Source organism: Apodemus sylvaticus, chromosome 13 (genome assembly GCF_947179515.1).
Source record: "Apodemus sylvaticus chromosome 13, mApoSyl1.1, whole genome shotgun sequence".
Lineage (NCBI taxonomy): Eukaryota > Metazoa > Chordata > Mammalia > Rodentia > Muridae > Apodemus > Apodemus sylvaticus.
Window position 1 is genome coordinate 100,645,012 of NC_067484.1, and position 72,089 is coordinate 100,717,100.

Sequence of the window (72,089 nt, forward strand, 5' to 3'; positions counted from 1 at the left end):
AATTCGTTTAGAAATGGTTTCTATGTCTACCATATCTATATGGTATGGTAATATCTATAATACACACTATCTGTAAAGTCTTCATTGAAAATCTTCAATCCTAACAATTTTGTATATATTTTCTTCAAATATATTGGGAATATTTCCCATCAAAATATTCAATTTCATCAGAAAATTATTCTACTTAACTCTTTAATTAATTTAGATTTTTTTTCTTTTTTTATGTTTTATTTATTTATTATATGTAAGCACTCTGTAGCTGTCTTCACACATGCCAGAAGAGAGCATCAGGTCTTGTTACAGATTGTTGTGAGCCAAAATGTGGTTGTTGGGTTTTGAATTCAAGACCTCTGGAAGAGCAGTCAGTGCTCTTAACTGCTGAGCCATCTTTCCAGCCCAGATGTTTTTTTTCCATTTCTACCATTTTATCAATATTATTTTCTATGAAAATCTATTTTAACACTTTATTTCTAGAGTTTGTAATTTTATCAGACATATTTTTGATCCAAACCTTCAAAGTTATCAGAAAATTTTTCTATGATTGCTCATTTAGTAAAAGTAATTCTGCAATATTTGCTTTTAAACTGTATTATTTTCTAACAAATTCTTCTATTTTAACACTTTCAGTACATTTCTTCAATTCAATTTTGTCAAAAATAAATTTTTTTCTTGTAAACTTTCAATGTTTCTTGTAAAACTTCAATATATTTTTTCAATTTTGTTAAAAATAAAAATTTTCCAAATAAATTTTCAATTTTATCAGAAAATGTTTCTACTTCCTATTTAATTATTTAACAAATGTTTTTTAGTCAACCATTTTATCAGTATTATTTTCCATGAAAATATTCTATTTAAATAATTTACTTTATATTTCAATTTTAGCACAAATATATTACATCTAAATCTATAATTTTATCAGGAAGTTTTTCTATCTGCTTGGTCAATTAGTAAAGCTATATTTCCTATGTTTACTATTTTACCTTTATTATTTTCCAAAAATTCTCCAATTTTAACATGTTTTTCTACATATTTCCTCAATTTTATAAAAAATAGTAGCCATGTAAATCTTAAATTTTATAAGAAATTGTTTCTTCTTACTACTTCAGTAATTATAGAAATATTTAATTTTCTGTTCCATTTTTCTGTATTATATTCCATGATATCTTTAATTTTAAAGTTTTTCTATATATTTCTTCAATTTTATTTAATATATTTTCCATAAAAATCTTTAATTTCATTAAAATATGATTCTATGTGCTTCTGTATGCTTCTTCAATTAATTAGGATATAGTTTTTATATTTTGTAGTTTAACATTATTGTTTACCAACAAATTCTTATATATTTACACATTTTTCTATGTATTTCTTCAATATTTTCTGAAATATTTTCCATAAAATCTTCAATTTTATCAGAAAATATTTCTACTTACCTCTTTATTTAGTGTAGGAATGTTTCCTATGTCCTCCATATTATCTGTAAAATTTTTCCAGGAATAGCTTCAATTTTAACACATTTTTCTATATATTTCTATACTTTTATCAGAAATATTTTCCATGAAAATCTACAATTTTATCAGAAAATATTTCAACTTTCTCTTTAATTAGTTCAGAAATGTTTAATATGTCTATCATTTTATCTGTATTATTTTCTAAGGAAACCTACAATTTTAAAACATTTTTGTAAAAATTTCTTCAATTTTATCTGAACTATATTTAATTTAAATCTTACATTTTTTCAGAAAGTATGTTAGATGCAAAAAGGTTTAAAAATACCTACCTAATTAAAAACCGTTTAAAAATGCCCACCTTTAGAGAATAGTAAAATAAGACAACATGTATGTGTGTTTCATCCACATTTCAAAATATTTGAACAGGTATAGAGAACATATACACACCCAGTGAAAACAGAACACCATCACATCCCATGGCCATCTTATGTAAGTGTCTCATGAAGCTTATGTGGACATGGTTCCTTCATGGTCAAGTTTGCTCAAAATAATTAATTTTCTGACTGGCTCTACTGAAGACACCATTCTTGATATTAAAAAGATTAATTTTGAGATTTTAATTAGGATTTAAATATCAAGTGCAACAAAATATCTTTTCCATGAGAATATGAAATGTATAACTCTATGGCCACGGAGGGCTTCACAGCTATATCATTCTTATGCAAGGAAGGACTCTAGAGACCAGGCTAGAGATCACTGCCCATGCTCAGGCTTCGTGGTCATTATCTCTCTCCAGAAAACACTCATCTCCTAGATAATAGGAGCTGTGATCTGCATAGAGTCGTGGGGTGTTGTTAGATTTGAGACATTAGGACCACACTTGGAGGCAGTCGGGTATGGCATACTGTGGTTAATTCAGGGATAGAATAGGTTGGAATTGGCTGAGGGACATATGAGAGTTGTTAAGGAAATGGAGAATTAGGATATTTGTTGACAAATTTGGACACACAACTGTTGGGGAGTGTCTGGTGAGATTGGTCTCTCACAGCCTGACTGACAGAGCAGGGAATACAGAGAATACACCATACGCTTTGTTTTCATCTCTCGGTCAGAGTGTCAGATCTGAGTAATCTTGTTTTCCTGATCCCTGTCCACAGGAATCATCTCCAAGAAAGACTGTCCTGAGAACGTCCCTCCCATCCTGAATCTCCACATGCTGAAGGTGTCCCTGGAACTGCCTTCTAACAAGTTTACACGGCCAAAGCCTAGGAAGAAAGTGTACATCTCAAGTCTTCTGCTACCAACTTGATGGGCTGGCTCTTCTGTCCATCCTGTCACAGTTCTCCACTGTTAACACGTTTGGAAATAAAGCACACCACTTTCCCATTGTTCTGACACTGACAAATCTCAGTGGCTGAGACCTCTGGCTTTTGAAATGGAGGTGATGAACATTTGTGTCCCAGGAGAGTCTCCCAGGATGGGCTCCTCAGCTTCTGTTCAGTAGAGGGAGAGCATTAACAGGAAGGCCAAGCCTGTTCCCCATGACATAGACAATCCCTTGTCTGAACATCCTAGTGTATCCTGGAGAGCTCTGGGCATCCCCTGTGATGTCACCAGTGATGTAACAACACCCACTGCTCTCAGGACTTTCAATTATTCCCTAGAGAGTTCACCCATATTTATGTCTGCAAGATGGAGGAATAGTCTACTTGAGAGTGAAAATGGGGAGCTTAGAGAAATAAGAGAGAAGCCAAAGGAAGCTGACTTTCCATCTCACTGTAAACCAGCAAGGAAGATATGGTCCGGGGAAAGGCACAGTTTGTCATGGAAGAATGATGTGAAAAATGCTGAAGTAGTCACACTTGAGCCTGGCTTCCCAGTAGTTGGTAACAGGAAATGCTGACACAGTGAATTTAATGAACTTTCTTGATTGTAATTCCTGAAAGGTGAGGATACTAGTACATTAATTTGTCCACCCCAAAGACACAAACTAGTTAGTCTAAAGCTATTATGTGTGCATTTTTTATATTTTCCACTTACTGACCAAGGGGGTGTAACCTGGTGTCAAGAGGAGTCCAAAAAGAGTCAGGGAGGATTTATTTCCCAATTTATATTAGTTCAACATTTTGCCTCCAGTTTGCTTTTATAGGTAGAGGAGCTATGAGATTATAGTAACTAAGAGCAAAATATTCGTATGAAACCTTAGAGTCTCAGACCTCCTCTGACAACCTTAACCCTGAGAATGATCCTCTGACTTTACTGAATCAGCAGATTGTGTGTCAGACATATCTCTAATGCAGCCAAACAACTGTCAGAATCAGAAACTGGATATTTTTTCCAGCTCCACATTGCTTTAGTCTTTCTGTTGGCTGAATTGTTCAGTCTTTTGATAATGGTTGGCAATATGCAACTATTTAATGCACAGTTATGGGCCTAGAATCCAGGATAGGGCATCTGAATATGAACACTGCATATGGGTGCTTGGGGATTCTGCCATATTTTCTGGTTTTTGTAGCTTCATATTTGGGGGCTCTGAAGCCAAGCTGCACCCTGTGCAGTTACTAACAATCACCTAGAGGCCATCTTTGAGGTCATCATAAGCATGTGTTGGGAGGCAGCCAAAATGCCTGTCTGCTTAGATACCCAAATCTCTACAGAATGATGGGAGAGCTGAGATCCACAGAGCAGGCATTACAAGCCTGTGCCAAACTCTTTTCTGTCTCACTGGAATCCAGGTGTGCTCTCTTTCTCTTTGGTCCTCAGCCTGGTCTGTGTATTCTCTATGCCTTCCCACTTTGCAAGTTTACTTGTGCTCCTTTAGCTACAGAGGCTGGGGTATGCCACAAATAACCTCCCCCAAAGAATTGTTATCAACAAGTAGGAAAATAAACTGGAGAATCTGATAACTCACCTGATATCCAGCGAGAGAAATGAGCTCCAAGATTGCAGCACATTTATTACTGATAAATGGACTGATGAATTGGACCACAGCTGTTCGTTGTTTCAAATCTCATGGTGTCATTCTTGGGTCTGCAAGGCCCTGCTCATATTTTTCCATGAAACCCTCTCTGTGGTCGCTATTCTTTGTTGTCAACTTGATTAGTATGTAGAAACTAATCAGTGTCTTTACTGATTAAAGTGTCCAACTGAAGTTGGAAGACTGGACTTTAATGCAGATCTTTTTGAGCTTGAAAGACAAAGGCCTTTAATCTGAATTTGGAGGGAGAATGCCGCAGAATTTTGTGATAGTTGTTATTATCATAAAACAGAGTTTCTCTGTAAGATCACTGGCTGTCCTGAAACCCAATTTGTAGACCAGGCTACTCACAGATTTCCACCTGCATGATTCACTCCCACAATGTTTGGATTAAAGACATGCTTCACCACACCCAGTAAAGACACTCAGCTTTAATCCAGAGATTTAATCTGGAACACATACCTTTCCTTTGGGCCACAAATCCTGAAGCCTATATTAGAACACCGAGGAAGAAAGCTTTCACATTGCCTGCTTACTCTCTCCTAGATAGCAAGTCTTATTACTTTGCTGGCTTAGAGATAGCCTGTCTGTTATTCCATCTTCTACTGAAGACCAGCAGAGACTTACAGCCTCAGGAACTGAGAACTTCTGGATTCTTGGACTTTGCTTCCTATACAGCTGTTGTGGAATACGGCAGACTGCATCCTGTAAGTCATTCTAATATATCCCCTTTCAGGAGAGATAGAGTGATTCAGAGATCATTCTATGTGATCCTTTACTCTTTAAAGTAGGCTCCCCAAGGAGATTTGCAGGCCCATGAGCACTTTACCATTTTCCTGTTTCATCAATCGACTATAATGGTTAAGTCTAGACAATTGAATCCAGAGTGATAGAATCTTAATTTAAGAAGCTTTAATCTTTTTTCCTGCTTCTTTTGTCTTTTGAGCCTAGGTCAGAGAACTAAATGGTGTTTTTTTTAAAGACATTTTCAGGCAGCATTAGGAAATCAGGTTCTCATGTGTGCTGTGCCATAGGATAACCACCACACAGTACGCAACCTTGAGAACTTTAAGAAACCCCTCTGCTGAGTCAACATGGATGGCAACTCTTCTGAGAGTGCAGAGATTCAACACACCCCAAAGATACTTAGAAACGATAGCAAACAAAGAGGATCTGAAAAAAAATGAAATTGGGTTTGGATCACATTTCTTGTATACTGGCACATGGGCACCAGGGGTTTCATCCAGGGTTTCCTCCACATCTTCTGGAAATGGGTTTACAAAGGATCTCACTACAGCCTCCCTGGCAAAGTCTGGTTCCACTTGAAGAGTAAAGCACATAGAATCAAAATCAACTATGTCATTTGCCATCAAGATCTGATTTAGCCTCAGTATGCTGACAGCACAGCATCACATCTTCTGCACACTGACACTTGGATACCAAGCATTTTGGTCAGTGTTTTGGTGCTTGGGGTCCACATCTTGGGTTTGCACAGATTCCAACTGCAGCCTACCTGGCAGGGTCTGATCTCATTGGCAAAATGATAGTACCTAGAAACAGAATCACCTGTGAGGTTTGAAATCATTATTGAATTTCAGCTTGGAGTTGTTGACAGCCTAGTGGAATTTAGCTAGGCTGCAAGTCTCAAGTTGAAGTAGTTACTGGCTTGCAGCTCACAGCCAAGAAACATGTAACTTTCTGGCCAGATTCATGTCCTTGCCTGGTTCCTTCTCTGGTGAGAAGAATAGAGCCCACACAGTGTATTTCTCTGTGTAATCATGGCTGTTTTGAAAATCGCTTTTACTTGATTACATCACGAATTATGCAAAATTCAAAACTTAAGGACAAAACTTCAAGAGATTTGTTGTTTAATTTGTAGAAGGTAATCAGTTTCTTTGTAGTATGAGCACTCCAATTCAATGCAGATATCTTTGAGCTTAAAAGACTCAGGCCTTTAATCTAGATATCGAGCAAGAAAGCCACATAACTGTGTCGTTGTGATTGTTATTGTTTCTATGAGCCAGGGTTTGTCTGCAATGCCACTGGCTGTATACGAACGCACTTTGTAGACCAGGCTACACACAGAGATCCACTCTGATAGTTCTTGGATTAAAGGCTTGAGTCACCACACCCAGCAGAAGACACTCTCCTTTAATCCAGAGATTGAATCTGAAACACACACTTTTAATCGGGGCCACGCCTTCATCTTGAGGCCTACATAAGAACACAAAGGAAGCAAGTTTTCACATTGCAAGCTTGCTTTCTCCGAGCTAGCAAGTCTTATTACTTAGCTGGCATTAGATCTTGCTTGTCTATGGTTCCAGCTATTATTCAAGTGTAGCTGAGACATCTAGCCTCAGGGACTGAGAACTTCTGGATTCCATGACTTTGCTTCCTATCCAGCTGTTGTGTGGTAAGGCTGACTGTATTCTGTAAGTCATTCTAATATATCCCATTTCAGGAAAGGGAGCCTGAGTGAGAGGTCATTGTATTTGATCTTTTATTCTCTAAACCAGGCACCCCAAATTGATTTGCTGCCCCATTAGCACTATTCACATTGTCTGTCTATTCAGTTGCCTATAATGTTTAATAACTCTAGACAATTGCATCCATAATGAAAGTATTTTCTCTCCTTTTTATTGTTTGCTTGTTTTATTTCTTGAGCCTATGTTTTCCTGAGTGGCCCTAGCTATCCTTAAACATGATCTGACAACCAGTTTGTCCTTGAGATCAGAGATCCACCTTTCTCTGCCTCTGTTCCCAGATCTGCTCTTTTCCCATAGGTGCTGGAACTAATGTTTTATACCACCAACCTAGGCAGAACTTTGCCTCCTTAGGCAATTCCAATAGCTGTTAGGATAGTGGGTTTAAAACCCAGATCCGTGCAGTGTAATGGATGGGAGGGTATAATTAATTTACTGGAATTTTCTCTGTATCAGAGGCCAGGTACTTGCTCTCAGTGGTCCAGGGATAAATCCAAGGTGATGAAGCGGTTCTGTCTCAGTTTTCTCAAAAATATATCAGATTCTGAAGTGCATAGACTATCAAGTACATATGTCTTGCCAGCCCTGAGTAAAGGTTCTTGCACATCTGTGCCACTTTCTGTCTGTGGAGAGCCAAACCTCTGCTCTGAGGACAGCTGGACTGTTGAATGGGATCCTTACTCCTCTTCCTTTGTAATTCAGATATTGGACTACCTGAGATACAGCCACATAATGAATGAATCTTGACATGAGAAAAGCCATAGATGTCTTCCAGAGTGAGAGTCAGAGGGAGCCACAAGTGTCCCCAGGAGATGTGGCCAAATACAAAGATAAGGAGGAGCCAGTCCAACCCTCACCTAGCCTACTAAGGGAGAAAAGCCTGGAACTTGAGAGCTGTGATGGTGGGGACAGCCCTGATCAGTATCCTGCTTCTGATAGTCCCAGATACCTAGGATGCTAGGCATGGCTTCCAAGGGGGGAGAAGAAGGAAGAAGAAGAGGAAGAAGAGGGAGAGAAAGAAGAGGTAGAGGAAGAAGAGAAAGAGGAAGAAGAAGAGGAAGAAGAGGAAGAAGTGGAAGAGGAACAGGAAGAAGAAGAAGAAGAAGAAGAAGAAGAAGAAGAAGAAGAAGAAGAAGAAGAAGAAGAAGAAGAAGAAGAAGAAGAAGAAGAAGAAGAAGAAGAAGAAGAAAAGGAGGAGGAGGAGGAGGAGGAGGAGGAGGAGGAGGAGGAGGAGGAGGAGGAGGAGGAGGAGGAGGAGGAGGAGGAGAAAAAGCTACCCAGATCTCTGTTTGGCACCCAGGAACACTGATGCTTTCTACGACTTGAAATGAGGGGATCTTCTGTAAGCTGCTCTGACAGCTGTGCCAGAAAATGCTCACACAGGACAGTTGTGTCTTTGCAGCCATCTGATGTTTTTTCTTTGTTTACAGCTTTCTGAATAAAGTGTTTAAAACCTGGAATTATACATTCTTTTTAAAAGGGAAAAGATGAAGGGTTGGTTGGACACACACGAGGATACTCTACTGTTTCATAATGTTGGTTACATGAGTCATTGGTAGATTGTTTTAAAGGAAATCATAAGAGGACCTCAGGAATCTGTGTTCTCATATGCACTAGGCCATAAGATAACCATCACACAGCAGACAACCTTCTATGAAGACAGATCTACCAATATGCTTCCACTCCAAATTAATCAAGCGGGCAGCTGCAACTTCCATTTCAGACCTTCTTCCTTCTGTATAGCATAGGCTAGCTCTGAACTCAGATTCACATTGCCTTGCCTCTCTATGAAGGGGATAAGAGGTCTGTGGCAGCACTTCTGCACAGGTGAATCTTTCTATTTTTACCAATATCCAGAGCACATTTCTGCATCAAATTTGTAGTGCTGGACCTAACACAGAAAACTGGGCCACCTACACTTGAGAGGGTGTCTTTTATGTGCTCCCAGTCTTGGAAGCGATTCTCATTTTATAAGCCTTACTTTAACTCTTGGTCTTCCAGAAAATCTAGCCTCTCAGAAGGAAATGGATCTGAGGTAGTCATGTTCACTCAGGCATGTGGATACCTATGAGTTCCAGGTCAGAGTGATTTGCACAGAGAATTCTAGGACAGATAGGGCTATATAATGAGAGGAACAAATGAATTATGGATGGATCTGAATGACAGTCCTTGCTGCATTTGTGGAGTATAAAAGGAAGCAGCTGTGTAAAATAGTGCTCAGGAACTGGGAGAGTCAGCTATGATCGTTCTCCTGGGATTTCACCTGCACAAGACAATGTCTGGGAAGTTAGTAGCTCTCACTCTGCAGCACACCCTTTCCCTCTAGTGGCAACTGAGTTCTCAACACCATGCTGAGGATGTGGGTATTAGTACTCAGTCATGGTCAACTTCCGCTGTGATTCCAAGATAGTGGTTTTCTACTTTCTTGGACTGTGGGTTTCAGTTTCATCTTTTCAGTATTCCCAGGAATTTTAAGGCATCTTCTTTTCCCTTACCGCCCAGAAAGAAGTATCCTGTAAAATATGTCATGTCCCAGGCTAGAGAGTGATCACACAGCTGTCAGTGTGAGTAGGACACATAAGTAGCATCCCTTTCCTTTCCAACTCAGGAGAACAGGAAGGGTTTTACTGCTCAGAAAAATAATTCAGCATTGAGACTTCTTTTAGAAATATATCTATCAAGAAAACAGAGAAAAGTAGGCGGGGCTTTTATGGGCATTTGGATGGATATTCAGGGAAGCAAGTTGTTGCCCATTTAAAAGACAGTTCTGGTCCCTGCCAGTAGATTTTATTCTGAAAAACTCTTCTAGAGGAAATCAGCCAGGACAATCAAGGATACACAGAAAAACACAAACAAAAACAAAATCAAAAGAAAATTTACTTTACTATAGATCTCAAGTCTGCAGTTATCAGCTGAGTCTCCATGGTTCTTGGATTTCCAGACTCTTTCTGTCTTAGTCAGGGTTTTTATTACTGCACACACATCATGACCAAGAAGCAAGTTGGGGAGGAAAGGGCTTATTCAGCTTACACTTCCACATTGCTTTTTTATCACCAAAGGAAGTCAGGACTGGAACTCAAGCAGGTCAGGAAACAGGAGCTGATGCAGAGGCCATGGAGCGATGTCTCTTACTGACCTGCTTCCCCTGGTTTGCCCAGCTTGCTCTACTATTGAACCTAAGAATACTAGCCCAGAGTTGGTAACACCCACAAGGCACCCCCCCCCCTTGATCACTAATTGAGAAAATGCTCCACCGCAGGATCTCATGGAGGCACTTTCCCAGCAGAAGCTCCTTTGTCTGTGATAACTCCAGCCTATGTCCAGTTGAAATAAAAAACAGACAGTACACCTTCTAAGTCAGGCATCTCTGAACTGTCAAACCCCAGAGGCTGCTGTTGTTGACAGATTAGTCATGTCTACATCCTTTCTGACAGCTACCTTAAGATGTTTCACTCCTATGCATGTAGAACTTAGGGGCATCCTAGAGTGGGACACGATGATTAGCTGTCTGAGTTGCTGCTTTACATTGTGTCTGATTTCTTTGCTGATCTGACCATCTCAAAGACCTTTCTTGTAAGTCTATTAGCATAAGGAATAATTTCCTTGTCCTGACAGTTACTACCTATTATCACCATTTCTCTGCAAAGAGACTCCCCCACATTGCTGAGCAAGTGCTTGGACTATTTAAAAAAAGGAACTAGAAAAAAAATCAGAGACCTATCTACCTCTAGTGTGTTAGAATTAAAAGGGTGCACAACCGGGCCTGCCTCTGAAAATCCTGGTTATTTGATTACAAGCCTTGAAGGCCTTTGCTATTCCTCAGACCCCATCCATAAGCCCCATTTGGTGGATGTGGCAGTCAACCTCGCACATTCAAGGCATGGATTAAAGGGAAGTGTTTTGTGCTTGCCTGGCCCTGATCATCTGTCACCTCTTGGTTGCCTGTTTGGAAGATCTACAATCAGATTGTTCCTTTCTTGTCATTACAAGATGCAGGTCACTTAGCACGCTCCCCACCCCCTACCCCTACCCACCCACTTTTACCCACATTTCCACTCTGCCCTCTTCTGGAAAATAATATAAGAAATCCTAGTGGGTGGGCCACTCTTCTGTTCCTACCAAGACTGTTTGTTTCCACATCCCAACCCTAACGAAACTCCACAGAGAGAAAATTCTCTGACTTAATTATTGAATACTTCCTTACACAGATTTGAATCCTGATTTTGACACTGAAATACAATTACACAGGTGGTTGAAAGGAAATATTTTAATTATGTACATTTTCCATCAGAATGCACTGATTCTACATAGATTTAAGGAAAAATTCCTCAACATATCAATTTAACATTCCGAAGGACAAAATAAAGAGACTTCAAGCTCCTGGGAATGTGGGGCACAGTTCCAGCTCAGAAGTCTACAGAGGCAGCATGAGGCTCTTGCTCAGTTTTGCTCTGGCTCCTCCCAGTGAATATATTAACAGATTCGAGGTGTATGCTCTCCACAATACTTGGGTGTCTTTCATTTCCAGGTTCCTCTCTCACTTAAGCCTCTACTTTTAGTTGTTTCTGGGAGCACCCTTGGCTCCAGGATACACCAGGGGCAAGCATGTCTCCACCGCTGTCAGAGCTGTCATCTTCTGCCTGGTTCAGAGCCCAGTGAACTCTTCTCTTGGAAGTGACTCCTAATTCTTGAGGCCCCCGAAGTCTCTCTGAACTCTATTGGATCCTCTCCATGTGGCTGTCTACAGCGTTTCTGTCCCCTCTCTTCTCCAAATGCAGCTTCATTCAGCAGTGTGGCTATGTTGGGGTTCCCAGGCCCACAGGACCAGGGGTGCTGGCAGGAGGGATGACTCAAGGCATCAAAATTATCCATTGCCCAGGCCCATGCCTTGGGTCATGTCTGGAGGCATGTGGGACTCTTGGTGGTCCTTCCTGCCAAGCAGCTCTTCCAAGGGTGATGCAGAAGCCATAGCTTCAGCTTCTCAACCAAGTACCAGAGTTTAGCAAGTGACTTTCTCCAGATTATAATCTGAGAAAATTTGAAAAGCTACTTAACATATATTTATCTGTTATATTATATCCTGTATACTTCTCCTTGTAATGTGTATTTAATATATTTACCTCAGGAGTGGAGGCAGATTTAGCCTATGTATTACTAGTATCAACAGGTGAGGCTGCTAAATCTATAGAGATAAATTGATCAAATATATACAACTGATATCTATTTTATAATAGTTGCCTTGTGTGTTTTGCCTGTATTCAAAGATAGAATGTCATTTTAGTGACTGTGAATGTATCTTGAATGTCAAATACTGAGGAATAGACTCTCTTCTCATCACCTCAGTGATCCTTCTCCAAACTCACCATATAATTGATGTCAAAGCAAATCTCAAAAGCTACAAGAAAATTGAAATATCACCTTGTATCTTGTCAGACCACCATGGCTTAAAGACGGCCTGCAACAAGAAGAGAAAGTCCAGAAAGTATACACAACTCTCTGCTCAGTGATCTCTTGGTCAGGAAAAAAATAAAGGAAGATATTACCTTCATTGTAGAATACAACAAAAATGAATACACATTTATGAGACACAATTAAAGCAGCCCTAAATTCATAGTACAATGCCTATATAAAGAAATTAGAAAGTTCTCATATCAGCAATGTATAAGTAATATTACTTAGGGTCCTCTAGAGTCACAGAACTTATGGAATGTCTCTATACACTAAGGTAATTAATTGAAATGACTTACAGTCTGCAATCCAACCAACCAACAATTGGCAACTGTGAATGGGAAGCCCAATAGTCTAGTAGCTCCAGTTGATATTCTGTACAAGCTAGAATCCTGAAGCGGTAGGTTCCAACACATGTGTTGGCAAGTCAGTGCAAGCCAGCAGACAGTGAGTCCTCCTTCCCCCACTGTTCTTATATAGGCATCCAGCAGGAGGTGTGGCTCAGATTAAAGGTGTGTACAACCAGGTTTGGATCTGGAACTTGCTTTGTTCCAGGTTGACTTTAAACTCAGAGATCCGATTGTCTAAATCTCTTAGGATTAAAGGCATGGATTATTTTGCCTGGGGCTCAGCTTTGCATAGCTACTCTGCTTCAATATCTTCCTGCTAAAATCTGGATCAGAAGCCTGTGCCTTCCAGCCTCAAGATCTGGATCACAGGTGTGGCCTCCACTTCTGGATTATCCTTTATTTCACACATAGTCAAGTTGACAGCCAGGAATAGCCATCATAATAAAACACCTGAAAGCTCTAGGAATAAAGGGAAGAATCAAGCACCCCAAAGAGGAGTAGAAGGCAGGAAATGATCAAAATCGGGGCTGAAAGGAATCTGCTAGAAACAAAGAAACAATGCAAAGAATCAACCAAACCAAGTGCTGGTTCTTTGAGAAAATCAACAGAATAGTCAAACCTTAGTCAAATTACCAAAGAGATAGAGAGACAGAATCCAAAACAAAATCCAAAGTTAAAATGGGAAGCCTGAGAGCTGACAGTGAGGAAGGTCAAAGAATCATTAGGTCTTACTGCAAAAACCTGTACTCCACAAAATTGGAAAATCTTAACAAAATGGACGATGTTCTAGACAGATACTACTAACCAAATTTAAGTCAAGATCAGACAAACACTTTAAATATCCCAAAACCCCTAAAGAATGATAAGCAGTCATTAAAAGTCACCCAACCAAAAAAGGCCCAGGGTCAGATGGTTTTGGTGAAGAAATCTACCAGATTTTCCAAGAAGAGCTAATTCCAACACTTCTCAAACTATTCCACAAAATAAAAATAGAAGGGACATTTCCAAACTCATTCTATGAATCCACAGTGACCCGGATACCTAAATTATATAAACTCTCATCCCAGAAAGAAAATGTCAGACCGATTTATTTAATGAATATTGATACAGAAATACTAAATAAAAATTCTGACAAACTGAATCCAGGAACAAACCAAAGAAATTATCCATCAAGATCAAGTAGGCTTCATCTCAGTGATGTATGGATGATACAATATAAGGAAATCCATCAATGTAATCCACTGTATAAACAAACTGAAAAAAACCACAGGATTATCTCATTAGATAATGAAAAAAAAACCCTTTTATAATACCTTATACCCCTACATTTTAAAGATATTCTGGAAAGACTCAGTGAAGCAGTATAGAACAAAATCAGAACAGGGAAGTGGGAAGGGTTGGGTGAGAAAACAGGGGGAGGGAAGGGGACTGATGGGACTTTCGGGGAGTGGGGGTCCAGAAAAGAGGAAATCATTTAAAATGTAAATAAACATATCAATAAATTAAAAAAAAACTGAAAGAAACAAGAAAGAATGCCCAAGCAAGAAAACTTGAATGTCACATAGAAGGGGGAATAAAATAGTCATAATAGACAGATGGAGGAAGAGAATTGAAAGGGAAGGGGATGTACAGGAGAATGGGGGATTCAGGTTCAGGTGCATGGAGGACAAGATAAAGGGCTAGGTGGCCACTAAAGTGAGTGGAAATCTGTACCTGTCCGAGGTGAGGGAGTTTTTAGATGGCCTGGGACAAGGAAGAAGGCCAAATCTCTGTGTTTCTTTGTCATGGAAGCAAGGGGACTGCACTGACGATATCTGGCTACAGGAAATGGAGCCACGTAGTCAAAGCGCTTAGTCAAAATCCCAGAGATATCCCAGAGATCTACAGCCTAACACTGGACAGAGCACAGGGATTCTTGTGGAAGAATTGGGGAAAAGATTGAAGTCCTCTGAATGAACAGGAAATCCATAAAAAAAAACCCTCAATGTCAAATAACCTGGACACTAGGAGATTCTCAGAGACTGAGCTATCAACCAGGGAATATACACAGGATGGAAGGATATCCCACCATATATGTAGTACATGAGCTACACAGTCTTCATGTGTTTCCCCCAATAAATGGAGCAGAAGCTGTACCTTATAGCTTCTTGGCCTTTTGGCTAGGATCGAGTGTAGGGATGTCCCTTATGCTGTTGACTGTCTGTCCAAACTGTTCACCTAAATTGACTACCTTTTATGAACTCAGTAAGAGAGATATGCCAAACCATTCAGAGACTTGAATGCCATGGTTGGTGGATACCCCTGTGGACCTCACTCTCCTGAGAGAGATAAAAGGAGTTAGGGATGATGGACTATGTAAGGTTTAATGGAGAGATGGTAGCAATTGGAATTTAAATTACATAAATAAATAAGAGGGGAAAATACATATAAATACAATGAAAATATAGAAATCAGCCCATTATTTTTAAATTTTACCCAGATCAGTATTTCAGTGTGTAAGCCAAGGATAAAAGACTTTTTGACAAAATTTAACACAAATCACTATTCACAAAATTTTACCCCATGTCTATTTTCCTCTGAAATGCTATGATCTCAATTTTGTCTGGCAATACTATCAATACTCCCATCTTCCAAGTCGCATGAAACTATCTGTTTAAACTCCATGAAAAGCTTTCTATGACTGTTGCTATCTCAATTTCTGATAATTTCCACATTCCTTCAGAAGAGAACATAGAATCTGTCCAGCCGCAAAATCACTTGTTGGTAAGGCTCTTGTTGTTTTAACTTGCTACTCTACTGCTGTGATGGAATGCTCTGAGCAAAAGCATCTCAAGTAATGAACTGTTGCTGGGAATGGTTCTGTCAGATCACAGTTCATCACTTTGGGAGCTTAGATGAAGCTACAAGCTAAAGGTTATAGCATGGACAAACATTGTCTCCTGGCATGCTTTCCTGTTTGGTCAGTGTCTCATGCTCAGTTAGTTCTCTCAGAAAACTGTAATGCAGTAATAACACTTCCTCACAAACAAGACAAACTGAGAAATGAGTGCCTAGACCAATAAGAATAACAGTCAAGAAAGAAAGTCACCATCTTCAGGTTCTTACTCCTCTCCTTTCCCACAAACAACCTCTTTTGCATCAGAGCTCTTGTGTCTTTAACTTTCTCAGTTCATGTTATAGGAGGAAGAGTTGGTGAAGGAGGAGAAGGAGGAGGAGAAATAGAAGGAGAAGGAGTAGCAAAGAAGAAAAGAAGAAGAAGAAATAGAAGAATAAAAACAACAACAACTAGAAGAACAAGATCAAGAAGAACAACAAGAAGAAGAAAAATCAGCATAATGAAAATAAGTCTAAGGAAATCACAAAATAAAGTTTTCCTTAACTAAAGAAAGGTGCCTGTTAATGTATAAGAAGCATCAAAAATACCAAACAGATTGGGAAAGAGAACTTTTGCCACACCATAATCAGAATACTAAGCATATTAGTTAAAGAAACATAAGAAAAAACAACAGGAGAAAAGTTTAAAGAGGAAAAAAACGCAAAAAAGTGTAATGTTTGAAATCAGAACTATTAGATTCATATCTGTGCATTTTTTAAGTAATAAATTCATTACTAGTACAATGATTTCCCTGCATGAATTCCTGCAGGCCATAAGAGGGCACCAGATCCCATCACATACAGTTATGAGACACCATGTGGTTGCTAAGAATTTAATTCTTGATCTGTGTAAGAACAGCCAGGATTCTTAATCTCTGAGCCATCTCACCAGCCCTATTCCTGCCTTCTTAATGTATATTGTAAAAGACAAAAAGCTTTGGACACAGGCGCTGCATAGTCACAGAAACTACTCATGCTGCTACAAGAAAGCAACTGGTCCAGTTGCTTTGGACAGAATTACAATCAGCATTGATACTGAAATTATTAAGAGGTCATGGCCTGAACTAGCAAGTAGGAAGCACCACTAGAAACCTCACAGGAAGTCACATTTGGCTGATGCTTCCAATCCAACCCCATAGAGGACTCACCACCCTAGGTCTCACTGCTCAGCTGTGTGTACCTCCCCATTGTGGGCAGATATATTGTTCTCTCCATGTCTTAATTTCAGATATTCCCTGAGGTCCCCTCACAGCAAGCAACACCAGAGTTCAGAGCAGGAGGCAGAAAATCATTCAAGCTGCACAGCCACAGTGAACACACAGAAAGACTCCCAGAAGATCCCACCTCTTTGTCTGACTGGCAGGTCTACCTGGCACCTTTGATTGGCCAGTGAGTCTTAGCCTTCCTCAGATTAAAGTGCGCTTCCTATCCAGGGCCGGACCTTTTCAAACTCTCAGTGGTTTGCACTCCATTAACATTTGATATAATATTCCAAAGGGTATCTCAGCCCACTCAGCCCTGTGGGAGGAAACAACATTCCAGCTCAGGATGGTCAGCTGCTTGGTCCACAACTCTGTGAGCCAGGACCCTGCACTTACCAGGACCTGTGCCTGAGCTTTCCTCAAAGCTCTTGTCTTCTTCCCATAATCATGGTGAACAGCTTGCCTAGACCATTAATGAAGGTGCATTGGCCATTTCAATCTGACCCAGGAATGGATGACAAAATTCATGACCCAAGCTATTAACATTAAAGGTGGATTTTTTTACTAACAAGTGTTTTAGCCAGAAAATAGTGGTGTATGCCTGTAATCCCAGCATTTGGGAGGCAGTAAGGTGGATTTCTGAGTTTGAGGTCAGCCTAGTCTACATAGTGATTTCCAGGATAGCCAGTGGTATACAGAGAAAACCTGTCTCAAAAAAAAAAAAAAAAAGAAAAGAAAAAAAAAGAAAAGAAAAGAAAAGGAAAGGAAAAAGAAAAGAAAAAAAAGAAAAAGAAAAAAAGGAAAAAAGGAAAAAGAAAAAAAACAAACCAAGAGTTTTGTTTATGGCTAAAGGCTTGGCTCAGGAAAACTGAAGCTTCATTCAAGAGCTGATAGATATCAAACAACTCCAAGAGAAATGCCAGATACACAAGGGAATCACTGTGGATCACTATCACTGATCTTCAGTGTATAACAGTATACTTAAGAAATAAGTACTTCCTAATGCCAGTGTTAAAAAAATTCACCTTTGTTTTGGAAAATTAACTAGTTCAAGTATAAAAACAAAGAACTATCTTTTCATGACCTTTCTATATGTAGGTTTCAAAAAGCAACTATAGGCCTAGGTCAAAGGTTGGTCAGAACATCTCAAAAGATCTCAATTAAGAAAGAGCTGCTCAATTCAAAAGATATAATTAAGAAATATATCCCACAGTAACCAGGGTTAGAATTAGGGTTAGGGGATTAGAGGGTTATGGTTAGGATCAAGATAAAGGTTTTTAGAGTTAGGTTGCTTAGGCAATTAAGGGGTTAAGACGGGATTAGAGATTTAGGATAGGTCCCAGGGTTAGGGGTCAGGTTTAGGTGGCCATCATTATTCTTGATGATCCCACTGAAACAATAGCATCCCAATTACACAAAGAAATGTCAGTGTTAGGGTTAGTCTCAGGAATAAGTCATAGGAGTCATTTGTTGTGCTAAGTGAGCAAAGCTTCTATCTTTTCATTCATCTGCCTTCCTAGTCCTCTGATTCATAATATCAAAATCTTCTTTCCTGCCCCAATCAAAGTGGAAAGTGAGTTATCCAAGAACCTAGAATTCCAAGATGGGAAATATCTTTACATTATTATGGGGCACAGTTCACATACAACAGAAAACCAATACTGCTTTAGTTGCTCTAAGTTTCACCTGGGGATTCTAATAAGATAGACAAAATCATGGGACTTGGTGAACATCTTTTATAATGATGTCATAAATATTGCATGGGACATGTGTCTTCACCACAGCTTTAATAAATATAACCAGATGGTACAAACTAAAATGGTGGCCGTCATTATTCTTCATGGTCTCATTGAATCAACAGTATCCCTATTACACAAAGTATCAGAATTATTTGTTATTCATTTTACATCTTTTCTTTTATTGGTTTTTGGATTTGGTTTCTTTCATTTCTTTTTTTTTAGAGACAGGGTTTCTCTGTGTAGCCTTGGCTGTCCGGGAACTCACTCTGTAGATCAGGCTGGCCTCAAACTCAGAAATTCGTCTGCCTCTGCCTCCCAGAGTGCTGGGATTACAGGTGTGCGCCGCCACAGCCTGCTACATTTTACATATTAATGTTTTGATTTATTCTTATTCTAATAGCTTTTACCTTACTTACTTAATGGCTACTCAAAAAATCCTAAAAGTTTATCCATATATGTATGTCCAAAATATGCATAGTAACAAAGGAAGTGAAGACTTTGAAATTGAAAAAGCGCAACAGATAATCATGGGATAAACTGCCAAGGGCCAGACAGACTTCTACTAGGAAAGAATATTTATGCTACCTTGTGTTAGGACTCATTTTCCATTATTTATGCAGCTAATTTTACACTGAGTTACAATGCCCTTCAATCCTCTTCTGCTCTAGACATGTCTGGTTTACTTTCTGCCCAGAGTAATAATACATTTACTTGACGACTTTATGTGAAATTTTCATTTGTCAGTAAAATTATGGCACCTGAATTCCAACAAGCAATAAAAACAAATGCATGGCTTACTAAAATATGCCATTTTATTTCTTATGTATAGACGATTCACATGAGATCATGGTTTGTATTTAATATCAAGTACATAATAGCAAATGGATTACAACTAAATTAAACTTGCTAACGTGGCTCTATTTCATTTTGTTTCTTATGACATTATAGTTAAAATTTTATATGAAAGTGTGCCCTCAACCCAGTCTTTTTGAGCAGGAGTTTCAAAACTCTGCCAGCCACTGCCTACCACCTAGGATAGAGTGCTCAGACCAAGGTGAAGCCCATTTTTCTACAAGGATCCTAGCCTCCACCTGATGCCAGCCTCCTGTGGAGCAAGCAGAACCAGTTCTGCAGACCTGTTTCCAGCTTTTTGTGGGAGGGGTCTTGCCCCTCCTGTGTGTATTTGGAGACCTTCATTATATTTTGAGTATTGAGCAGAAAATATCTTCTTGGTTCCATATTTCTCCCATCATCTTTTTCCCATACCCAGCTTTCCTTCCAGGTGACCTAGTAAAACATTCAAACTTAGCTGTGAGCAGGAACATGAAAGGATGAAAATATATTTATTCAATAAATCCAAACAGGTAAAATGAATATAAAATAATAATATGGCTTTCAATCTTTCTTTGGAATATGTAACATAACAATATATTTTTAAATTTTAATGACTATTTTTAAGAACATGATATATATAAACACACAATTATGGTCCAAATAGTATCTCACCGATCCCTAATCAAATTCTTGTACATATCAAAGTCTGTATCCCTTAAGGTTCTAAATTAATTTAAAAGGGTTTACAGCTCCTAGACCAGGAGGTGTTATTCATATTGGATATAGTCCTCACTCATACAAGAAAAACATATCTGTTCTTTACATTATTACATATACATATTTGAATTATTATACAGAGAAAAACATGTTAATTAAAAAATATCTTTATCCTTTAAAGTGTTTTTTAGTTATCTCTTCTTGTGAAAATCCCTAGAAAGAATTGGATTCCTGAGATTTACAGTAAATCAGAGTCAATGTGTGGGGCAAGAGAAGCTATGTGTCTCTAGAATGGTACTGTAAAATTATGGATAACAGGAATCTACTATCACCTGATTTCATGTGAGTCGAGTTTTGGCTTACAGAGTCTAAAACATCTGCTTTTCCATTCCTCACTGAGATGCCATAAGTTTTCAAGTCAGACTCCATTTTAGAGAACCACACATAAATTTGAACTCAGGTAAATTCACAGGCTGATACCTAGCACTAGTTTCCAAATTGTCCCCAATAAAGCCTGAGCCTAAATCCAGTCTCTAGGTTAATCCTCAACAACACCAGAGTTTCCAGGTTACACCCTCAGCAAGACCTGTGTCTCAGAGTATTCCCTCCAACAAACCTGCATTCCCAAGATACAAGCCCATCCCTTGTCTATTGACCATCCATGCAGATGGGAGCAGAAGTTTAGGTTTATGATAAGACCTCCAGCAACAGTCAATTATGTTAATGGACACAGTAGCTTTCCAATTAGATGCTTGCACATGTACTCCCTGCTTGATGCTCACCATACAGCCTTCCCCAATAGCTCCCCCACCATCAAAGCCATCATTTATGATGGTGGTGTGTTGGAGGAGAAGGTACGAGCTATCTCTAAGAGAATAAAGATCCTGTTTTGAGTTGCATCTGATCAGCTCCGTGTGTGCTTTCTTTTGGGATCACTAACCTTCCCCTGACTCAATCTGCATAATTTCCACTAACATGGAATATCAGGCCAAGACCTGCCTTAAAAAGGGAAAATAGTTCGATTGAGGCGATGATGGTAGAGTGCTGGTCTACCAATATTCAAAAACTATGATTGACAATAAGGGCCTGCCAAAAGCTCCAAACAAACTCCTTTCTGACCATGAAACTGGCAGAGCAGCCTGCACAGCATCTTAGACCTTTTACAGAACCTTCTTCTGTTTTTAGGCTCCAACAGAAATCTTGCAGCTTTCTGGCTAGTTGAGAAACTGGCTGCGGTAACAAATTCAAGGAAGGAGTGTGATGTCTCCAGAGTTCTGATATGCATACTAACTGTTGTGCTTCTTTCTTTGTAGTGGGAGTGCCCAAGTGCAATGACTTATTTTTCACTTTGGAATTAGTGTCTCTGAACACCCTATGCCACTAGATTTCTAAGCATTTCACTAAATTAGAAGACTAATAAATTTTAGTTGGATGTATTTTCAATCCTCTAATGCCCATATGTGTTACCAATGAGTTCACGTTAAGTGATACCTCATGCTCTCTAGGTAAATTCTACATAATGTACACTTCAGTTCACTAATATCACATTAATTGGAAGACATAGAAGATCAACATTCCCTCTACCTTAGTTATGACACAGGACTTCAAACGTAATATATCCTCAGGGAAAAACTGTAAAGGTATACAGCTGTCAAAATAAAGCAAATTGTTTCTGGTGATGTTAATGGAGACATAGTGGTAAAAAGGCATTTACTAGATCAGTAACTGCACACAATATACCAAGAGATGTGTTCATCTTCTGAAGTAAGGATGGCACTAAGTCACTTTCCTGGACTTAGGAAATAATTTGCCCACTACATCCAATAATTTATGACTTAGCAAGAGGAAGAATTTTATTTAGGGTTCCTGCTCAGGCTTATACCCAACAGAGCATTTGCTCCATTAATTTCATTTCTGTTTTAAATATAACAGCTAGAAACTTGAAAATGTTCAAATGTCCCTCAACCGAAATATGGATACAGAAAACGTGTTTCATTTTCAAATTTGAATACAGTTCAGCTATTAAAAACAAGGACATCACAATTTTAAAGGCAAATCGATACAACTAGAAACTATCATTCAGTCTGAGATAACCCAGACACAAACGGAAAAGCATGTATGTACAAACTTACAAGTGAATATTAAATATGAAGTACAGGATATCCACACTACTCTCCATAGACAAAAAGAAGCTATACAAAAAGGAAGACCCAAATGAACATGGTTCATTCTCAGAGGGGGAAATAAAACAGTCATAAGAGGCAGATGGAAGAGAGAGAACAGGATAAGAGTGCGGATAAGAAAGGGGAAGGGGGAGAGAACAGGAAAAGGTGAGGTGAGAGACAGGAGAGGATCAGAAGGTCTGGAAAATAAATAGAAATCTGCAGGATGTGGTGGTCAAAGGGTGGGGTAGATTTAAGATGTGCCAGAGATTACAAATTGGAGGGTACCAAGGAGTCTATGTGGGTAATCTTACCTGAAATGCATGGAAATGAGATATGGACCCTGAAGAGGCCACATCCTGCAGCCAGGCAGGGCCCTCCATGGAGAGTTAAGGACAAAAACTGAACCCAAATCATTTCCACAGAAAATCGGTCCTGTCTACAAGAAATTTAATCAAAATGATGGAGCAGAGACTGAAGGAATGCCCTAACGATAACCTGCCCAATATGAGACCCATCGCATGGGCAAGCAACAAACCCTGACTTTACTGAGGATACTGTTTTATACTTGTAGGCAGTAGATTATCATCATTGGCCTCTGAGAGTCTCAATACAGAACCAGACTATAACAGATGCATAGACCCACAGCCTAACATTGTACAGGACTCAGGGTATCTTTTGGGGAGAGGGTTGAGGGCCTCTGAAGGAACAGGAATTTCATTCAAAGACCCTCAGAATCATCTAACCTGGACATTAGAAGACTGAGCCACCAACCAAAAAGAATAAACAGGAAGGACTGAGACCCCCACCATATATGTAATGTATGTGCTACTCAGTCTTCAGAAGGGTCCCCCCAAAACTGGAGAGGGAGATGTCCCTTATGCTCTTGTCTGTTTGCCCAAACTGTTCCCTTAACTTGGCTAGCTTCTCTGAACTCAGTAGGAGAGGATGTGCCTAATTATGCAGAGAGTTGAAATTCTATGCTTGGTGAATGCTCAAGTAGACTGCACTCTCCTTGGAGGAGTGAGGGATGAATAATTGTTTAAGGTAAATGGAGAGATTGTAGAAAATTGAATTTATATTAAATAAATAAATGATGAATAAATGAGTGGGGGAAATGAACAAATACATATTATTAGAATGAAAATATAGAAGTCAGCCCATTATTTTTAAATTTTACCTCACTCAGTATTTCAAGGTGTAAGCCAAGGAGTAAAGATTTCTAGTCAAATATCACACTATGACTTCTCCCTAAAGTTTACCATGTCTATTTTCATCTGAAATTCTATGATCTCAATTTCCTCTGGCTGCATACTCTCAATACTCTAATCTCCCAAGTCATATGAGAACAACAGACTAAGATCTAAGAACCTACAGCAGAAAAAAAATAACAAACTAAATGAAACAAAATCTGGTAATGGTTGAAATCAGAAATATTAGTCACATATCCATCTTCTTTTTTTAAAGGAATTCATTACTTATACAATGTTTGCCCTGCATGTATTCCTGTAGGTCAGAAGAAGGCATGAGATCACATTACATATGGTTGTGAGCCACCATGTGGTTGCTAAGAATTGAACTCATGACCTGTGTAGGAACAGCCAGAGCTCTTACCCTATGAGCCATCTCTCCATCCCTATTCCTGCCTTCTTAATGTATATTATAAAAGAAAAAATGGTTTCGACACAGGTGCTGCAGAGTCACAGAAACCACCCATGCTTCTACTAGAAAGCAACTGGTTCAGATGTTTTCAACAGAATTGCAATCAACCATGATTCTGAAGTTATTAAGAGGCCATGGCCGGAACTAGCAGGTAAGAAGCACCACTAGAAACCTCAAAGGAGTTCACATCTGGCTGATGCTTCTGATCCAACCCCATAGAGGACCCACCACCTCAGGTCCCATTGTTCAACTGCATGTTCTTCCCATTGTGGGCAGATATCCTATGCTCACCATGTCTTGATTTCAGAGCTTCCCTTTGGTCCCCTCACAGCACACAACAGCAGAGCTCAGAGCAAGACACAAAGAATCATCCAAGCCTGCACAGCCTCAGGGAACACTTCAAAAGGAGAAGGAGAGAGTTAGGGTGAGCGTGAAGAAGATCAATCAACATAAATATCTAGAAAACATTTCCAGTAAAATAATAAATGAAAACTTTCCTAAATTAAAGAAGGCGCCTCTTAATGTAAATGAACCAGTCAAACTACCAAACTGTTTGGGAAAGAGACCCTTTGCCACATAATAATCAAAATACTAAATGTATTAGTTAAAGAAATATAAACAAAAAACTACACCAGGAAAAAAATAACAAATTAAACAAAACAAAACAAAACTAGTAATGTATGAAATCAAAATGATTAGATTCATATCCATCTTCTTTTTTTTAAGGATTTAATCCACTGCTTATACAATGTTCGCCCTGCATGTTTCCTGCAGGCCAGAAGAGGGCACCAGATCCCTTTACATAGTTATGAGCCACCATGTTGTTGGTAAGAATTAAACTCTTATCCTGTTTAGGAAGAGCCAGAGCTCTTAACCTCTGAGTCATCTCTCCAGGCCTATTCCTGCCTTCTTAATATATATTATAAAAAACAAAAAGGTTAGGCCACAGGTGCTGCATAGTCACAGATACCGCCCATGCATCTACAAGAAAGCAACTGGTCCAGATGTTTTGGATAGAATTATAATTAGAAATGATACTTAAGTTATTATGAGGAGATGGCCTGAACTAGCAAGTAAGAAGTACCACTAGAAATCTCACAGGAAGTCACATCTTACTGATAGTTCTGATCCAAACCCATAGAGGACCCACCACCCCAGCACCCACTACCATCTGGCTGATGCTTCCCATCCATTCCCAGAGCAGACCCACCACCCAGGTGCCCACTCCTCAGCTGCGTTTTCCCCTACATTGTAGGCAGATATCCTGTGCTCACCATATCTTGATTTCAGAGTTTCCCTGAGGTGCCCTCATAGCACCCAACAGCAGAGCTCAGAGCAGGACACAGAGAACCATTGGAGCCTGCACAGCCACAGCGAACACACAGAAAGGCACCCGGAAGATCCCACCTCTTTGTCTGCCTGGCACGTCTGCCTGGCAGCTTTGATTGGCTAGTTGTGTTGTCCAACTCAGCCCATGTTATTGTAAGCACGGTCTCCATCAACAATGCTGAGGGAACTGCAGTGTCTGCTATCTGTGTGAGAAAAATAGGTAAAGCCATGATTAAGTGATGTCAACTTACAATCCTTTCTACAGGGAGATGAACAATATCTTAAGCACCCAGATATTTAATTCTCATCATAACTGTAAATTAAATTTCCCCAAACATGATAATCAGCAAAAAAGTGAAATGCCTTTTTCCTGAACTCTTAAGACTGCTGGTGGTGCTGCAAGTCTTTAATCCCAGCACTCTGTAGGCAGAGGCAGGTAGATCTCTTGTGAGATCAAGGCCAGCTTGGTCTACAGAGCAAGTTCCAGAACAGCCAGGGTCACACACACACACACACACACACACACACACACACACACGCACGTACACAAACACTATCTTGAAAATGCAAAATAACAATAATAATGATGATAAAGTGCTGATAGAAAGTTTTTGCACTGTTTTGAATTCCAGACTCAACAGATGGGCAATTCTAGTTTTGTTTTGTTTTGTTTCTAAAGGAAAGTAACAAAGTTGCTTTCTGATAAGATTTACCATCGCCATCCCAATCACAAAACTGTGTTTCCAAGTTTCTCCAAAAGCACTTAAGGGATGGAAAGGAAGAATACACACAGATGTAAAGAATGGTAAACCTCCACAATAAGACAATAGAAAACAAACAAACAAGCAAACAAAAACAGGTAACTGGATCAGGAGTAGCATGTCCCCCCACACACACACACACAAAAGCAGCTTTGCAAGACCCAGGTTCATTTCAAAATCTCTTCAGTCCTGAGTCTTCAACTGCCCCTGTGTCTTCACCTCTCCTCTGACTTTCTTGGACTCTCATACTGGCAAGGCTCAACTGCTGCTCATTTTCATTACCCCTTGTCTTAGTCAAAATTTCTATTCCTGAATAAACATCTTGACCAAGAAGCAAGTTGGGGAGGAAAGGGTTTATTCAACTTACACTTCCATGCTGCTGTTCATCAGTAAAGGAAGTCAGGACTGGAACACAAGCAGGTCAGGAAGCAGGAGCCAATGCAGAGGCCATGGAGGAATTTCCCTGACTGGCTTGATTCCCCTGGCTTGCTCAGTCTGCTCGCTATTATATCCTAAGAATACCAGTCCATGGATGGTCCCTATCCACAAGAGTCTATCCTCTCTTGATCACTAATTGAAAAAAATGTCCCAAGGTTGGATCTCATGGAGGCACTTCCCCAACTAAAGCTGCTTTCTCTGTGATAATTCCAGCCTGTGTCAAGTTGACACACAAAGCCAGCCAGTACATCAGACCTCTTGTGAACCTGACACACCAACATATCACTATTAATCCTCAACTCTTACTTTCCTATTCATCCCCAAGATGATTAAAAGTTCCACAGGCTTTATAATATTAAAAATTCTATCCCTTTAAAAGTCCACTATCTTTTAAAAATTCAAATTCTCTTAACTGTGGGCTCTATTAAAATACATTCTTCCTTCAAGAAAGAAAAATATCAGCGTACTGTCACAATCTAAAGGAAAAATCAAACTCCAATATCTGGAATCCAAATCACCTGCTCACCATCTTCCGGGCTCCTTCAAGGGCTTGGGTCACTTCTCCAGCTATGCCCTTTGTAGCACAACCTTGCCTTCTAGGACCCATATGCCTGTACTCCAATGCTGTTATTGTTCTTGGTGGTCATTAGATGGCACTCGTATCTCCAAAACACTGCTGTTTTCTGCTGTAACTAGGTTTTACCAATAGCCTCTCGTAGGCTTTCTTCATGATGCCAAGCCTCAACTCCCATGCATGACCCCTTCATTTCTGGGCCATCAAATTCATCTGAGTTTGCACCTTCAACAATGGCCTTCCATGGCCTCACACAGTGCCAAGCCTCAGCTGTTCTTCATGACCCCTTCATGCCTTCAAAACCAGTACCACCAATGTGACACTTACACATTACCTATTCCAACCACAGCACAATGTACAACCATGGTTATCTCTGGAAGACAGCCTCTGTGCTCTCAGAACACACTTCCCAGGAGATTTCACGTCAGTGGTGCTGGTCTCTTCTTAATCACCACTCATTTCTTAGCTCCAGCTAAGAAGCCATAAATAGTCCCAGTAATGTAAAAGGTTTTGCTTTAGTAGTTCTATTATCTTGTTAATTACAGGTGATTCTTCAGCCCCAGCAAACCAAAGCCACAGAATCTTCACAATCAAAACAGCAATAGCCCTGATAAGATTCTTAAAATTCCCTCTCCAATTTTACAAGCCAGTCCATCATTTTCTGCACTGTTCTCAACATTATCATACAAACTCCTACAGAATATTCCACAGAGCTCTAACAACCAATGGCTCTTCTAGCCCAAAGATCCAAAATCCTTCCACAGTTCTCCACAAAACAATGGTCAGGTTGTCACAGTGATACCCAACTATCCTGGTACCAATTTCTCATAGTCAGGGTTTCTATTCATGCACAAACATCATGGCCAAGAAGCAAGTTGGGGAGGAGGAAAGGGTTTATTGAACTTATATTACCATACAGCTGTTCATTACCAAAGTAGGTCAGGACTGGAACTCAAGCAGGTTTGGAAGCAGGAACTGATGCAGAGGCCATGGAGGGATGTTTCTTACTGGCTTGCCTCCCCTGGCTTGCTCAGCCTGCTCTCTTATATGACCTAAGACTACCAGTCCAGGAATGGCACCACCTACAAGGGGCCCTATCCCTTTGATCAATAATTGAGAAAATTCCCAATAGCTGGATCTCCTGGAGGCACTTTCCCAACTGATGTTCCTTTCTCTGTTATAAGTCCAGCCTGTGTCAAGTTTACATAAAAAACCATCCAGAATACAATTCCTCTCACTTGGCTGCCTTGTCTGACCTCAATAAGAGAGATATGCCTAACCATGCAGAAACTTGAAATGCCACGATTGGTTGATATTACAGTGGTCCCTGTGCTCCTTGGAGAGATAAGAGGAGCCAGGGATGATGGACTGTGTAGGGTGGAATGGAGTGATGGGAGAAAATAGAATTTAAATAAAATAAATAAATAAATAATAAATAAATGAAGAAAGTGAACAAATAAATACAAATAGAACGAAAATTTAGAAATCAGCACATTATTTTTAAAATGTTCCCCACTCTACATTTCAGGTATAAGAGAAGGAGTAAAGATTTTTCAACAAAATATCACACAAAGACCTCTCACTAAAATTTACACAGTATCTATTTTCCTCTGAAATACTATGATCACAATTTCCTCTGGCTGCATTTCTCTCAACACTCCTATCTTGCAAGTCCTATGTGAACAACTGATGGAGACATTTTTACAGATTTTTATATCTTCTGTCATCTCAATTTCTGATATTTTCCACATTCCCTCAAAAAAGGAACATAGATTCTGTCCAACAGCAAAATCACCTACCACCTATTGATACCAGTCTTGTTGTTGTTGTAGTTGTTGTTGTTCTAACTTGCTACTCTTCTACTGTGAAGGAATCCTCTGAGAAATAGCCTCTCTGTAACACATGGTTATGGTGAATGGTTCTGTCAGATCACAATTCATCACTTTGGGAGCTTAGAGTAGAAACTGAAGCTACAAACTGAAGGCTAAAGCATGAGAAACATTGTCTCCTGTCTTCCTTCCATGCTTGGTCAGTGTCCCAAGCTCAGGTAGCTCTCTCATCCAGCCCAGGCCCACTTGCTTATGAATATTGTCACCCTCAGTGGAAGAGCCTTCCCACATCAATCATCAACACTATCTCACATACATAGCAACCAGCCATTCTGATGAGAGCACACTCTCCACTAAGACAACTTCAGATGACTTTAGTTCTGAAATGTTGAAATGTTGGAAGTTTCACCTCTCTCCTGACTATGACTCCTTGTAGATTGCTAAGATTTTCATATCCTGCACACCTCCTCTCCTTGCATTTAACATTAAACAGCAATTTATCTTGAATATAACAAATAGGTCAGTAAAAGAGACAACACTCAGCCAATACTCTTACAGTCAAGACAGAAAACTGTAACACAGGAATAACAATCCCACACATACAAGACAAACTGAGAAACTAGTACCTAGATCAATAATTACCACAAATGCAGATATTTAGACAACAGCCTAGGAAGATAACAATTCCAGCCGAGAAAATACATCACCATCCTCAGGTTCTTACTCCTCTTCTTTCCCACAAACAACCACTTTTGTATCAGAACCTTTGTGTGTTTTACTTTCTCAGTATATGTTAGAGAAATAGGAGGAGGAGGAGGAGGAGGAGGAGGAGGAGGAGGAGGAGGAGGAGGAGGAGGAGGAGGAGGAGGAGAAGGAGAAGGAGGAGAAGAAGAAAGAAGAAGAAGAAGAAGAAGAAGAAGAAGAAGAAGAAGAAGAAGAAGAAGAAGAAGAAGAAGAAGAAGAAGAATCAGCATAAAGAAAAAATTCCTGAAGAAATCACAAATAAAAGCATTCCTTAACTAAGGAGGTGCCTGTCAATGTGCAAGAAGCATCAAAAACACCAAACAGATTGGGAAAGAGACTTTTGTCACATCATAATCAAAACACTAAACATATTAGTTAAAAAAGCAACAAAAAATTACAGCAGAAAGAATTAACAAACCAAGCAAAACAAAAACTAGTAATGTTTGAAATTAGAACTATTAGATTCATATCTGTGTTCTCTTTTTAAGGAATAAATTCATTACTTACACAATGTTCTCTCTGCATGTACTACTGCAGTCCAGAAGAGGACACCAGATCCCATTACATATGGTCATGAGACACCATGGGGTTGCTAAGAATTGAACTCATGGCCTGTGTAAGAACAACCAGAACTCTGAATCTCTGAGCCATCACTCCAGGCCTAATCCTTCCTTCTTAATATATATTGTAAAAGACAAAAATCTTTAGACATAGGTGCTGCATAGTCAGTGAAACCACCCATGCTTCTACAAGAAAGAAACTGGTCCAGATGTTTTGGACAGAATTACAATCAGCCATGATACTTATGTTATTCAAAGGTCATGCCCTGAACAAGCAAGTAAGGATCACCACTAGAAACCTCACAGATGGTCTCAACTGGCTGATTCTTCTAATCCAACCCCATAGTGGACCCACCACCCCAGTGCATACAGCTCATCCCCATGTTCCTCCCCATTGTGGGCAGATATCTTGTGCTCACCATGTCTTGATTTCAGAGCTTCCCTGAGGTCCCCTCACAGCAAACAACAGCAGAGCTCAGAGAAGGACACAAAGAATCATTCAAGTTGCATGGACTCAGGGAACAAACAGAAAGGCACCCGGAAGATCCTGCCTCTTTGTCTGACTGGCAGGTCTGCCTGATGTCCTTGATTGGTCAATGAGTGTTAGCCCTCTTCAGGTTAAAGAGTGCTTCCTATCCAGGGACACACCTTCTCAAGATCTCAGGAGTGGTTTGCACTCCACTAACATTTGAAATAAGATTCCAAGACATATCTCACCCCACCCAGTCCTATGGGAAGAGCAACATTCCTGCTCAGGCTGGTCAGCTACCTGCTCCTTCTCTCTGTGAGCCAGGACCCTGCCCAAAGCAGTACCTGTGTCTGAGTTGTCCTCAAAGCGCTTGTCTTCTTCCCATAATCATGATGAATAATTTGTCTAGACCATTACTGAAGGTGCATTGGATGAATAAATCAGGCCCAGGAATTGACGACCCAATGTATCACCCAGGTTACTAACATTAAATATTGATATTTAGAAAAACAATTTTACTCAGGCAGTGGTGGTGCATGTCTGTAATCCTTGCACTTGGATGGCAGGCAGGCGAATCTCTGAGTTTGAGGCCAGCTTGGTATACAGAGTGAGTTCCAGGTCAGCCGCGGCTATACAGAGAAACACTGTCTCCAAAAAAGAAAGAAAGAAAGAAAGAAAGAAAGAAAGAAAGAAAGAAAGAAAGAAAGAAAGAAAGAAAGAAGAAAGGAAGGAAGGAAGGAAGGAAGGAAGGAAGGAAGGAAGGAAGGAAGGAAGGAAGGAAGGAAGAAAACTAAAAAAAACAAACCAAGCTTTCAACCAGCACTCTTTCTTGAACATAACAAACAGGTCAGTAGAAGAGGCAACACTCAGCCAACACTCTGAAAATCTAGAAAGAAATGTGTAACACAGGAATGCCACTCCCACACAAACAAGAAGACCTTAGAAACTAGTACCTAGACCAATAATCACCACAAATGCAGATACCTAGAAACCAGCATAGGAAGAAAAGAATAACATCCAAGAAAATAAGTCAGCATCCTCGGGTCCTCACTCCTCATATTTCCCACAAACAAGCTCTTTAGAATCAAAGCTCTTGTGTGTTTTACTTTCTCAGTATATGTTAGAGAAAGAAGAGGAGGAAGAGGAAGAGGAGGAAAAGAAGAAGAAGAAGAAGAGGAGGAGGAGGAGGAGGAGGAGGAGGAGGAGGAGGAGGAGGAGGAGGAGGAAAAATCAGCATATAGAAAATATTTCCAAGGAAATCACAAATGAAAGCTTTTCCTTGAAGGAAGGTGCCTGTTAATATAGAAGTTGCATCAAAAAATACCAAACAGATTGGGAAAGTGATATTTTGCCACATCATAATAAAAACACTAAACATATTAGTTAATGAAACAAAACAAACAACTATTGCAGAAAAAAATTAACAAACCAAGCTAAACAAAAACTAGTAATGTTTAAAATTAGAACTATTGGATTCATATCTGTGTGGTTTTTTTTAAGAAATAAATTCATTACTTATACAATGTTCTGCCTGCATGTATTCCTGCAGGCCATAAGAGGGAACCAGATCCCATTGTATATAGTCATGAGCCACCATGTGGTTGTTAAGAAGTGAACTCATGACCTGTGTAAGAACAGCCATGACTGTTAACCTCTGACCCATCTCTATAACCTTATTCCTGCCTTCTTAATGTACATTGTAAAAGACAAAAAGCTTTAGACACAGGTGCTGGATATTCACACAAACCACCATGCTTCTACAAGAAAGCAACTGGTCCAGATGTTTTGGACAGAATTACAATCAGCCCTGATACTGAAGTTATTTAGATGTCATGGCCTGAACTAGCAAGTAAGAAGCAGTACTAGAAACCTCACAGGAAGTCACATCTGGCTGCTGCTTCCGATCCAACCCCATAGAGGACCCACCACCCCAGGTTCCACTGCACAGCCACATGTTTCTCCCTATTGTAGGCAGATATCTTTTGCTCACCATGCCTCGATTTCAGAGCATCCCTGAGGTCCCCTCACAGCAAACAACAGCATTGCTCAGAGCAGGATGCGGAGAACCATTCAAGCTGCACAGACACAGTGAACACACTGAAAGATTCCTGGAAGATCCCACCTCTTTGTCTGACAGGCAGGTCGGCCTCACGCCCTTGATTGGCCAGTGACTCTTAGCCTCCTCAGGTTAAAGTGCGCTTCTTATCTGGGGCCACACCTTTTCAACATCTCTGGAGTTGTTTGTACTCCATTAACATTTGAAATAAGATTCCAAGAGGTATTTCACCCCACCCAGCCCTGTGGGAGGAAACAATATTCCAGCACAGGCTGGTCAGCTGCCTGTTCCTCCCCTCTCTGAGCCAGGACCCTGCACTTACCACAACCTGTGCCTGAGCTTTCCTCACAGCACTTGTCTTCTTCCCAAAATCATGGTGAACAGCTTGCCTAGAGGATTACTGAAGGTGTATTGACCATATTAATCTGACCCCGGATAGAAGACCCAATGCATGACCCAAGCTATTAACATTAAAGATCGATTTTTACTAATAAGCATTTTAGCTAGGCAGTGGTGGTGCAAGCCTGTAATCCCAGCACTTGGGAGGCAGAGTCAGAGTCAGATGGATTTCTGAGTTTGAGTCCAGCCTGGTCTACACAGTGATTTCCAGGACAACCAGTGCTATACAGAAAAACCCTGTCTCAAAAAAAAAACTAAAAACAAAAACAAAAACAAAACAAAAAAACAACAACAACAACAATAAAAAACAACCAAGAGTTTTGTTTATGGATAAATGCATGGCACAGAAAAACAGAAACTCCCTTCAACAGATGATAAATATCAAACAACCCCAGAAGAAAATCCAGAAACACAAGGGCATCACTGTTGAACACTATTATTAGTCAGCACGTTTTCATCATTGGCAAAGTAGAGGAAAAAAAAACTATTGGATTATTACAGATTTTCTAGATAAGCCTATCCCAAATCATGAAAATTAATCTTTCGATGTATATAGGAAGAGTAGTTAAATAGAATGACCCAATAAAGGCTGTCAGCCCAGGAAAATTAGAAAAAATCAGGACTCTTTTATTTCATGTTGCAGGATATAACAGCTGATCTCCATTATATACCAGAATACTTAAGAGATGAGTACTTCCAATGTGAGTTTTAAAATAAAATAATCAAACAAATCACCTTTGTTTTGTAAAATAAAGGAGTACAAATACAAAAAACAAAAATGACCTTTCCACAGGGTTGCAGAAAGCATCTACAGCCTAGATCAAAGGTGGATCAGAACATCTCAAAAGATCAAGATTAAGAAAGGTTTTCTCACTTCAAAAGGTATAATTAAGAAACATCCACCACAGTAAGCATGGTTAGTGTTAGGGTTAGGGGATTAGAGGGTTATAGTTAGGATCAGGACAATCATTGTTAGGGTTAGGATGCTTAGGAAAATAAGGGGTTAAGATAGGATAGAAATTTAGGGTAAAACCCAGGGTTAGGCTGAGGGTTATGGTTAAGGTGACCACCATTATTATTGATCAATAGTATCCCTATTACACAAAGAAGAAATGTCAGGGTTAGGGTTAATCTCAGGTCAAAGTATTTGTTTGTTGTACTGAGTGGAATCAGGCCCTATCTTTTTGCTCTTCTGCCCTCCTGAGTCCTTTTTATATCAAAATATTCTTTCCCCACCAGGCAATGATGGTGCTCGCCTTTAATCCGAGCACTTGGGAGGCAGAGGCAGGTGAATTACTGATTTCAAGGCCAGTCTGGTCTAGTGAGTTCCAGGACAGTCAGGGCTATACAGAGAAATATTTTCTTGAAAAAAGCATATGACAAACAAACAAAAAATGTATAAAATCTTCTTTCCTGGCTCAATGAAAATAAAAAGTGAGTTATCCAAGAACCTAGAATTCCCAGATGGGAAATATCTTTACATTATTATGGGGCCCAGTTCACATACAACAGAAGAGTAAATATGACTCACAACATCAGTTTTCCCAAGCTCACAAACACACTGCACCTAAAGAAATTCTAAAGTTTGTTAAAGAATGGCAGTAAAATGTCCTTCTTATTTTTTAGTACTTGCTGATCAATTTATTACCTACTCTGAGGTCAGGACACACCTCATCCCTCCCCAGGCTCTGAAAAGATTCTTTAAAAGCATAAGCCTAGACAGGTGAGGCATGGATTCACTGCCACCACCACACACACATCACTGGGCACTTGTAAACCAGGAGACTGCAGTGATCTCCAGCCAACCTAGAAGACATAGTGAATTGTAGGGCAGCACTAGACTATACAGCAAGATCCTGTCTCAAAACACTCAAGTTAAAACATCACACACTACATGTATGCTACTCAGAGGACTTCAGTTTGTGAACAAAGGTTGCAGGTAACATTTAGAAATTACAGCAAGTTACTTCTATGCAGCAACCCCTGGACACAGGGCTTGGGCTCCTTTCTCAGGGAATATTAAATAACACTGGCCGACCATACGACTTTACAATGATAGCTGCAAACACAGTAAAAAAAATATGGGCTAAGGGCTTGGCTGTTGTACTTACCACCCTTCTAAACCCCTCTTGAATCCCTACTGCTTCAACTACACAGTAAGGCAGCAAGAACAGGTTTTGCACTTAGCAGTTGCCATGTGGTCTCAGGTCTCTGGTGGTGCTCACTGTTGGTCTATGCCCTCCCATATTTAAAAAAGAACATGCATATCCAAGTAGTGGTTGTACACACCTTTATTCCCAGCACTTGGGGGCAGAGGCAGGTGGATCAATTGTGAGTTTGAGGTCAGCCAGGTCTACAGAACAAGATGCAGGGAAAGCTAGGGCTAATGATGAAACCCTGTCTCAAAAACAAACAAACAAACAAACAAACCAAAAAACATACAAACATACATAAAACAAACAAAAACCCTTGACAAATATGCCAAAGGTCCTACCTGTCTCAAAGATGCTCCAAGGCCATCCCCTTATCCATCCATTGAGGACCCATCCAGATCATCTTCCCCCACAGCCTCATCTCACCCTGACAAATCAAAAGCACTTTAATTCCCTGCAAGCTCACTGGCTGATGCCTTAAGACTGAGTCTCAGTCTGCATTTCCTTGCAAGGTAAATACCACTTCCAAATGTGTTTACTTTTTTAAATAAAAAATTTTATTTCTGTGTCAAATCCTTTTCAAAGCACATCTATTATGGAGGTCTTTAAGGGGGAAAATGCCAAAACATATATATCCTTTTCTTTTCTAGACATCTGGGACATTCGCTCATTATTATTTTATGTTAGTTTTCAAATTTAATAGAAAAAGCTGCCCTATTTCCTGTAAGAAATTTTATTTTAGGATCTGTCAACATGTTAAGTGCACAGCTGTTATTTCTAAAATATACGCATGCATACTTTAATAAGGCTCAGCCTAAGCTTGCCATATAACCATTCCCTAGGCACTCGATAGCTTATTAGATGCCAGGCTCCCTGCCTAACACATCAACTCCACTATCTCATTTATTTAACAAATAAACTCTCATCATCTCTGCCACGCCAGGCAAAAGCAGCAGCCATGAAAGTTATCAAAGAGTTATCTGGATACTGGTGCTGTATGGAATCCTTAATGCCTAACACAAATGTGTTGTCCAACTCAGCCCATGTTATTGTAAGCACAGTCTCCATCAACAACGCTGAGGGAACTGCAGTGTCTGCTATCTGTGTGAGCAAAATAGGTAAAGCCATGATTAAGTGATGTCAACTTACAATCCTTTCTACAGGGAGATGAACAATATCTTAAGCACCCAGATATTTAATTCTCATCATAACTGTAAATTAAATTTCCCCAAACATGATAATCAGCATGTCACCAAAAAAGTGAAATGCCTTTTTCCTGAACTCTTAAGACTGCTGGTGGTGCTGCAAGTCTTTAATCCCAGCACTCTGTAGGCAGAGGCAAGTAGATCTCTTGTGAGATCAAGGCCAGCTTGGTCTACAGAGCAAGTTCCAGAACAGCCAGGGCTACACACACACACACATACACACACACACACACACACACACACACACACACACACAAAACTTTCTTGAAAATCAATAATAATAATAATGATAGTGATGATAAAGTGCTGCTATATATTTTTTCACTGTTTTGAATTCCAGACTCAACAGATGGGCAATTCTAGTTTTTTGTTTTGTTTTGTTTTGTTTGTTTTTAAAGGAAGACAAGGAAGCTCTTCAACAATCCAGTAAGTTTCACCACTGCCTTCCCAATGGTAAAATTGTGTTTCCATGTTGCTCCAAAAGGAAAGGAAGGATACACTCAGATATAAAGAATGGTGAACCTCCAGGATAAGAAAATAGAAAAAGAAAATGGGTATCCATGTCCCGCCAACACACACACACGTATATACACACACAGCTCTGCAAGACCCAGCTTCATTCCAAAATCACTTCAGTCCTGACTCTTCAACTGCCCCTGAGCAGTTTACCTCTCCACTGACCTTTCCTGGCCTCTCATACTGGCAAGGCTCAACTGTTACTCATTTTTATTACGCCTTGTCTTAGTCAAGGTTTCTATTCCTGCACAAACATCTTGAAAAAGAAGCAAGTTTGTGAGGAAAGGGTTTATTCAACTTAAAGTTCCATGCTGCTGTTCATCACTAGAGGAAGTCAGGACTGGAACTCAAGCATGTCAGGAAGCAGGAGCTGATGCAGAGGCCATGGAGCGATGTTTCTTACTGGATTGCTTCCCCTGGCTTGCTCAGCCTGCTTTCTTATATAAACTCAGAATAGCAGTCCAGTGATGGTCCCAATCCACAAGAGACCCTCCCTCTTAATCACTAATTGAAAAATATGGCCCACAGTTGGTTCTCTTGGAGGAACTTCCCCAACCTAAGCTCATTTCTCTGTGATAACTCAAGCCTGTGTCAAGCTGACACACAAATCCAGCCAGTACATTTGACCCCTTGTCACACCAACATATCACTATTAATCCTATACCCTTACTTTCTTATTCATCCCTAAGATCTAAATAAATTTACAAGTCCCATACTCTTTACATATTAAAAATTCAATTCCTTTAAAAGGTCCAATGTCTTTTAAAATTCAAAGTACTTTAAAAATTCAAATTCTCTTAACTGTGGGCTCCACTAAAATACTTTCTTCCTTGAAGAGGGAAAAATATCAGGGCACAGTCACAATCAAAAGCAAAACTCAAACTTAAATGCTTCAATGTATGGAATCCAACTCAAAACTTCAAGGCTCCTCTGAGGGCTGGGGTCATTTCTCCCACTCTGCCCTTTGTAGCACACAACTTTTCTTCTAGGGTCCAACTGCCTGTACTCCACTGCTGCTGCTGTTCTTGGTGGTCATCTCATGGCACTGGCATCTCCAAAACACTGCTGTTTTCTGCCATAACTAGGCTTCACATATATCCACTCATAGGCACTTTCTTTGTGCCAAGCCTCAGCTCCTATGCATGACCCCCTTAAGTCCTGGGCTTTCAATTGCAACTGAGATTGCACCTTCACCAAAGGGCTTACATGGCCGGCCTCTCACAGTGCTGCTCTTCAGCTGTTCTTCTTGACACCTTCACACCTTCAAAACCAGTACTGTCTCTGTTACACATATGCACATTATCAACTCCAACCACAGCACAAAGTACAACTGTGGTTATATCTGGAACACAGCCTCTCTACTCTCAGAAAACACTTCCCAGAAAATTTCAGCTCAGTGGTGCTGGGCTCTTCTTAATCACTGCTAATTTCTTAGTTCCATCGAAGGAGCCATCAATAGTCCCAGTAATGAAAAAGGTTTTGCTTTAATAGTTCTAGTATCTTGTTAATCTCAGCTGATTCTTCAGCCCCGGCTATCCAAAATCACAGAATCTTCACAATCAAAACAGCAACAGCCCTGAAAAGAATCTTAAATTTTCCTGTTCTCAACATATTATCATACAAGCTCCTACAGAAAATTCCCCAGAGCTCTTAAAAACCAATGGCTCTTCTAACCCAAAGTTCCAAAATCTTTGCACAGTCCTCCCCAAAACAATGGCCAGGTTGTCACAGAGATACCCCACTACGCTGGTAAAAATTTCTCTTAGTCAGGTTTTCTATTCCTACACAAACATCATGGAGAAGAAGCAAGTTGGGGAGGAAAGGATTCATTGAGCGTATACTTCCATACATTTGTTCATTACCAAAGGAGGTCAGGATTTGAACTCAAGCAGGTCAGGAAGCAGAAGCTGGTACAGAGGCCATGGAGGGATGTTTCTTACTGGCTTGCTTCCCTTCGCTTGCTCAGCCTGCTCTCTTATATAACCTAATAGTACCAGTCCAGCGATGGCACCACCCAAAGGGGCCCTCTCCCCATGATCACTAATTGAGAAAATGCCCCACAGTTGGATCTCATGGAGGCACTTCCCCAACTGAAGCTCCTTTCTCTGCGATAACTCCAGTCTGAGTCAAGTTGACACACAAAACCGGCCAGTACACTTTTCCACTCACTTGGCTGCCTTGTCTAAATTCAGTTAAGAGAGCTATGCCTAACCATGCAGAGAGTGAAGTGCCATAGGTGTTTGATAGGCCAGTGGTGTCCATGCTTCTTGAAGAGATAAAGGAGTTAGGGCTGAAAGACTGTGTAAGGTGGAAAAGAGAGATCGGAGAAAGTGGAATTTAAATTAAATAAATAAATAATAAATAAATAAATAAATGAATAAGTGGGAAAGGTGACAAACAAATACATATAAATAGAATGAAAATTTAGAAATCAGCCCATTATGTTTAAAATTTACCCCACTCTATATTCAGGTATAAGACAAGGAAAAAGGATTTTTGGCAAAATATAATACAAATGACCTCTCAATAAAATTTACAGTGTCTGTATTTCTGTGATATGCTATGTTCTCAATTTTCTCTGGCTGCATACTGTCAAGATTTCCATCTTCCGGGTCCTATGAGGAAAAAATGACTAAATGCAATCTACAGATTTCTATGACTTTCACCATCTCAATTTCTCATATATTTCATATTCCTTCAAAAGAGAACATAGATTCTGTCCAGCAGCAAAATCATATATTGATGCCATTTGTTGTTGCTGTTCTAACTTGCTATTCTGCTTCTGAGATGGAATCCTCTGGGCAAAAGGATCTCAGATAATAAATGGTTGTTGTGAATGCTTCTGTCAGACTACAGTTCACCACTTTGGGAGCTTAGTGTAGAAACTGAAGCTACAAACTAAAGCATGGACAAACATTATCTCCTGGCTTGCTGTCCTGCTTGGTCAGTGTCCCATGCACAGGTAGCTCTCTCATGCATCCCAGACCCACTTGTTTATGAATATTGTCACCCTCAGTGGAAGAGCCTTCCCACATCAATCATCAAGACTATCTCACACAGATAGAGCAACCAGCAATTATGACAAAGGCATACCTTCAACTGAGACCCGTTCAGATGACTGTAGCTGTGGAATATTGAAATGTTGGCAGCTTCACCTCTCTCCTGACTACATCTCCATGTGGACTGCTAAGATCATGTCTTACTGCCAACCTCCTATCCTAGCTTTCAACATTAGCCAGCATTCCCTCTTGACCATACTCAACAAACAGAGCAGTAAAAGGGGCAACACTCAGTCAAAGCTATCTGATAATCTAGACAGCAAACTATAACCCAGGAATAACTTCCCATCCAAACTAGACAAACTGAGAAACCTTACCTAACCTAAAATAACCACACATGCAGATGCCTAGACACCAGCACAGAAAGATAAGATATACCAGACAGGAAAATAATTCAGCATCCTCTGATTTTTAATACTCTGCCTCGCTTCATACAACCTCTTTTGCAACAGTTAGTTTAGTTTAGTTTCTCAAGACATATTAGGGAAGGAGGAGGAGAAAGAGAAGGAGAAGGGAGATGAGGAGGAGAAGGAGGAGGAGGAGGAGGAGGAGGAGGAGGAGGAGGAGGAAGAAGAAGAAGAAGAAGAAGAAGAAGAAGAAGAAGAAGAAGAAGAAGAAGAAGAAGAAGAAGAAGAAGAAGAAGATCAATAAACATAAAAATCTAGAAAACATTTCCACAGAAATCATAAATTAAAACTTTCCTAAACTAAAGAAGATGACTGTTAATGTACAAGAAGCATCAAAAATACCAAACAGATTGGGAAAGTGTCTCTTTGCCACATAACAATCAAAAACACTAAACATATAATTTAAAGAAATATTAAAAAAATCTACAGGAGAAAACATAACAAACTAAACAAAACAATAAGTATTAATGTATGAAATCAGAACTATTAGATTCATATCCATCTTCTTTTTTTAAGGATTGAATTCATTATTTATACAAAGTTCTCAGTACATGTATTCCTGCAGGCCAGAAGAGGCCACCAGACACCATTACAAATAGTTATGAGCCACCATGTGGTTGGTCAGAATTGAACTCATGGCCTGTGTAAGAATAGCCAGAGCTCTTAACCTTTGAGCCATCTCTCCAGCCCTAACCCTTCCTTCTTAATGTATATTATAAAAGACAAAAAGGTTTGGACCCAGGTGCTGCATAGTCACAGAAACCACCCATGCTGCTACAGGAAAGCAACTAGTCCAGATGTTCTGGACAGAATTTCAATCAACCATGATACTTAAGGTATTTAGATGTCATGGCCTGAATTAGCAGGTAAGAAGCAGCAATAGAAACCTCACAGGAAGTCACATCTTAATGATGCTTCCGATCCAACCCCATAGAGGATCCACAACCCCAGCATCCATTGCTCAGCTGCATGTTCCTTCCCATTGTGGGCAGATATCCTGTACCCACCATGTCTTGATTTCAGCATTTCCCTGAGGTCCCCTCACAGCACACAACAGCAGAGCTCAGAGCATGACATAGAGAAGCATTCAAGCTGCACACCCACAGGGAACACCTCAGAATGAGAAGGAGAGGGCGAGAGTGAAGAAGATCGATCAGCATAAATGTCTGGAAAACATTTCCCATAAAATCATAAATGAAAATTTCCTAAACTAAAGAAGGTGCCTGTGTAAGAATAGCCAGAGTTATTGTAAATATATAGCCAGAGTTAATGTAAAAGCATCCAAAATACCAAACAGATTGGGGAAAAGTCCCCCAATAATCAAAACACTTAACATCTAAAGTAAAGCAATATAAAAAAAAATAAAATAAAAAAACTACTACAGAAATAATTAACAAAACTAAAGAAAAAGAAAAAACCAAGTTATCCTGGGACCTACCCCCCCCCAACCTACAGCCCTTGACCCCAGCCAGCTCCAACCTGATTATTTATGTTCCTTGGGAAAGCACCAGCCCAGACCTCTGTAAACTCTACCAGGTCTTGGTCATTTCACAGCCTGGCCTGTCTTGTTAAGGAACCAGATTCAGTTTATCTGCCTGTGAATTCCCTACCTGTCTCACCAACTCACACGCAGAAGTGAGGGCTGGGCACACAGCCAAGCGATCCAGGGCGGCCAGGCTCATCTTTCGTTCCCACAGGAGGGTCGTGCCAGGAGGCCACTGTCCCCACCTGGAGGAGCACAGAGAGGGTTTGCACTCTGCCCCACTGTAATCTTTCCAGAGCAGGAAGCCCGCGTCTTGCCAGGCCACTGTCCTAGCCTGGAGCACAGAGAGGGTTTGCACTGCGACCCCTGTAAACTTTCCAGAGCTGGAAGCCTGCGCCTTTCCTGGCCACTGTCCCTTCCTGGAGGAGCACAGAGAGGGTTTGCACTCCATCTCCCTGCAAACTTTCCAGAGCAGGAAGCCCGCATCTTGCCCGGCCTCTCCAAACTCACAGACCACATCTGCGGAGATGACAGGGAATAGCGAGGAGTGACTTGAGCGCTCACAGACACAGGCAGCATGGAGCACTACCTCCACTCGAATGCTCATGCGAATGAGGTCCCAGGCTGCTCAGAGCCTGGGAAGCTCAGCAATCTGAGCAGCCACTAAAATCGCACGCACACCTCCTTCCTGCCTCTGCCAGACCTCTGACCAGCATGCACATTCAAACTCCCAGCCCACTTTCATTCATAAAAATTGAAGACAGGAAATGACAACATTCCAGGAGGCTGGATGCAGGGCGGGAGCTGCGGTGACATCAGGGGTGGTGCCAGCGGTCGCTGGAGGACGGACAGGGACTGTAACATGGCGCCCGCCAGGGGCTGAGATGCAGGATCATGGGGAGGGGGCGGGGCTCGGGGGGAAGTCAGGGAGCGTGGCCAGCGGTTGCTGGGTGAAGGTCAGGGAATTCAACATGGCTCCCGCCCAGGACTAAAGTAGATGGGTGAGGGGCGGGGTCAGCGTGACATCATGGACAGGACCAGCAGTCTCTGAGTGACTGAAAGTGCTGCCAATGTGACATTTTCACTGAATTTGAAGAAATATATAAATATGTGTGTTAAAATTGAAGAATATGATGTACAATAATACACATGAAAGTGTATGACTGACTAACCATGTAAAAAATTCTAATCAAATTGATGGCTTTCATGGAAAATACTTCTTATAAAATTGAAGAAATAGACAGAAAAGTTATTTAAAATTAAGATTTGGCATTGAAAATAAATACACATAAAAAGTTGACAAAGAAAACTAAATGTGTAGGCAAATTCAATTTTAGGAATAAATTGAAAAATAATGTGTTAAAATTGAAAAATCTGTTGGAAAATAATTATGGTAAAAAGATAAATTATCTTTACTAAATCAAGCACCTAGAAACATCTTCTAATAAATTCATGATTTTCAAAGAAATTGTTTCTGATATAATTGAAACAATATATAGAAAAGTAGTGTTAAATTGAAGATTTTCAGTGGAAATTATTCAGATAATTTTGTGTACATAAAAACATCTCTAAATAATTGAAAAATTAAATAGAAATATTTTCTTATAATTAAAGTTTATCTTAACTAATATCTGTAGTGATATTGAAGATATATGTTTGTGTTCAAATTGAAGAATTGATTGGAAAATAATAATAGTAAAATAGTAAACATAGAAAATATAACTAGAACATTGTCCAGTAACCTAGAAAAATTTTTTGATAAAATTGAAGATTTTGATGGAAAATATTTCTAATACAATTGAAGTAATATACAGGAAATGTATTATAAATGACGATATCAGAAAAGATAATACAGATAAAATATTAGACATACAAACTATTTCTAAACTAATTGAAAAAGGGAGTAGAAACATTCACTGAAAATATTTGTGAAAAAAATGAAGTAGAACTTGAAATAGTGAAGGTTTTAATTGAAAAATAATACAGATAAACAGTAGACATAAAAAATTCCTAAAATGATTGAAAAATAAACTAGAAACATTTTCTGATAAAATTGAGGGTTTACATGTAAAACATTTCTGAGAAAATTGAAGTAATATATAGAAAAATGTGTTAAAATTGAAGAATTTGTTGGAAAATAATGTTTAAAAATGTAGATAATTTTGTTTTCACTGAATGACCAAGGACATAGAAAAATTTGGGATGAAAGGGAAGATTTTCATGGAATATATTCCTGACAAAATTGAAGAAATACATAGAAAAAAGTGTGAAAGTTGAAGATTTAAAAGGAAAGGGATGCTTCTAAAATGATAGAAATAAAAATATTTCTAAATCAAATGAGAGAATTAGAAAATTTTGATAAAATTGGGGATTTACATGGAAAATAATCCTAGCACTGGGCCTTTTTCTAGTTCCATTTACCTTTGAATTTCATAATTTATTCATGTAAATGTCTATAGTAAGCTCCGTTTTTGAGACATGTTGAGCACAGTGTCACTGCCCATAGTGAGGAGGAGCAGACATATGAGCAGGGAGCAGTGGTGGTTGGACCTCCCGAGAGCTGCATGGGAAGCGTCGGCCAGGTGTAGCCAGATGTTTGCACCTGTGAGGTCCCTTGTGGTGCTCCTGCCTTGCTAGATCAGGCTGTGACCTGTGAATGACTTCTCTCTCAGTGCTGAATCTGCTCAAAATACTTGGACCAGGGGCTTGCTTGAAGAAATGTCATGGGCAGGAGGCCAAAATTGGACAGACCTGGTTTCTCTGGAATCTTCTACAAGTTCTGCCCTTAGCAGTTAACAACAAGGTATAAGATCCTCCTGCTGTTAATTTTGCGGAATATTTAAAAGGCCTCTCATGTGTTGGGGAGCACTGCAATATTAAACTGAGGTGTAGAAGGTTGTATTTGATGAAGTAAATGTCTTACCGAGCTTAGGAAATAGTAACAGTAAGTAGCATTTAGCTGAAGGAGGACAGACTTAAAAACACCCCACAGATAGTATGCTAAGCCGGGTGGTTAGAGATTAGGATGTTAGGATTCCCATGTTCCTTCATCAGGTTTGTTTAGAAACCTGTCTCCAAACTATAATAAAGGAGACAAATGTGATATACAACCAGCTACTTGGTACATGCTCATAACAAAAAACAGGTTTGTACAAGCTGCTCAAAGTGTCAATATTGAGTCACCACCAACATCAAGGTCTGGTGGGCCTGAAGCCCCCTTTTTCTGATTGTGAAAACCATAGCTCTGTCTCATTGTGAATACTAAATTGGAATTGTAAACATTTTCTGATAAACTCGATGATTGACATGGAAAATATTTCTGATACATTTGAAAAATATATAGAAAAACATGTTAAAATTGAACACTATAATGGAGATTATACAAATAAAATGATAGGTATAAAATAATTCTAAGTTGACTGAAAGTGGAATTACAAACATTTTCAGGTAAAATTGAAGATTTACATAAAAATATTTCTAATAAAATTCAAGAATATGTAGACAAACACATTAAAATTTAATATTTCCATAGCAATTTTATAGATAAAATGGTAGATATAAAATACCTTTCTAAGTTAATTGAAGGTGGATGCCTACCATTATTTTATCTATATATAATTTTCCATGATAATCTTCAATTTTAACATAGTTTTTCTACAATTTTCTATAATTTTATCAGAAATATTTTCCATGTAAAACTTTAATTCAACCATAAAAGGTTCTATTTTATTTTTGAAATAATATAGCAATGTTTTAAGTATATCATTTTACTCTTTAACTTTCCATGAAAATTTTAAATTTTAAACTTTTTTCTATATATCTCTTCTATATTATCAGAAATATTTTCCACAAAAATCTTCAATTTTATCATAAACTGTTTTTAATTATTTTTTCAATACAAAAATCTATATTGGGAGACAGCCATTTGAGAAGGGAAGAAACCCTATGTTCTTGCAGACAGGAGCCTAGCATGGCTGTCCTCTGAGAGGCTCTAACAGTAACTGAGACAGATGCAGATACTCATAGCCAATCATTGAACTCAGGTTATGGATCCCTATGGAAGAGTTAGAAGAAGAATGGAAGGAGCTGTAGGGAATTCCAATAACTTAAGAAGACCAACCGTATCTAGTAACCCAGACCCCTGGGAGCTCACAGAGTCTAAGCCATCTAGCAAAGAGCATACTTGGGCTTGTGCAGGACCCCAGTAACATATATATCAGAGGACAGCATTGTCTGTATTCAGCGGGAGACTATATACCTAATCCATTTTTTTTGTGGGAATTACAAATAATCAGAGCTATGAGTTTTCTTATCATCACTGTGTTCATTGTGTGTCAAAGGTTTGGATTTGTTTTGCCTTCATTTTCACTAAATTCTAATAGTTTTTTCTTTAATTCTTCCTTGTCCAAGTTATCATTGAGTAGGGTGTTGTTCGGTATCCATGTTGATGTGAGACTTCTCTTATTTCAAACCCAGCCTAAGTCTTTGGTGATGTGATAGGATGCATGGGATTATCTTCAACCTTTTTGTGTCTGTTTAGGCCTGTTTTATGAAACTGAAGCTACAAACTGAAGGTAAAAGCGTGGACAAGCTTTGTCTCCTGGCTTGCTCTCCTGCTTGGGCGTTGTCCCATGCTCAGGTAGCTCTCTTATCCAGCTTAGGCCCACTTGCTGATGAATATTGTCACATTCAGAATCATGAACACTACCTCACACAGACATAACAACTGCCATTCTGATGAGAGCACACCCTCAACTGAGGCTCCTTCAGATGAACGTAGCTGTGACATGGAGAAATTCTGGCAGATTTCCCTCTCTCCTGACTATGTCCCCTTGTGGATTGAAAAGATGATCTCTTGCTGCCCACCTGCTCTCCTCTGCTTTCCAGTGCTCCTTTTCATAATATCGAAATCTTCTTTCTTACCCCCAATGAAATAGGTCAGTGAGTTATCCAGTGACTTGTTCTGGAAGATTCTCCGAGTGTGGCTGAGGCTGAGGGAAGGAACCCAGGAAGAGCAGAGTTGGAATATGAAAGCAGACATCTCAGTTTGTGACTTTAAGCAGTCTTCTTACCCTCTGCATCCACACCCCCGCTGGTAGGATGGGGTTAATAATAACTTACCCCGTGGAGATGTGAGGTGGCACCAAGGGAGTCTGTAAAGTGCTTAGCATAGTGTCTGGTACACTGAGAATGCACTAAAAATGTAAGCTTCTTCTATTTTTGTTGGCGAGTTTTCTTTCTGCTGTTTCCAGCCTTCCTTCTTACAGCTTCCCTCTCCTGCTAACTCCGATGCTGTTAGCATCCCAGTGCCCTTGAACTTCGACCCGTGCCCCCCACTAAAGCCACTCCCTGGCACAGGGTCTCATATAGTTGCCATGCCAGATTTCAAGGTCATTGGGACACTGGTTCTTGGTGTGGGGCATCCTCTCCTGACTTTGCTTCCCTGCTTGCTCTGCCCACTTTCCATACACCTGCTCAAGTTCTCCATCCAGTCTTTGTAATCGCCTTCTACCCTGAGGATGGAAAGGAACTGAAGGTTCGTGGAGCCCTGTCTTGTGCAGGAGATTTCAGGCACACTCAGTGTATTAGTCCACGGACCATCATGGCGTGACTTGGGTTTCTTCAGAGAAAGAAATGGAGGTACTCCAACAGCAAGTCTCAGGGAGGAGGGGTCGCATGCAGATCGTAGTGCAGGACTTGGCTAAGCCTGTGCTGTCCCCACTTCCCGGTGCTGGGCATTGGGGATGACAAAGAGGGAGGGGGACCGCCTATGGTGCAAACCAGCATCTCAGCTGCTCTGATGCTGATGCTGGAGACACTGCGGGTGCTTCAGCCTTGTTCCCCGAAGCTGCACACACGAGCTGCCCCTCCCTCCTGGGGCTGTTGTGTGATTCAGTAAGCGTTGGCAAAGCACACGCATGGACATCGCAAATGTGTGTGAACGCTCGCCAGCCAGGCCTGATGCTCTGCTGGGAGTTTGCCTTCTCCGACTCTGAGGACTCTGACCCCTCATCGTCTGAGCAGGGCTGGCAAGCCTTGCCGCTGAGTGATAACAGGGGTCTCTGCCTGGAATCCTTTTTTAGCCTTGGGATGTTTGTTCATTTTTAACGTGGCAAGAGGCATATCCCAGAGACTGTGCCGTGTGACCATTTCAGGACTTTTTGTTGGCATGATTTGTTCATTTAGTTTTTTGAGATAGCCCAGGCTGATATCTCACTTCCTGTGTAGCCAAGAATGATCTGCCTCCCATGTGTTGGGATCACATGCCCGCGCCACTACTCTCTGATCTCACTGTGACCCTTTTAAAGGATGCAGTTCAGTCCTTAGCGTGCTCCTTGGGTTGTGAAATGATCCTGCTGCCTTGTTCAACTTTTGCATCAGCCTGTAGTTCTTAGCTATTGTTTGCCAGTCCTTCCCCTGAAACTGCAGTCCTCCCTCCCCTAAACTGCAGACCTCCCTCCCCTAAACTTAGTCCTCCCTCCCCCAAATTACAGTTCTCCCTCCCCTAAACTTCAATCCTCCCTCCCCTAAATTACAGTCCTCCCTCCCCTAAACTACTGGCAACCACCTACCTGCTTTCTACTGGCGGTTCTGACATTGCACGTGTATCAGTTGTGCAATACAGCGTGTGGTCCCTTGAGCTGGCTTACTTCATTTAGATAACTCCCGGGCCTGTCCAGATAGAAGAGTGTAGATGTGCTTTGTTCTTTCATGGCTGAGTAATATTCCCTTCTATGCATGTGCAGCATTATGTTGATAGATTCATCTGTCGATGGGCATCTGGGTTGTTTTCCTCCCCCGAGACTTTATAAGGAGAGCTGTTGTACTCATTCCTGTATGAGTGTTCGTGTGGGCACCTGACTTTGATTCTGTAGGGTGTGTACCCAGATGGAGAAATGGATGGATTATGCGGAAACTCTGTGCTCTGTACAGCAAGAGGTAGGCAGATGGTTTGCACAGTGGCTCTCACCCTGGTTCCCACCAGCCATGTGGGAGGGGTCCAGTTTCCCCACATCCTTGCCAGCACTTGTTACTGTCCCTTTTGTCTTTTTCTTTCTGTTAAGGTGGTCCTAGTGTGAGGCAGCCTTTTGCTGTGACTGATTCTATTTCCCTGACGACTAATGACTCAGAAGCAGTTGTTAACGACAGTTAACGACAGTCTTCAAGCAGTTTACTCAGGACCCTTGTACTTCTTCTTCTCCCCTGTACTTCTTCTTTTCCCCTGTACTACTTCTTCTGGCTCCGAGAGAATCAGCCCAGCCCTTAAATACTAATAGCCAGCCAATCAGGCTTAGCCACGGGCATTGCTGATAGGCTGTATCCACACGGAAGGCGCAAGACTCAACAGGCTCCACCCAAATAAGGACTTGTTAACTGTTAACGACAGTTAACGACAGTTAACGACAGTTAACGGGCAAGCAGCTCCCTACAAGCAGTCTCCTGTGGTTTTACTGTTCTCGTTTTCTCTTGACCCAGTTCCATGTCTCTTCCCCAGTCCACTCACACCTCCCCAGAAGAGCTCCCAGCTCCTGGGCGGGTCTCCAGCAGGCCTGGGCAGGCAGCCAGAGGTGGGTATCCTACTTTAGGCCAAATGCTCCTTTGTCCCTTTGGGTTCTTCTGGCTGGGGACTGGTCCTCTCCTGCCACCTCAGCTGCTCTTCAGAGTCGTCTTCTTCGTCCCACTGGCTGTAGGCTCTTAGCCTTGTCCAGTTTGGTGGTTACTCCTTCCACGCAGGTGCTGATGAGAGCCCTGGACACTGGCATGGGTGCTTTTTCGTCACCTTCAGGGCAGGGGTAGACCCACTGGGTTATTGCTGGCTCCAGCCCCGATGCCCTCTGTCCCCCTGTAGGATTGTCCTGAGAGGCCCAGGAAGAGCCGCATGTGCTTCCAGGGCCAGCAGCTGTTTCCTCTGAGTTTCCTCAACCACCTCGCTGTTCTCTCCCCCACCCCGCCCCCCACTGTCACTCTGTGTACAATGGTGTGCCCCCCCCCACCATAGGTTTATGGTTTCAGGAAGATTGTTGACCATAGAATCAAAGCTGACCCCCTCCTCATGAAGGACTCCTAGGCAGGAATAAGCAGGTGGAAGAAGTATTTTGGGGCTCTGAGGGTTTATTCAGAAGCCCCTTCACCATCTGCCGATGGTAGAGACTCCACCCACCATGGTCTCTTCCTCTGAGGCCTGTCTCCACCTCCTTCTCCAGACCTAGCTGCCTCAACAGGCTCCTTCCACCAGGGTAGGTTTGAGGCACTGACACCAAGTACTCAATTTATTGAAACAGCCGTGTGGCTGTTACATGAAAAAAAAAAAAAAGTGCTGTGAAAGATAAGATGGCTCCTGGTAAGATGTGAGAGCCTCCATTCCCTGTGTCGCCTCCAATTATAGTGTCCTTCTGTGGGAAATCACAGAAATCTTCAGTTCTCATCTCAGTTCCAAAAAGGCCATTTGAGAGGACGTGGTGGGGCGGGGCAGCTTGGTGAAAATAACTTGCTGGAGAGGAGAGGAGAGGAGGGGAGGGGAAGGGAGGGGAGGAGAGGAGAGGAGAGGAGGGGAGGGGAGGGGAGGGGAGGGGAGGGGGGAGGGGAAGGGAGGGGAAGGGGAGGGGAGGGGAGGGGAGGGGGGAGGGGAGGGGAGGGGAAGGGGGAGGGGAGGGGAGGGGAAGGGGGAGGGGAGGGGAGGGGAGGGGAGGGGAGAGGGGAGGGGAGGGGAGGGGAGGGGAGGAGAGGAGAGGAGAGGAGAGGAGAGGAGAGGAGAGGAGAGGAGAGGAGAGGAGAGGAGAGGAGAGGAGAGGAGAGGAGAGGAGAGGAGGTGAAACTGAAGGCTACCTTCTGAGGCTCTACCATGAAGGAAGAGCAGCACTGGCCAGCCTGGCCATTTCCCAGCAGGATGCTCACTGGCTTGCAGTATAGACCTGTCCTGCATTGTCGTTCCCCTAGCTACCAGTGGCATTCACTCTGCCATTGTGAGAGGTGATCCTTGGAGCTGCTCCCAGAAGGGGTCACATGAGGTTGGCCACCCTGACCTATTTGGAGGTCAAGCTCCAGGCGAGTGCTTTCCTTCTTGTGGAGCCAGTATTGACCTTGCGTCCCCATCCCCCATGCTGTGGCTAAACCGGAGCTCAACAAGTTACAGTGTTAAAAACAGCCTCACCCCTCCTCACACGTATAGCACGCTGCTTCTGCAGCTGGATGGGTGATGGATCAACACCGTCTTCCCAGTTGCCAAGTTACCTTTACTGACATCTTAGTGTGAGTTAGTCTTGTAGATGTTTTGGCCTCAAAAGGACCCATGTAATGATCCTTTGCTGTGCAAATGGGGACGTGCTGAGGTATTAGGGAGGAAGGAACTTACTGGGCATTTGGCGCAGACATTTAGGGGTGAACCAAAATGTGAGCAGAGCCCACTGTCTTCTCTCAGGATAGCTGCTTTACAACAGAAGGTTGCTCAGGCTTCAAGGCCCACAGACAAGCAGACAGACTGACGGCCTTCTGTAAGGCAAGAAGGAAGGAGGCCTTGGGACAGTGGCAGCTGGAGCTCTTTTGAGTTCCTCACTCTTCCAAAGTGGGAAGTAGGGTCTCTGAGGCCTAGGCCAGACTGTGAGGCCAGCTGCCTCACAGGAGGGCAACCACTAGTGAACACGAAGGAGAAAAGATGAATGGGTGAAGCAGTGCCTGGGGGCCGGGGTGGAAGGATGAGGGAGGCCACATGTGATGTGGAAGGGACAGCCATGCTGGCCCAGATGGGGAGGGAGGGGCTGTATGAAGACACATGTGCAGCCTGGAGACTGCCTGGCTGTGGCGAGTGACAGGAAGAACAGCTGCAGGGAACCAGAGGAGGAGAGGAGGAAAGGCCACCCCGGACAATAGCCGTGGCCAGGACCGACATCTTGCTCTAGCTGCGGATTCAGGCCGCATCGCCATTCCAGCCTTTCTGCTGTTCTCCTAAGGCCTTGCTTGGATGGACGGCCAGCAGGTCTTTTGTTTTGTGTGGGCGTTGCCCTTTTATTTTAATCTCCATCCATGACTCCTACATAGGTGCTACTTCACCTGGGGGTCACCTAGTCTCAGTCTGGGTTTGTTGGAGAGGGACATCATCCCTGAGACTTCTTGGTGGCCTTGTTGTGGTGCCTGCTCTTCCACGTGCTGGCCACTAGATGGTAGCAGGGAACCTGTTGGTTCTGCCCAGCAAGCTGTTTGATTCAATCTGGCTCTCCTGGCCATGCGCCCCTCTGCCTCAGTCTCAAATCGCACACATCACGGGTTCATGGATGGTTCGGGGCCAGGCTGAGACGAAGGCACAGCGGTCTGCTTTTGGGAAGTGGCTGTCTCGGGGCGCTGTCCCAGACTTGCAGGTGGCCTTTCAGCACCCTACCTGTGGCCAAACACTTTGTAGTGAGGTCCTGCTGTAGAGTGAATTCTAGTGTGCATTCCAGGGCTGTGTGGGAGCCAGAAGCAGAGAACTGGGCTCTGAGGGAGTCGAAACTCCCCCTCCTCCCCCCCATCCCCCACTCCAGACCTCAGCTTGGCAGCTTGTGTGGACAGTGGATGGTGCTAGTCATGGAGGGAGGTCATGGTTGGGGTGGGGCTAGCCTGGAAACAGCAGCAGTTTAAGGTCAAGGACACGCTTTCCATCAACAGGGACACATAGCAATAGCAAACCCCTGGGCCGCTCAGCTAGAGTGCAGAAGTGGGCAGATTCTTCCGGTTTCATCACCTATCTACTCTCAGCAGCCCCTGGGTGTAGTCCTCCATCTTGTTGTCCCGGGCACGTCATGGCCACATGTAGCCTTAGATTTCTGCGGGGTATGCCCACAGGGTGCCAAGCCACGCCCCATTTCAGGTTCACCTTTAGGGCTCTGAGTGTTGTTTCTGGGAGTGCCGTTTTTTCTGGCGCGGGGCTCATGTGTCTTTTCCACAGGCTTGTGTCAAGGACTGGGTTGTCCTCCTGAGACCCGTGGGGGGTACTGGAGGCTCAGAGAGGTCAAGGGCATGTTCAACATTTCCTGGATAAAATGCTGAACTGGCCACTGATCCGAAGGCTGGAACTTTCCTTTATTCTTCCTGTAATGATCGGCTCTGCACGTGACAGGGTTAGTGGGTGAAAGAGAAATTCTCACCAGGATGCCAGAAATGGGGACACAAACTGTCACTACCCCCGCCTACTACCTCTAAGTACCTTACTAGTCTGTACCCCAAACTGTAGGGAGGGATTGGACCCTAGTTGCTCTGCGGAGCTACCAGGAGGCCCCCAGCTTCTAGGGCTTTCTTACTGCGATGCTGTGCAGGTATCTGGTGGGGGAAGACAGTGTTGGTGCAGTGCCTTGCTGTTCTAACTGGCCTATTGAGGTAGTGTTGCTGTCCAGGCCTACCCTTGGCAGCTGCTCTCTCCCGGACCCCATTCTGGGTGGCCTCTCCATGTTGGGAGCACTGTCCACTCCAGGGGTGGGGGTGCATGGTAGCATGACTTTGGCTCTTCACGTCAGTGCCCTCTGCACGCTGGGTATTTTTGAGGCTCCAGGCTGGGGTCCTTGGTCCTTGTATAGGCACACCTACTTTATCAGAAGTCCTCCGTCTGTGGGAAGGGGTCAGTAAGAAGTTCCCTGTGCAGTTCTACTCCTAATCACCAGTAGATGCACGCCCCCAGATCCCAAGTCAGGCCCCGACCTCCTGATTGTCTGGGTCACAGCCCCCTCTTTCTGCTTCTTGCCTCTGCCTGCAGCCGGCTTTGTCATAGACACCCTCCGCTGCCCTCCGCAGGCTTTGTGTTGGTGTCTGTTTCCACCCCAGGGCTACCCGCGAGGGACTCCGTGGAGCCCCCCCCACCATGTGCTCGCTGTTTCAAAGGCTTCTGCTTCCCTCGCAGTCTGCCAGCCTGGCTGTGTTAGGCTTCCTTCCAAAGCTCCGACATCCTGCTTGGCTCCTGTTCCCCCACTCCAGCTGCAGCTTCCCTGTTGTGCTTCTGGCAGAAGGCATGCTGGGGGCTGTGGGGGGGCTCCTTCCCCTTGGCCTCTCTTCTCCCTATTACATCAGCGTACAACCAAATACTCCTGGGGTCTGGTAAGGGAGGCTTTTTCATTGATTTTTTTTCCAATGGAAATAATTCCACCACTTGTCAGAGGGATTTTTGCATACATCTCTTTAGGGGGTCTGATTCCCCCCTTTCTTTTCCAGCCTCTTAGATGCTCTTGAAGTGGGAAGCTTTGTTTCCTTAGCTGAGCTGTGCTGGTCTGGGCTGGTGAGGAGGGTAGTTTGGGTTCCTGAGCCCAGCAGTAAGTATCTGGGTCCTGACTGTCCTGCTTCCATGCTGTGTGACTTTCAGGATAGCACTGACCCTCTCTGGGCCTCTCGGTCCTTCATTTGTCCTGTGTTGGTGGTGAGGGGCCATGCTTGCTAGTTCTCTGGCCTCTGGCTTTGATATTGTGATTGTATCAGATTGGCTCTTGTTCCAGGGCGACTCTAGTGCTGCAAGGGGCCCTAGAGGCCTGCACACCTGTGACGGATTCCAGATAGTCACCCTCTGTGCTCAGGAGGCAGTGGAGTCTAGGGCCTGGGCAAAAGGGAACAGGCCTCTGGCTGGTTCCTCCTGGCCATGTCAGGGATCCCTGAGTGGGAAGAAGCCCTTCTACCTCTGTTGCAGCCAGCAAACCTCCTCCTGGCCTCTCTGCCCTGTTCCTTCTCTTTGTCTCCCTTCCCCCTGCGCTGCACCCCATGCCCTGCCCTGGCTGATGGCTTTGAGTCCTGGGCACTGCCCTGTCCTACTTTTCTCTACACTCACCAGGCTCTCCGCTCAGAACCAGGCCCGGCGCCTAGAGACCTGAGAAGCGAGCCCCTCTAGGCACTTATGCACAGGGCTTAGCCCACCCCCTCCTGCCCAGGGCCCACATTTGGCCGAAGGCTCAGTTCTCCCAGCTGTAAATTGCCTCCCACTGTCCCTTGGCATCTTCTCAGGTTTCAGTTTCATGGTCCTTTTTCTTTTTGTGGGGGTGAGGGAGTGTCTAGGGAAGGCAGGCTCAGCTCTGCTGGTCTCTCCCTCTGCAAGTCTGAGGTTAAGGGGAGAAGTCTTTACCCAGGTGTTGGGTGAATTGTTTTTTGTTTTTTTTTTTTTTTTTTTTTTAATCAGGTAGTCGAGCAGCAACCTGTTTGAGTTAGGGTCCTCCTTCCAAAGTGCTTCCCCCAAGAGACCAGCCTTACTGTGCAGTGTCTCTCTAGGCCTCAGGAGGGTCTTCTGTTGTCTGCAACCTGCCTCTGGCTTGTGGTGAGGTGACTTGCAGATGCTGGTGTTTTCCCCACCTCTGTTTCCCACCCCCACTCCTTCTAGTTGTGCCCCTCAATCTAATGTTTAACCACAGGCTTCATCTTGACTCCCTGCACCCCTCAGGTGGCTTTTCTCACCCTCAAAACAGATGAATCTCTGGCTTCTGCAGGTGACGGGCCATGCCCTGTCTCTGTAGATGGCAGCTAGTTGGCTGGCCAGGCCCTGGCTGCCGACCTGGCCTTGCATTGCTGTGACTCTCCATTTGCCCTTCATGGGAAAAGTCTGATTGTTTGGCTCACAGAAAGGTAGACATCTCAGGGCAGCCACCAGCACTGCCTGGGAGTGGAAGTCATCAAGTGGTCATGGCCGCGCCCCGGCGGGGACTGGGTGGGGGTCGATAGCTGCATCAGGTTGGTGTTTTCTGGGGTATCATGTATCAAGGGAACCCCCTGGGGATGCTGTTGAGAACAGAGGCCTTGTCTTATGGAGCAGGATACCAGGCAGTGAGGGTGTTGTAAAACGTCTTTAGAATCACAAGTGGTAAGAAGTGTGTTCGTCCTAGGCTTTGGGGCTGTGGGTCAACCCAGGGGCGGGGAAAGCCTGTCCGTTGCCCAGATGGGCTAAGAAAATGCTGCCCCTGGCATCCTAAGTCACAGAAACAATCCCTGAAAGTAGGCAGGGCTTTCTGGGGAGACAGTGCTGGACTTTAAATCTGGTGTAGGATATTGAGGAGATTGGGGGAGTTACACAGTAAAGGGCCACAGTCAGTTTTGGACTATTTGCAGATTTTGTGTGTGTGTGTGTGTGTGTGTGTGTGTGTGTGTGTGTGAGAGAGAGAGAGAGAGAGAGAGAGAGAGAGAGAGAGAGAGAGAGAGACTGGCTTGCAAATGAGAAGGGTATTCTGGACCTTGTGATGTGAGACCCCATGGAGGTTTGGGGGTGAGGTGCAGGAGGACCAAGAACAAGTCTTTATGTCAGGCGGGTGGGTGTGGTTTTGGAGTTTCATGTGTGAGGGTCCCTGGCAAAGGACACTAGAAATGTGGACCAATGTCAAACAGAAAGAAGCCTGGGAGTGGGGTATTTGGAAGGCTCAGGGAAGTGGGGTGTGTGGCATAAAGGCCTGGCGCAGTGAAGGCTGGGATAGGCCAGGAGGAAGTGACGGGATGCATGCGTGTGGGAGGTTAGTGGAGAGCAAAGGGGACACAGGAACCTGAACCAGAGGCCCAGAGGGCGCCACGGGACTCAGTGGACACTTACCCAGGGTCTTTGGAGTCCTGGGCAGAGGGATGGACTAAATTTTGTTTTATCCAAGGTGACCCCCATTCGCTAAAAAGTAGCTTCTCGGTGCCTAGACCTCGCTAGCCCTCCAGACTGTGGGTTCCCACAGGGGTGTCTGAATGTGAGCTGGCTCCTCTGAGCACCTCAGTGGTTTTTCCAGCATGGCAGTGGACGCTCTGCTCCCCTCTGTGCTTTCGGGATGCTGTGTGTCTGGGTGCCACTCCGTTTCTCCCCCCCCCCCCGCACCCTCTTCCACAAGGACCCCTTCATCTCTGAGGAAGCCTGGCATGGCCCCCATCACCCATGGCCTCCCTTTCTGTTGCTCCTGCTACCCCACTGACCCTGCCCCTCATTCCTGTCTGGCTTTCAGGATGCTGGTGCGGGCCCGCCCCTGTGTTTTGAGCAGAGGTTGGCCTGCCTGTGGGATTTGGCCTGGTGTCTGAGTGCTTATGCAGCACAGGGCTAGTGGTCTGGATACATCCTCTGGGTCAGGGCCCTCATCTGTAGCTCCAGCCTGGCTCCACTGTGTCCTTTTGTGGGAACAGTGCCTCACTGGAAGCCACTGCTTTGAATAGGCAGCTGCTTGAGGCTGATACAGAACGGTCAACCCGCTCAGAAGGGGACCTATGACAGCCACTAGTAGAGCTCATGGCTTCCCCCCTGGCCTACTTGGCTAGCAGGTGAATAACAGGGTTTGGTGCTCAAGGCTTTCTTCTAGGGGAGCTCCCAGGATTCCCTCTGACGTACAATTGCACAGAGGTGTGGCCTGTCCAGTCTCACTTAGCAGAGCCTGAGAGCCATCATCTGCCTGCTGTTGCTGGCTTGGTGCAGCCCTGGCTTCTGGGCATGGGGTAGTCCTTGCTATTGGAGCCCAGCTCTGGCTGCAGGGTCTCAGCCCTGGCTGTAGGGTCTCAGCCCTGGCTGCAGGGGTCCAGCCCTTGCTGCAGGGGCCCAGCCCTGGCTGCAGGGGCCCAGCCCTGGCTGTAGGGTCTCAGCCCTGGCTTCAGGGTCCCAGCCCTGGTTGCAGGGGCCCAGCCCTGGCTGCAGGGGCCCAGCTCTGGCTGCAGGGGTCCAGCCCTGGCTGCAGGGGCCCAGCCCTGGCTGCATGGGCCCAGCCCTGGCTGCAGGGGTCCAGCCCTTGCTGCAGGGGCCCAGCCCTGGCTGTAGGGTCTCAGCCCTGGGGCCCAGCCCTGGCTGCAGGGGCCCAGCCGTGGCTGCAGGGGCCCAGCCCTGACTGTAGGGTCTCAGCCCTGGCTGGGGGGCCCAGCCCTGGCTGTAGGGTCTCAGCCCTGGCTTCAGGGGTCCAGCCCTGGCTACAGTCCAGCCCTAACTGTTTCTGTATGCTCCCTTGCTTGCACCTTTCACAGCACCGTGGCACACTACATGGCAGGCAGGCTGCTCTCCTGGTGTCAGGGTTCTTCTCTCTGCTGGGCTCCAGCCTTGCTTTCATGGAACCCAAAGGGGCCGACCCAGGTGCCTCCCTCTGTGCAGGCCGCTCCAGCCTTCTTGCCCCTCCCTTTCCTGAGAGGGCATGAGGCTGTTCCCAGGCTGGTCCTAGCTTTATGAAAGGTGATGTGGGATGAAAGGTGATATATAAATGTAAGGTGATGATTATTTATTTGACAGGGACAGCTGCCTGTGGTGAAAAATGTAATCTAGTAATCCTTGTGTGAAAATCGGATCTGTGCCTCAGTGAGCTGCCTGAAGCAGAAAAGAAGGACCAGTTTCTCTCTCTCTCCCCACATCCTTACCCCGCCTCATCCCTGCCAGCTCTGCTTACTTCCAAAGTTCCCAAGCTCTTGTAGCCTGGTAGCATGTCTGCAGATGCATGTAGCATACCTATGTATACATACATTATGCATCCTGCTGCATGTGTATTGCATACATGTGGCACATACTCCATGCATCTTGCTTCTTTTGATTGTGGTTAGCGGGCTATCACGGATTTTTAAGCTTTCCCACTTATAACCTCTTTCCATCAGGGAAATTTTTACATGGTCCTGGGCATATAGTATATAAATCAACCATTTCCTAACAATGAATGATAAATTTGTTTAAAGATGATTTTTTAATATACATATTTTATCATTTACTAAAGACAGTAGCAAATTTGCATACTAATGGGGTGGTCGAGATTGTAAGTTTTCACAGAAAGAATTAGGTCTTGGTGGAATATTTGATGCAGCAAGATACAGAGTGTCTTCAGTGTTTCTCAGAGTTGATCGATATTTTGATTTAATGATCGCCAACACTGAGGCTGCTGCTTAACACAAACACATAGCACAAAACCAGCAGAAGTCTGTTGAGGCCTATTCAAGAAACTGTTGGAAATTTCTAACCGAAAATCCGCTTCACAATTTTTTATGACACCCAAGGCAGCAACTCCAAGAATAATTTTTAAAAACCAAACATTCGTAATGTAACACAATCCAAAAGATATGCTGATTTGATTCTTAGGCACTGTGGAGTGACTGAAGGAAAACATGTAAAGCCTTTGTTTTCCGTAATCAAACCATTCTGTTTCTGTAAGCACACACAGTGTGCTATGCGCTCGAGAACACTGCTGTTCATAGCACGCAGGGGTCTCTGCTCGCAGCAGAGATCCCGCAGGCTGGGTTCATTGGCGGTGTGTGGTGTCCCGGGTCACATCCCATGTCCCTCCATCAGAACCAAGGCTGCGGGGAAGTCACATGATGCAGCACAAGTGAGCTCCACCAGGATCAACTTGGGCTCACTACAGATTTCACTTTGAGTCAGTTTTCAGTCCTTGTGAATTTTGATAGAAACTTTTCCAGCCCCCTGTAATGTTCATTTACAGGTGGGATTCGGCTGCAGCCCGCTGCTTAAGATGCCTGACTTTCTATGACTTTGAAAGCCAAGACGTTAATGGTGCAATATTGCTAACCGACCTCAGCCTAATTTGAACAGACATCCTTTCTTGCTCAAGCTTGGCAATGCACTTAGTTGTTGGGTCTTCTTTGGTCCCAGCCTGCATCAGGTTTTCCTTGTCTCCATCACTATGGTAGGCTGAAAGGCCTGGTCAGCCCACTAGACCCTGTCACTCTGAGTGCTTCCTTATGATGATATTAAAATAATACATTTTGGGCACCTCCCCACAACACTGATGCTGTCCTCCTTGGAACAGTGTCTGGACCATGAAGCGCGTGTGTGTAATTACTGGTGATGTCACCCTTGATCACAAGGAGGAAGCAATGTCCATCTTCTGCAGATGCGAATATTCACTTTCTGTCAAACGATGGTGGGTGTGGTGCCCCATATTCTCGGGCAAATGAATTCTTAGATGGCTGGATCCCCAAGTCCTCTCAGTGACTGTCCTATGTGAAGATTGTCACCCAGGGGTGCCCTGGATTGTGCTCTGAGAACAAGACGTTGTGAGTGTGTGGTTCTATGCCAGGTCACCCCTTCAGTGACATTTGCATTTGGGCAAGATGAGGACACAGTGGGCTTCGGCTGTGAACGGTGCCTTCTGATGGTCCTCACCCCCTTCTCTCTTCCCCAGACCTTAGCGCTCTGAGGCTGGTTTCCTGCAGTTTGGGTCCTGCCTTGCACAGCTCGAGGGCATCTTCTAGCGCTGCGCCTCACTTCACACATCCACTTCCTTCCTGAGGTTCTCTCTGTGCCCTTTCATGAGCACGGGCATCCCGGGGCAGCCCAGAGCATCCTGTGCTGTGTGGCGTGTAGTCACTCTGGGCTCAGGGCCTCTGGTCACACCTTCTTCCAGGCTGCGAGTGGCTCCAGGCACTCCTGTCATGGCTACACTAACCCGTCCTTCCACGATGCCATGATTCTGTCCAGCATGGCTCACCTGACAGTTTGCTTACTTGGAAGAAGTGGCCTTTTTAATGTCAGCTTGTATTCACTCGTAGATTTGATTGAGCACTTCTGCAGGATAGAGGCCATGGTTTACCTCAAAGATGGTCTACTTGGTTGGTATGCCTTTATACCGGGGGGGGGGGAGGGGCAGAGGGACACCCACGTCAGCATATCTTGTTGCCTTTGGGGTAGAAGATTCAAAGCTATGTAAAGGGAAGGTGAGACCTTTTTTTGTTTTCTTTTTAAATTTTTTATTTTCTATATTCTTTGTTTAAATTACAAATGATTTTCTGTTTCCCAGTTCCACCCTCCCCAAAAGTCCCATAAGCCCTCTTCCCTCTGCCCATTCACTGATCAAACCCCCTCCTACTTCCCTGTCCTGGTAATCCCCTACAATGCTGCATCAAGCCTTTCCAGGACCAGGGACCTCTCCTTCCTTCTTCTTGGGAATAATTTGATATGTGAATTGTGTCTTGGGATTCAGAGCTTCTGGGATAATATCCACTTATCAGTAACTGTATTCCACGTGTGTTCTTTTGTGAATGTCAGCCCAGGAAGCTGAACTGGCAGCTCTGAAAATGTCATTAGATATAAGAAAGGACATTAAAGTCATTAGCGCCACTTCCTGTGGTGTAACAACACTTCCTTTTATGTTACAGTCACTTCGTATCAAGCCACAGCCACTTCCTATGACAGTGACGTTCACTTCTGGTCATAGCATAGTTTCTTTAAAACTTGAGACAATTCCTGTGATATACACTCACTTTCGGTTAGGGCCAGTCCCTTCCTGTGACATCACAACCACTTCTGGGTGTGGCATGGACACTTCCTGTTCTTCAAATGGTTACTTCCAGTGCCGATGTGTCTGCTTCCTGTGGTTTCATAGACTTAGGCATGCCTTTCTCACTGTGATAAGGCTATCTTTTCCCCAGGGTCAAGACACAGAGGGCTGGTGTGCCATTGCTACCTCTCATATCCATGGGACCATTTATAAGGACAGGACCCTCCTGATGAGCAAGGACTAAACTCCATCCCAGAGAGCAACAAGAAAGCCCAGTGGGTGACCCCTAGGAATTGGGCTCCTCATGTTCTTGATTGCATCAGACCCAGGAGAAGCCACACTCTCTGATGAGAAAAAATATATGATCTGGGCCAAAAACCTGTTGATGTCTCAGTGTTGTAAGAGATGAGGGAGGACAGCTAACTGACTACAAACTAATGTTTGAGAGAAAATGGGTCTACACAGAAATAAAGGAAGAAATCAGAGACTTTCTAGAGTTCAATGGAAATGAATATGCAACATACACAATCTCATGGAACACAAAGAAAAGGAAAGTGGAGCTAAGAAGAAAGTTCACAGCACAAAATGCCTACATGAAAAAATTGGAGAACTCCCATGCTGGCAATTTAACAGCATGTTTTAAAGGATACAACAAAAAGAAGTGAGGGACTAAAGAAAACAAGGAGGAGACATCGAGAAATGTTCAAGTTGGGGAATGAAATTGATAAAATAGAAAGGGAACAATTCAAAGAATTAATGAAACATGGAGTTGGCCTTTTGATCCTTTTATTAGACAAGATAAACAAACCCCTATTAAAAGATAAAGAATATAAAAATTAATGAAATCTAAAATGAAATGGGGAATTAAATAACAGGTAATGAAGAAATCCAGAGAGTGGTTAAGACATAGTTTAAAAAGGGTGCATTCCACCAACTTGGAAATTCTAAAAGAAATAGCTAACTTCCTCAATAGATTCCACATCCCAAAATTAAACTAGAGAAAAACAACTTAAACTGACATAAACATGAAGGAAAACAGAATTGATTAAAAATATGTACCCAATATGAGCCCATGTCTATGAGTTTTAGCGTAGAGTCTTACCAGACTTTCAAAGAGGATTTAACAAGAATTCAGTGTATTCAACAATATAGAAACAAAATAAATATTAGTCAATTAATTTTCTGAACCCCTGATTACTCATATATCCAGTCAGGAAAGACTGAGCAATTAAAGAAAATTACAGACAAATTATCCCTAAAATCACAGATTCAAAAATACTTAAAAGATAAAACAAATAAAATAAAATATGAAATACATTAAAAGATCGTCCACCATTAACAGTGAGGAAGGCTACATTCTAGAAACACTGATGGTTCAACAAAATGGGATTAAATTGTAAGAAAAACCAAGAATTGATCATCTCATGAGGTAATGTAAAATTCTCTGACAATATTCAACACCACTTCATGATAAAATTCTCGGAGTTCTGGTGCTTACTGGGGCTGGGACATGGCTCCTTCTATTCCATTATCAGCAGCTTTCAATATTTCAAATATATCACTGCCTAATCTTGGCTTTCCTTGAACTTGCTTAGAGATCTACCTTGATCTCAAAGATCTGCATGACTCTGTCTCGTGAATGGTGGGTTAAAAAGCATGTAACACCATGCCTGGAACTAAGCCTTTCTGTTCATATTTTAAACTCAGAACCCAGAATCCAAATCTATCTCTTGGCAATTTGACACATAATTGTATCTTCATGTGTCTACATCAAAACAGTATCCAGGTAATAATAATTCCTAACATGATACAGTTCTCTTTCATACAACTGCAAATCCATATGTTTAGCTGAATGCAATCTTTTCCTAATGTAACAATTCCTTTAATGCCATTGAGTATCCTTGATCACAAGATTAAACTTCATTCAACTTCCTGATGATGCCCTGTATTTTGAACCTTCTTTTTTTTTTATTTTTCCTTTCTTAGTTTCTATGTTTGTTAATATTTTTCATGCCAAATACTATGCAGTGATTTCCGTGACTTATTTTGTCAATACAATTAATGTAAACATCTTTACCTTAACCTCAAGGAAACTCTTCAGACGAGGGCAGCAAACTTCTTTGCAAAAGCATAAAACAAAAAATCTCTAGAATGGAAATAATCCCAAGCACCCATGTCTATCATATCCTACTATGATACCTTCCTAACTGCCACTTAATTCATGATCATATTCATTATGTTTCTCTCCAGCACACAGAATTTGGAGACTTATCCCTAGTGAAAATATTTTACCACATTGATTACATTAATAAGTTTTCTGTCTGGTGTGTGTTCTTTTATGATACTGGAGATGACTGGGTCTTGTAAAGGCTTTACCACATTGATTGCATTCATAAGGTTTCTCTCCAGTATGTGTTCTTTTATGATATTGAAGATTGCTGGCTACTGTAAAAGCTTTACCACATAGATTACATTCATAAGGTTTTTCTCCAGTATGAGTTATTTTAGGTCTTTGGAGACTACTGTGACATGAAAAGGTTTTAGCACATTGATTACACTCATAAGGTTTCTCTCCAGTATGTGTCATTTTATGTCTTTGGAGATAAATGGGTGTTGCAAAGGCTTTACCACATTGATTACATTCATAAGGTTTCTCTCCAGTATGTGTTACTTTATGATATTGGAAATACTGTGACATGCAAAGGCTTTCCCACATTGATTGCATACATAAGGTTTCTCTCCAGTATGTGTTCTTTTATGATATTTAAAATTACTGCGCTGTGCAAAGGCTTTACCACATTGTTCGCATTCATAAGGTTTCTCTCCTGTATGTGTCATTTTATGTCTTTGGAGATGACTGGATCATTTTAGAAGGACCTTTAATTATAAGATACACCTCTGTCACTTTTGAGCACTTTTAATAGGATACAGCTTTGCCAGAGAAATGCGAATTGAGAGGGAGATGCAGAGGAAACAAATCCACAATACCGAGCACACACTGAAAAACTGTATGAACAATTACTAACTACAAACATGATGGGCAAGCTGGGTGTACTTTCTCATGTCTTTAATCACAGAGGCACAGGCAGGTGTATGCCATTCAGCTAGACACTGGCATGGCCTTTGTAATGTGTTCTAGGAGACTAAAATGTATATTTCAAGACCCTCAATCCCTACAAAAAACAACCATGGGGAAAAATAATACTGAACTCAAAGTTCTTTATGAAAGTTCCTACAAAGAATTATAAATTCACAGAACATCTGTATTCACCTGGCAGAAATATGAAATTTAATCTATAACATTTGGTCAAATTTCAATACTACAGATATGGATGAAAAACCACACAAAAATATGCTTATATTACAAATATAAGACTTGTGTTTTTTGTGGTTTCTCTACTACTTTAAGGACAGACAAAGCTACACAGCAAAATTTGGTTTGGAAAAGAAAAGCAAAAAATAAAATAAATATAAAAATATAAAACAACTAGACTTGTAAAATAGATTATTAATGAATAGCAAATGTATATATTGTATTTTATATGATTTAAGGAAAGAGATTATAGTGAATATATGGGAGCATGTGAAGAAAGTTGAAGGGTCAGTTTCAACCACAACGCAGAACACACCAAGGACACAATGTTTCCCCTCTAAAAGAAATGTGGGGTAAAATCTGGAGCAGAGACTGAGGGCATGACCAATGAAAATTTGCCCCACTTGAGAGTGCCATTCTATGGACAAACACCAATCCATGACATTATTAATGACACTCTGTTATGCTCCCACACTGCAGCCTTGCTTAATTGTCTATTGAGAGGATCCATCCACCAGCTGACTGAAAAAGCTGCACAGATCCAGAGTCAAACCTTGCATGGACCTTGGGAAATCTTATGGAAGAGTTGGCAGGAAGACTGAAACCCCTGAGGAGGATAGGAACTCCACAGGAAGACCAAGAGACTCAAGTAACAAGCACCCTTGGGGACACTCAGAGACTAAGCCACAAACCAAATAGCATACACAGGATGGACTAAGTCCCCTGGCACATATATAGTAGATGTGCATCCAGATACTATCAACCTAAGTGAATTATCCCAGACCCAAAAGGTCATGTATGTTTGTACTCACTTACAAATGTATAATAACCATAAAGTACAGGATATCTGCATGACATTTCTTGGTCCTGAAGAAGCTAAACAAGAAGGAATGCTAAGGTGCTAGATTGATGGCTCAGTTGGCAAAAGCACTGATTGCTCTTGTGAAGGTCCTGGGTTCATATCCCAGCACCGAAATGGTGGCTCACAACCACCAGTAATGAGATCTAATGCCCTCCTCTGGTGTGTCTGAAAGCAGATACAGGGTTCTTATATATAAAAAATAAATATATTTTTAAAAACAAAGAAGGCTAAAATGAGCATGGTTGAATCACACTCTGAAGTGGAAATAAAACAGTCAAAGGGGGCAGATGAACGCGAGAGAGAACTGGAAGGTCCAGTAGTTAAGAAAGGGGAAGAGGAGGAAAGGAACAGGTGTGGTGAGAGAAAAGGAAGGACCGTAGGGTCAGGAAAATGAATTGAAATCTGCAGCTGTCAGGGGTGCAAGGGTGCAGGCATCTTTAGGCTGTGCCACAGATGATGAAAGGGAAGGCAACAGGGAGTCTATGGGAGTGATCATAGCTGAGATTCATAGCAGTGAGAATTGGACACTGAAGAGGCCACAACCTAAAGTCACCCAGGACCCGCAGTGGAGAGTTGATTATACCAAACAAACGAAAAACCTTTCCACTCAAGATTTTTCCTGTCTACAAGGAATTGAGGCAAAAAGATGGAGCATAGAATGAGCGAATGGCCAAACTATACCCTGCCCAACTTGAGACCCACCCCACGGGCAAGCACCAATCCCTAACATTACTGCGCATATACTTTGTTATACTTCTAGAGAGTAGCTTAGCATAATGGTCCTCTGAGAGTCTCCACCCAGCACATGACTGAAACAGATGTAGAGACCCACAGCCTAACTTTGGACAGAACTGAGGGGTTTTTTTGGAAGAGTTAGGGAAAAGATTGAGGGACTCAGAAGGAACAGGAAGTACATAAGAAGACCCTCAGTGTCAACTAAACTGGACCCTAGGAAACTTTCAGAGACTGAGTCACCCACTAAAGAACATGCACAGTATGGACTGAGTAGAGAGGCTACTCAGTTTTCATGTGGTTCCCCCAACAAATGAGCAGGAGGTGTCCCTTATGCTAATGACTGTCTGTCCAAACTGTTCCACTAACTTGGAAGCTTTGTCTGACCTCAGTAAGAGAGATATGCCTAACCAGGCAGAGTGATGAAATGCCGTGGATTGTGGGTACTCTAGTGGTCCCCGCACTTCTTGGAGAGATAAAAGTAATTAAGGATAAAGGATTGTGTAAGGTGGAATGGACAGATAGTAATGACTGGAATTTAAATTAAATAAATAAATGATAAATGAGTGTGGAAAATGAACAAATACATATAGATAGAATGAAAATAAAGAAATCCGCACATTATTTTTAAATTTTACCACCACATAATATTTCAGGGTGTAAGCCAAGGAGAAAGGAATTTGGGCCATAATATCACACAAATGACCTCTCGACAAAACTTGCAGAGTCTATTTTCCACTCAAATGCTAACTCAATTTCCTCTGACTGTATACTGCCAATACTCCAGTCTTCCAAGACCTATTATTGGGTTCCATGAAGACCTTTCTATGACTTTTGTCATGTAAAATTCTGATACTTTCCATATTCCTTCAAATGAGAACTTAGGTTCTGTTCAGCAAAATCACTTGTTCATACCACATTTGTTGTTATTGTTGCTGTTGTTGTTTCTAACTTGCTATTCTACTTCTGTGAAGGAATCCTCTGAGCAAAATCATCTCAGGCAATAAATGGTTGTTGTGAATGGTTCTGTCAGATCACATTCCATCACTTTGGAGATTAGAATAGAAACTGAAGCTACAAACCAAAGGTTAAAACATGGGAAACATTGTCTCCTGGCTTGCTCTTCTGCTTGGTCAGTGTCCCATGCCTGAGCTCTCTCATCCAGACCAGGCCCACTTGCTTATGAATATTGTCACCCTCAGTGGAAGAGCTTCCCATATCAATCATCCACACTATCTCACACAGACATAGCAACTAGTCATTCTAATGATGACACACCCTCAATTGAGTCTCCTTCAGATGACTGTAGCTCTGAAATATTGAAATGTTGTCAACTTCACCTCTTTCCTGACTATGTATTCTATGTCTCCTTGTGGATTGAGAAGATCCTGCCCACCTCCTATCCTAGATTTTAACATTAACTAGCAATCTCTCTTGAACATAACAGAAAAGGTCAGTAAAAGAGGCCACACTCAGTCAACACTATGAAAATCTAGACAGAAAACTGTAACACAGGAATAAAAACACACTCACAAACAAGACAAACTGAGAAACATTACCTAGACCAATAATCACCACAAATGCAGTTGCCCAGACACCAGCATAGGAATACAATGAATACCAGCCAGGAAAATAAGTCACAATCCTCAGGTTCTCACTCCTCTCCTTTCCCACAAATAACCTCTTTTGCATCAGACTCTTACATGTTTCAGTATAGTTTAGATTCTCAGGATATATTAGGAGGAGGAGGAGGAGGAGGAGAAGGAGGAGGAGGAGGAGGAAGAGGAGGAGGAAAAAGATCATTAAACATAAAGGTCTAGAAAATAATTCAAGTGAAAACATAAATGAAAAATTTCCCTAAACCAAAAAAGGTGCCTGTTAATGTACAAAAAGCATCAAAAAACAAATATTGGGGAAAAGTCACTTTGCCACATAATAATCAAAACACTAAACATATTAAAAATTGTAAAAACAAAACTACAGCAGAAAAACAATAACAAAGGAAACAAAAGAATGAGTAATACATGAAATCAGAATTCTTAGATTCATATCTGTCTTCTATTTTTTATGGAATTTATTCATAACTAATACAATGTTCTCCCTGCATTTTTCCTGCAGGCCAGAAGAGGACAGTAGTTCCCATTCCATATAATTATGAGTCACCATGTAGTTCCTGCGAATTGAACTCATGGCCTGTGTAAAAATAACCAGAGCTCTTAACCTCTGAGCCACCTCTCTAGGCTTGACCCTGCCTTCTTAATATATATTATAAAAGGAAAAAATAGTTTGGACACGGGTGCTGCATAGTCACAGAAACCACTTATGCTTCTACAAGAAAGCAACTGTTCCAGATGTTTTGGACAAAATTACAATCAGCCATGATACTGAAGTTTTTGAGAGGTCATGGCCTGAACTTGCAAGTAAGAAGCACCACTAGAAAGCTCACAGGAAGTCACATCTGACTGATGCATCTGATCCAACCCCATAGTGGACCCACCACCCCAGCACCCACTGCTCATCCGCATGTTCCTCCCCATTGTGGGCAGATATCCTGTGCTCACCATGTCTTGATTTCAGAGCTTCCCTGATGTCCCCTCACAGCACTCATCAGCAGAGCTCAGAGCAGGACTCAGAGAAACATTCAAGCTTTTACAGCCACAGTGAACACACAGAAAGGCACCTGGAAGAGCCCGCCTCTTTGCCTGACTGGCAGGTCTGTCTGGAGGCCTTGATTGGCCAATGAGTCAAGCCCTCCTTATGTTAAAGTGTGATTCCTGTCTTGTCCCACGCTTCCGTCTCGCCAGCAAGAACGACGCGGCACACTTAGGATCCTTCTGTAGAAAGCTTTAATGTATCTTGAGAGGGAGAGCATAAGCTTACAGGGCGGAGACCTCGAGGGAGCGCGAACCCAAGTCTTATATAGGCAAGTCCTCCCGCCTTGGACATGGCGTACCCTGGTTGGCTGCGGCTCATCACCCCACATGATGCCACGAGGTAGGCAGAGACTCAGTGGCGGGAAATTCCGCTTGGGCATGTGCACTCGGCCTGTTTATGGCTCAGCAAGAACATGATGTAGGCACCATCTTGTAATGGAGGTCATAGGAGCGTTCGGGCGGCTCCCGACATCCCACCCTTTTTGATTTACTATGAGGGCCAACAGATAACCTGGTTAGAAGGTGGAGACAGAGATCCTCCCTCCCTGTGGGAAATCAGACCATGTACGGGGATATCCCCTAGACTCTTTGCTACGTCCGGGGTATTCTCGACCTGTCCTCTGTTGTTTTTTGGGAGAGGGGAGACTTGGGCAGGTAACCCCCATGTTGGGCAATATGCCTCCTGGAGGTGATTTAGCCTCTATGTGATACCTTGTTCAACAACCTTCTCTAGGCGCCAGTCTAACACACTGTCATGTGCAATGAGCTTAACTCTAGGCGTGTAAGAGCTGTTTGGGCCGGCCTTTTATTGCCTCAGGACTGACAGCCATACTTCTGTGGAGGTTCTATTCTCCAGAGCCGCAAGTGCCTGCGCAATGATCACTTTGTCTCGTTTACTTTGGGTTCTGAGCCTACAGACCAACTATAACAGTAACACCAGCCCGCAGCAGACAGCCATGCCAAACATTCCTACCCCCATCCATTCCTGGAAGTAGGAAACAGCCTATGAGACCCAGGAGGACAATCCTCTGGTGAAGAATAGATCAAGTCGTGTGGAGTTAATCTGGAGTACTGTAATTCGAAGCTCGCGAAGTGTCTGCTCGAACTTGGAGGTCTAATTCATCATAGGTAGGGGAAAGGTCGACATGATCCCCCAGCAAGGTTCTCCTTGAGTAAACCCGACTCTGATCATCAGGATCATCAGCAGAAGGGGCTTGTTCATCTTTATCGACTGGCCGGGTTGTATTTTTTCCTTGGTCTAATATGATTCGAGTAAGCCTTTCGGGGACCCAAAAAGGATTCTCTTCATTCTGTGGAAAAACACAAACAGCTCCCCTGGATCTTATTAGAATAGGATCTGGGCCTTTCTATTCATTGGTTAGCACATCTTTCCACTTTACTAGTTCTTTTAGGTCTTTGTGGTTCTCGACAGTGTCGGTCAGCAGCAGTCTGACCGTGGTCGTCAAAATTCAAAAAATTCATAGTAAAGAGTGCTACCGCTATAGCAACCCTTGGTATAGGGGGTAAGCCCTCCACTATTCTCTCTTTTTGTTTTACCAAGTATGATTTGAGCGTGTGATGGGCTCGTTCAATGATGTCCTGTCCCTGAGGGTTATAAGGCAGACCTGTGATATAGATAACCTGTATTTGTAAGCAGAATTGTTTAAATTTTTGAGAGGTGTAAGCAGGTCTATTATCAGTTTTCAAACATTTAGGTTTCCCCCAGGCGCTCTATGCCTCGAGGCAATGTTGGATGACTTGGGAGGTTTTTTCTCAGAGGTGTGGCATGGAGAATGTCAGAACATGTGTCTATAGACACATGAACATATTGGAGTCTCTCAAATGAGGGCAGGTGGGTGACATCTATCTGTCAGACCTGTAGGGGAGAAATCTCCCTAGGATTCACGCCCGTATGGGGGCCCTATCGTGAGAGGACCGGAATCCTGTACTGCCCCATGCTGAGAAGCGTGGCCTTGGCCACCATTTGACAATCGGTGTGTGTCATGGAGTCCCCTGCCAGTTGGTCTAACTGGGCCAATGTGAAATTGGCCGAGAACCCATATTTTCTAACGGCCTCAGCCAGTTCTTTAATCCTACTATATTCCACCGGGGCATATGCCCGATCAGTGTTCTCTAGGCTTTCAAAGACGGGAAAGGACATCCGGAGCTTTCTCTTCACCCTCTCTCGTAGGAAAAAGAAGGTTCCGTGGCTTGTCCCATAAGGAGGGGGCGCCGAGAGTGTTTTAGCAATGGTCATGGCAAAGTGAGGGTTCTGACTCCGCCCAAACCATGAGCTATATATATATATATATATATATATATATATATATATATATATATATATATATATATATATATATATATACTATTATTAAAAGCTTGATTATTAACATCTCAAAAATAGCTGTTATAGTATTTGTGCTGAATCAGGGAGAAACTTAAAGGAATAAACATGTGATCTGAGAGTACAAATTCTTTTGGATAACAATTATTAATTTTGTCTAAAAAGGCTTGTCATGAAATAGATCAACCATTAATATTAATTTGATTGCTGCTTGAAGCAAGGAACAAACGTTTTCTTGAAAATAGAGGTTTAAGACCTCTTGTGGCAAGCTTAAAATAAGGTAAAAATAAGATAAAGCCAATTAATATATCTTAACAACCTTTGAAAACCATTTACCTAAAAATTTTTAAAAGTCTATAGTTAGGAGCAAAGGCCTGTAACAAACATCCTATGAACATTATACACTGAAAAATGTAAGATCCTAACTCTTGTATTGAAAGAGAGACAAACATTTTTACTCACAGGACGTAAGGCTGTTAGTCATTCCTTGAGGCAAAAACTTTTTAATGAAATTGTTTTGTTGTTTCTTTAAAATTAGAAGCAAATGTTTTTATAATTATCAGAATGTAAAGTAAAAAACCAACTCTTTAAATTTACAATAATTTTGTAGGGAGTAGACAGGCCAAATGTTAATGTCTTTATAGCCTCCTTGACCTTTCATAGATTTGAACTGCATTTTAACCCACACCTGGATAAAAAAATTTTAAGTGAAACACTCTCTAGGTGGGGCCTGTAAGGCAGAAACAATTTCTCTAAGCTTTCTCACTAGCTTTCCCTGAGGCAGCTCTAAGCTTTGCATTAACTCAAATGTAAAATTTTTTTTATCTGCCCTAGGATCTACCTTGAGTCCTTGGCAAGGACATTGTATGAGATTCTTCAAATGTAAATATCTTCTAATCTGAGCCTTTTATCTATGACCAGACCCAAAACTACCTGGCCCTGTAAGGACATTTTGAAGATTAAACAAAAGAAACCTGTAATTCTATGATCAAAGGAACCTACTTGATATCAAATACATTTACACTGAGTTCTCCTTTTTAATCTTGGAGACAGCTGTATCACTCTTAAAATTATCTTAATTACAAGACATTTTAAGAATCGTGTAAACTGAAAACTGTAGCCAATGACACACTGGCAATTTTTATTGTAACTCAATTT